At 43.2% G+C, this 70,561-nt stretch overlaps 4 protein-coding genes and 1 long non-coding RNA gene across 7 annotated transcripts in view; 3 read left to right on the top strand and 2 right to left on the bottom strand.

Annotated features, from left to right (window-relative positions):
* Positions 1-6,355, bottom strand: part of POLB (DNA polymerase beta) — a 27,713-nt gene extending 21,358 nt beyond the window's left edge. For all 3 annotated transcript variants that reach the window (XR_003926469.2, XM_030036200.2, XM_030036201.2), the window contains exons 1-10: positions 6,232-6,355; positions 6,098-6,155; positions 5,960-6,026; positions 5,339-5,413; positions 4,767-4,825; positions 3,424-3,473; positions 2,940-2,991; positions 1,319-1,373; positions 1,159-1,231; positions 590-660 (exon numbers count right to left, since the gene is read on the bottom strand). Coding sequence is in view for 2 of the 3 variants with exons in the window: in XM_030036200.2 (XP_029892060.1) it covers positions 590-660; positions 1,159-1,231; positions 1,319-1,373; positions 2,940-2,991; positions 3,424-3,473; positions 4,767-4,825; positions 5,339-5,413; positions 5,960-6,026; positions 6,098-6,155; positions 6,232-6,292 (621 nt within the window). In the remaining variant the exon portion in view is untranslated. The remainder of the gene's footprint in view (positions 1-589; positions 661-1,158; positions 1,232-1,318; positions 1,374-2,939; positions 2,992-3,423; positions 3,474-4,766; positions 4,826-5,338; positions 5,414-5,959; positions 6,027-6,097; positions 6,156-6,231) is intronic.
* Positions 6,356-6,442: 87 nt separating this feature from the next.
* On the top strand, positions 6,443-7,189 carry LOC115350506. The gene is made up of 2 exons (XR_003926470.1): positions 6,443-6,881; positions 6,962-7,189. It is a non-coding gene; the product is annotated as an uncharacterized LOC115350506 (long non-coding RNA).
* Positions 7,190-9,130: 1,941 nt separating this feature from the next.
* LOC121233769 (translation initiation factor IF-2-like) lies at positions 9,131-10,557 on the top strand. The gene is made up of 3 exons (XM_041128544.1): positions 9,131-9,721; positions 9,859-9,927; positions 10,549-10,557. The coding sequence occupies exons 1-3, from the start codon at positions 9,131-9,133 to the stop codon at positions 10,555-10,557; spliced, it is 669 nt and encodes a 222-aa protein (XP_040984478.1).
* Positions 10,558-17,980: 7,423 nt separating this feature from the next.
* On the bottom strand, positions 17,981-19,061 carry LOC115350453 (circumsporozoite protein-like). The gene is made up of 2 exons (XM_030036099.2): positions 18,452-19,061; positions 17,981-18,274 (listed from the first exon to the last, which is right to left on the bottom strand). The coding sequence occupies exon 1, from the start codon at positions 18,988-18,990 to the stop codon at positions 18,496-18,498; it is 495 nt and encodes a 164-aa protein (XP_029891959.1). The 5' UTR covers positions 18,991-19,061; the 3' UTR covers positions 17,981-18,274; positions 18,452-18,495.
* A 9,674-nt stretch (positions 19,062-28,735) lies between these two features.
* LOC115349779 (centromere protein J) lies at positions 28,736-67,423 on the top strand. The gene is made up of 18 exons (XM_030034451.2): positions 28,736-28,755; positions 31,661-31,757; positions 35,327-35,572; positions 38,545-38,683; positions 40,403-40,511; positions 41,396-42,806; positions 43,990-44,101; positions 47,958-48,123; positions 50,390-50,605; positions 52,352-52,498; positions 58,990-59,148; positions 59,967-60,081; positions 60,541-60,626; positions 61,892-61,990; positions 64,445-64,585; positions 65,303-65,474; positions 65,753-65,873; positions 67,237-67,423. Exons 1-18 carry the CDS (start codon positions 28,747-28,749, stop codon positions 67,421-67,423), a joined length of 3,732 nt encoding a protein of 1,243 aa, XP_029890311.1. The 5' UTR covers positions 28,736-28,746.
* The last annotated feature ends 3,138 nt before the right edge of the window (positions 67,424-70,561 follow it).

The following is a 70,561-nucleotide window of genomic DNA, read 5'->3' as shown; positions in this document are numbered from 1 at the left end:
ACATAAAAAAAACTTCCACTGAAATCCCCATGTCAGATTGATTTCATTGGAAGTGACAAAACTAGTTTCTTGGTTTGAGTTTTCAACTTCTATGCAATGAAACTATTGAAGCAACACAAGACATACAAACTGTCATTAAGACTTCTCCACAGTTAGTCCCAAAAGATTACAAGGGCAGCAGGACATTTGCTTCTCATCCAAAAGATATGGCTACATAAAGAGATACTTTCTCTACCTATAATCTCTGCTTTACCCAGCTAGCTGTTACAGTTTTACATTGTAAAAGCACATGAATTTGAGGGGGTGAGGGTGGGGGGAGTATGCGTGAAGGGAATAGGAGGGATGGAAGGATAAGAGTAAACATACTGAATAGTTCTGCAAGAGGAACAGAACATTATACATGGACCTGAGAAGTGATTGTAACTCCTCAAAATAAACACGGTGATCCAAGAAAAAAGAGTTCACTATTACAGTAACAAAAAGATGCAAAAAGATGCAAGACAAGTCTGAGACTATGTATCTTCTGAATTTAAACATACCCTTGTGGAAGTAATGCATAGTACTGATCCACAGTAGCAGAGAAACACACCTGTTTGGATGATTCAGATGTGAAACTTGGATGGGTTAGGAGAACATCCATATCGCCGCTTGATTCTGCACCTAGGCAAGTAAGCAAAGAAAAATCACTCTGCGTATGACAAAGTACATCAACATTGGTGAACATTCATCTAACCTCTTCCTATAAACATGTTTTTCTGGTACAAAATAGTCAGTCACTATTCAAGATATTTGAAAAAAAAACAATCTTAAAGTTAAGAGAACCTTGTTCTTCCATCAAAAAAAAGTTTATATCCCCACATAACTCAGAAAATACCAAAAGAATTTCTTGCTGTACTCCATAGCAATGAAGCACAAATGTTGTTAGCGTAAAACCAAAGCAAACAATTCACACATTACAATATACTACTCTTTATGGGGGCAAGGTGGAGAAGCAAGGATTTACGCAGGTGTTTCATCACTGAACTAACCAGTCAAGACAATACTAACAGGAAAAAGCCAGGTTCCAGCACAGACTTTCTCTCTAGAAGAACAACATATACAGTACTGAGTCTTGCTTATTAGCCCAAAGTAAGCATTGCAAGATCACAGAGTACCAACCTCGTCTAAAACTGCCACAGACTGTAGCAATATAGTTTGGGTCCAGCTTCTTTACCTCTTTCAGCACAATTTCCTATGTAAAAAGGAAAGATGTGTGTTTAGAGGCGTCAGTCATTCATTGGCCACCAGCGCCTCACATCATTGATAAAGACATTCTTACCTGCATTTGCAGCATTTCTTCCCTTGGGATTCTTTTCTCAAAATCTTCAAAATATCTGCATATATAAAAATAAGTGTCTGAAAGAGTGGCAAGGGTAGGATCTTAAAATTTTAGTCAATTAAATGTGTATCAGAGGAAAGAATACAACTTCTATTACTGTCACATCACAAAAAGCTCCCCATTCTCATCAAACATCTTAGAAAACATCTTGCCAAGAGACAGTAAAATTCACAACTGCAAATTCGACAATGCTTGGAAGATGGTTTCATTGCATATTATTTCCACTGTATATGAAGAGCTGCTATGAGGTGCGAGTAATATTACTGTATAACCAATTGGTTTGTATTTATATAGCCCTCTGAAAATACAAAAGGTTCCTGACAAAACTCAGTCCACCAGCAAGCAGGAGGAACAGGTCCCTCACACATGGTCAGAGGTGATCTATGCTGGAAAGAGCTAAATGGAAGCTCACAAGTCAAATGCAGCTCCTGGTATCTTTGCATGCAGCTGTAAAAAACAGACTGCAAGCGTGCCGCTTGACTGTGGAGAAAAAAAGGCCAGGTGAAACAATGACACACCTGACCAGCAGGCACATTCTTTACCCCTCCAGCACCAGAACCATTGACACCAAGCACTGGCAGCCATACTGCAGCCTCAGAGCCACACGTTCCCTGATGCTTGTTACCCAACCATCCCAATCCCAAGATTTGCAGACAGAGCTTCTGGATATGGAACTCACCCCCCTCTGAGAGTTGCAGTAAACTAGGGACAAAAAGACCACCATGGAGCACTGAAACCATTCTTTCAGCTCAGCACTTACCGGAGGTTCTGAAACAACATCTGAGCACAACGCTGGAAGCAGACCCAAGGGCAACGTGTGCACTAGCAGCATGGATAGGTCAGGTGAGTTTTCCATTACTCACTTAACAGCGAAAGGTTTTCCCTTGAATGCTCTCACGTATAAAGGCAGGGATGCACACTGGGTATGGGGCTGGCTCAGATGAGCAGTGCGAAGGCGACAACCATTGTGTAACCCTTCTCACTCACTGGCAAGCAGTTTGTCCAGATCATGTATTCTGCATCTCTGCCACTGATGTGAAAACGCTAGAGCTGGCCCCACACAGAACCAACTCAGATATAGGGCTTTATTTGGTTCAGTTGCAGCTTCTTGCAAACACAGCTACAGTTGTTCCAGAACTAGCACACTGGAACAGCCACTCAGCAAGGAGCATTCAAGCTGGTAAGAACTGAGGGACAGACAGACATTCTGCATGGCATTCTCAAGTTCAGACATGCAAAGGTCTTACCTGGCTCACAACACATAACAAAAAATAGCCTGGGCCACTTTTATGCAGATTCCCAAGAAACATCATTGCAACCTTGCTAAAGTGATTCTCCATGAGCTAACTGAAAAAGTAACTTGAAATTAATTTCCTTCTGGACGGAGACTAAGCCTACTGAATTTCAACCCCAGTGAAACAAAAGCTCTGAATAACTGCTGAAAAGCACGTAGAGCACACAGAGACAACAGAACCTTACTTGGCCTGCGTAACCTTACGTTACATCCTGGTGTCTGAAGGAGTCATTAGAAAACCGAGCACTTGCACCCAAGAAAGCTTACTTCAACCCAATTCGCTGGTGATGGGTCAGCTTGTGCTCATTTTTTCTTAGATCTAGAAGAATTAAGAAAAACAACAAAAAAAAAGTTACTTGAGGACTAAAAATCTTACAGTAAGTTTCCACCACTGCAAAGATGATGCATGCAAACAATACCTAACAAGAGAACAGCAACCTCAAACACAAAGGAAGAGATTTTAAACTGACAGCTGGTAGGATGAGTACAAACGCATAGAGCACTTCCCGATAAAAGACTTCAATAGACCATTCACCTCAAAGCCAAAATCCTTGTTACTTTCCATGTCATCTGTAAGTACTTTACTTTGGATATGTATGTAATGCCTTTAGCCTGTCCACTAACTTTAGCATCTTACACACTTCCCTCAAAGCCTAGGGCGTATCTGCTATCACAGTACACTGTGGAAGAGGCAGCTTGACAGAAAAACACATTATTGGAGTGTGAACTGAGGACCAAAAGTTGCACTTACCTTCTAAAGTCTTGATTCCTTCCTCAACAAACTTCCTAGCAGCAGCAGGACTGCAAAGAGACAAGGCAATCTGCCATCAGGAACAGCAAGAATCAGAATTTACTGTAACTGCCTAGGTTCTTCAAGGCCAAGACTGAAGTCACTTCTGATGCTTACCCTCTTTTCAGCATACGCATTTTCGGTTTGTACTTTCAATCAGCAGAGATGCCTATCCAAGGCTTGGCCTGCACATTTTTTAGCATTGATACAACTACATAGTGATGTATAATTGTAAAAAATAAACAAAATCTCACCAGATAGGCAATACTGCTTTAGACAATACTTTTGAATGCATGATAAAAACTACTTTAACCACAAGCAGTCTCTGAACCAGCTTAAGGCAACAGCAACACAAAGTGTCTTTAGACTAGCACTTCAAAAAACCCAACAAGGCTCCAGTTAGCAACCTACAGTACAGCAAAGCAGTCCCAGCTCCAGTTCGGCTGGAGAGTTTGACTTAAGCACGGCACTCAAGCAAATGGCTGAACCTTTTTCCCCTTTAAGGGTTTGTCATTCGATTAATCTGCTTGACTCTGCGGGGAAAGAACAACATTTCAACTGAGAGACAGGCATTCAAGTAACGTTATACCCAGATACCTATCCAATATCTCAAAACACTGAGAACCACCTGCCCGGAAGCATAGTCCCTTCCTGGGGAACTACTCTCCAACTAGTCTGAACTCCCATGGTTACAGCTCCACCACCTTAAATACTTTGAATCCACTTCCTCAATAGAACTCTTACATTACAATAGAATTGTGAGATCTTGACCTGCCGTTTACTTCCTTTCTTACCCTTCCCAGCATCTCTTGCTGGATTCCAGACCAAGAGAGGCAACTTCCACTGTCCTGAGACAGGACAGGACCCAAGCTTCTCCTTCTGCATCCCATTCCAATTTCTCCAAGGCATTCTCAAATCCCAGTATATCCTCAAACTTTGAGCACCATTGTCCCTGGGCCCAACTTCCCACCAAAAGTCCCAAAGAGACTTCTCACTTCCACTCTTCTCAGTCTTTCATGGTTCCATTCTTGGTCAGCTCCTCTCTCCTTCCCCTCTCAGTTTGCACACAGGAGCTTCCCACTTCCACTCCTCTACTGCAGTTTGTAATCGATGATTCTATATCCTTTCTTTTCAGCCAATTGTGTCATCACAACAAGGTGTCTCAGCATGGGCACTACAGCATCAGCTCAAACTCATTCTCTTCATTATTTGCAATTACCCAAATTCTGTTCATAACTCCACCAAATAAACAGGAGAAGGAAAAAAACCAAAAAAACCAAACCAACCAAACAAAAAAACCTTACCCAATGCCAGTAACTCGTGTCAAGAAATTGATAGATGCGCTTGTATCATCTTGTCGAATCTGCAAAAACAAAACAACACAAACCAAACCCTTCTTTATTCCATTTGCAATAAACAAAGAAAACCTGAGAAGATAAAACAGCTTAGTCAGACTCTGCTTTGGAGGCTCACTATAAATCAATGCAAAACAGTACCAAGGGTAGTACCATGTATCACAATAATGCCATATGTACCAAGCCTGACAACTGCCTAACTACCCATGCTAAGGTGAACAGCACAGCTAAACCACAAAACTGCACAGCCTTCCAGAGTCAGAATTCCACTTCTCACAGAAGACGTTCACATGCTGATTATATAACCTAAAATATCTTCATAAATAGACAGTTTTGAGGCTTTGGCTAAGCTTCTCGTTCCCTGCTTTCTACTCGCCATAGGCTCCATGACCACCATTCTTAAGCTTGACATCAGTCTCTCCAGGGACAACAACAGAAATTGCACAAAGCAAGCAGGCTACTTTGCAGGTTACAAAGAAAAGCTACTATTGAGAAATAGAGCACAAAGGAGAGAAACGCACCTTTTCCAATTTGCGTAGTTTTCCAGTGGATAAGAACTCATCTATCTTCTCAGCTATTTTAGCACCTACTCCATCCTAAATATTGGGGGGGAGGGGAAACAAGTTAACTTCAGGATCACTAAAAGTCATTACATCTGGAAAAAAAGGGAAGCTGCACAGAATTTAGAGTCCAGAAAGAACTATGAGGCCACCGAGACCACGACAAAATGTTGGACCATAAGGGAGCACAAGAATTCAAGGGCACACCGCAAGCAGCATAAACGCTGTAATTCAAGGGCTACATTAAAAGCTCCCCCAAAGCAGTAATTCTGAACAAGGCGGGCTTTGCTCAAGTTCCCTGAATTTAGCGAAGCGGTAACAGAGCAAAGGGGAACCCTGACGCAGCAGAACCCTCGTATGGCAGAGCCTCAGCTGGAGCCCCCAGGTCCAGCAAGGACCCCCCCCAGCAGCCACACCGCATCCCCGTCCCCGAGCACCTGCCTCGGCCGCGGGCAACAGGAGCTGGCGCAGGCGGGATCAGCCTCCCCCTGCCCCCACGCTCCCCGGTAGCCCCCCGCTCCCTCCAGCTACCCCACGGACCCCCCCCCCCCCCCACCGCTGAAGCGGCCACCAACACCTTACCAGCTTCTTGGCCTCGGCCCCGCTCCGGATCTTACTGGGATACCGGGAAATAACCGAAGCTGCTTTCCTGCAGAACAGGGGCCGGTCAGCACCCACGCGCGGCGGCGGCGGGGGAGCGGGGAGGGGGAGAGGCGGTACCTGTACGCGTTGTACTTGTGAATGGCCCGGTTCACGTTGCGCTCGTAATTAGCCAGCTCTGAGGGGAGAACCGCGGTGAGAGAGCGGCCGGCCGGCCCGCGGACCCTCCCACCGCCCGCCCAGCCCCTCCCTACCGGTAAGAAAGTCGGTGATGCCCTCGTTGGGGCTCTCCTGAGGAGCCTTCCTCTTGCTCATGGCCGGCGTCGGTACCGCCGTCGGTACCGGGAGGCGGCGGAAGCGCCGGCCGGAGGTGACAGGGAGGCGCTTCCGGCGGCGACGTCATCAGAGCGCGGCCGGCTTCAGTACGCATGCGCGGTGCCCGCCGGCGGGAGCGGGCTGAGAGGAACGGGCTGAGGAAAACGGGCTGCGGGTGATCCGTGGCGAGCGGCGGAGGGAAGGCGGGAGGGAGGCGGTGGGCAGATGCTGGAGCACGCAGGTGTAGGGCGGTGTGGAGCTGCTGATGTCGTCTCTCCTCCTCAGCAGAGTCTGCCGGTATGACATCTCCTCCGCCTGCACTTCACGCTGCTTTCTGGCACGCTGTTGGATAAACAGGGTTTTCCAGCGGGGTCTGTTTGACTTGGGCCGCTTGTGTTGTCCGAGAGGCAGCTTAAGTGAGCGAAGTGAACTCCTGCTTGTATCACTGTCCAGGCTGGAGTCTGTTTCACATTAGCTCAAGCTCTCCGGTGTTTGGAGTTTTTAGAGGCCGTAGTTTTTATCCTGGTTTTGCTGGATGCTGCTTTCCACGCAGTCTGGAGATGACTGAAAACCTGGTGTTCCATTGGTGGTGTGTGCCTCTATTTTCCAGGGAAAGGGCTGGGGCTGGGGGGTTTTCCTCTCAAATACCTGAACTGAATTGTATTCCAGAAGCAAAAAGCAGAGGCAGGGGAGGGAAGCGCTGCTCACTGACTTACCACATCAAGGGCAGCAGGAGCAAGAGCTGACTGTTTTTAACCGGACTGACAAACACCGCTCCAGTGATGATTCTTCAGGTGTCGCAGGGGAAGGGGGAACATATGGGCAGTGAGCCCCATGGCAGACTCACTCCCAGGAGTTATGTGCATTAATTAATAAACTGTAGCTTTATTCTTTGCACTTATGGCTGTGCTGAAGTCCCTTTGCACTTGGAAGTTCCTGTGACAAAGTCCAGTAAGGAGGTTATGCATTATGTGTTGGGGATTGAGCAGCTGGTCCAAAGGCCTCTCAGACCTCTTTGGGATCCCTGGGGGTTTCTGGAGCTCCCCAGTGCTGTTCACAGGGCTGCAGGGAGTTTCTGTTGTGTCACCATGGATGCTCTGGGCTGTTGGTGGCATGTTCCATCATCTGGTGGGCAGCCAGGGCCCCTCCAGGACCATGAGAAGTCCCCAGGCCCCTCCTGGGTTTGCTCTTTACACCCCCAGATATTGCAGGCATGTTTGGGGTGAAGGGCTGGGCCAGTGGAAGCAGTGCCGGGAGACAGGCTTTGCACAGAGCGAGGGGCTACCTGCAGACATCCCGTAAGCTACCCTGAGCCTCACAGCATGCGTTATGGCCCCTTTGGTGGGCAGCGAGGCCCTTTGTTTGTGTTTGGGTGTGCTCCCAGGCCCCGCATACATCTTGCAGGATGCCACCAAGTTTTCTGTGGGGCTTTCTCCCCTCCCAGAGTTTTTCTGGTGATTTTTGGTGTGCTCCAGGGTCCTCTGTTTTCATTTCTGTATGCCCCAAGGAGTCCTCTGTTTGCATTGCTATCCCTTGATGTTGTTTTTTCTTTTATTGCACCCCAGAGCTCTCCATTTGTTCTTTTGTTTCTGTGACAATACTTTTTCTCCTTTCTGCTCACAGAAGGGCCCTCCCAGTAGCTTTCACCAAGCTGCTCTCAGGAGCTGGGGCACTCCTGCTGCCCCAGCTGTCCCTGAGGAGGCTGCTGCCCAAGGTCTTGTGTTCCTGATCAGCTTCTGCTTTGGTGCCAGATACCAAATAGAAACATACTATAAGGCAGAAAACAGACTGCTCTGGAGCACAGAGATGGCTTTGGAAAAGGTTCTGACAGAACCAGAGGCATTGTCATAGGGATTAGAGAGTTCCTGAAGGGGCCAAAGAGACCAAAGTCATCTTGGGGATGCAATGAGCTCAAAAGGGAATTGAACAAAGTACAGATATCTTCAGGGGACCGGGGATCAAATGGAGGCGTACCAAGTGGTCTTCCCCCTGCACCCACCATGTCTGTGGGTCATCTCCCCTCCTCTCTGTGGGTCTTCAGGATGTCATCTGTGTTGCTTTATTTTTTAAAATCTCTCGACAGCATCTGGTCTGCTCGGACGTGCTGTTTTCTGAGCAGAGCTGCCCCTCTGGCACAGAGCAGCTTTGGGTCTCTGGTGGCCTGCCTTCAGGCCGTCACCTGGGTTGCCGTATTTTTTAAAATCTCTCGCCAGCATCTGTCGACTGGCTGCTGTCACTCCCGCAACGCTGATGCCGCACGCAGACCGACACAGCAGTCCCTGGGGCTTGCTCCAGGGCAAACCCCCCCCCCCCCGTTCGCAGGTTGCCTGTGCTGCTTCTCCTGCCCAGGTAACGGGGTGTGGGGCAGGGACAGAAGCAACCACCCCAATTTTCCGTCCTTTGCGTTCGACCGCCGTGAACGCTCCAGCCGCTCGGGTGCTTTTCGGCACGGCGGCAAGGAAGACCGCTGCCCGGGCTGCGAGGGGGAGAAGGGCAGGGAACCGCGAGCCCCGTGCCCCCAGTAAGCAGTCCCGGCCTTTGGCTGGTCTGAACTGGGCTGAGCCGTCGGTCCCCGCTCCCCCGGCCGGTGCTCGGGAAAGGACCGGCACGCCGCCGCCGCCGGGCGGCCGAAGGTGGGCACTGCAGCTCGGGGGCTGCGAAGGCGCGGCGCCGGCCCCGTCCTCCACGCTGCCGTCCGCCGGTGGCGGCGCTGCGACACCGTGTCGCGATATCGTCCGGCGGCCGAAGCGCGGCGCTGCAGCCCGGCGTTGGCGCGCCGGCTCGGGCCCCTCCGGCGCGCCGTCGGCGGCCGGCGCATGCGCGGTGCCCGGGGGCAGCATGGCGGCGCGCAGGGCGCGGTTCCCGGCGGCCGCGGGCGAGCGCCGGGAGCACCGGGGAGGCGAGCGATCCGCTCCGGCCGGGCGGGGGCGGGGGGTGTCTCCTGCCCAATGCCCGCTGCCCGCCCGGGGGCGGGACGGGACGGGAGGCCGCAAAGCGGCCGCTGCGGCAGGCTCCCGGTCGGCCGGAGGCGAGGCGAAGGCGGGCCGGGGCAGCCCCGGGGAGCTCCCCGGGAGCGGAGGGAAGGGAAGCGGGGGCGGAGCGGGCACCCCCCGGCTCGGCAGAGCCCCCCCTCTCGCAGAGAATGCGGTTGTCCGTTCCTCCCCCGGGGATGCCCCTGACCGCGCCCGCCTCAGGCTGGCGTGGGCTGTCTCTGCCTGGCCTCCCGCTCCTCGTGGTGTGGAGCGCAGAGGGACCGGCGGAGCGCTTACTGCCTGCGGGCAGGAGCTGCTGCAGCTGGAGAGGCCACGGAAAGGTAAAGAAGAAGAAATGGAAGGCCATCCAGCCGGCAGCTGCCTCCCGCTGCATGCAAGAGAGAGGCATGCCTGCCTCTCCAGGTGGGGAAGGATCCCTCTTCGTAGTACACAGCAGGTCAGATCGCCAGCGTGCACCGCACGGTCTGTATGTGTCACCAACAGGGCAGTACGGCCACGCGGTGTGCGAGCGAGCGAGGCTACGTGTCTAGGAAACCTCGTCTTGGAAGAGCTGTGAGACACTTATTCTCTTAGGTGGAGGACAGCCAAGCAGCCAGAGTTACAGAAGGGAGAGGAGAGGAGCAGAAAGAAGCATCTGAGCTGGCAAAGTCTCCTGGCAGCTCCAAGAGTCCTGGGCCCTCAGGGCCCTGTCACTCCTCTTGTGCATCCCGGTCCCTCCCTCCCCCTCTCCTGGTCCTCTCTGTTTCCCATGCTGCTGTGATGTTTGTTTTTTTTTTTTTTTTCTTTCTTCCCTGTACCTCTCCTCTTCTGTCTATTCTCTTGTCCTGCTCCCTCTTCCTTTCTCCCTTTCTCTCTCTTGTTCAACTGCCCCTTTTCTTTTTCTCTCTGTGTTCTTGTCCTGCTCCCTCTGCCTCTTTTTTCCCCACCATTTTTGTCCTGCAGCCAATTGCTGTTTTTTCCTTTTCTATCTCCTTGTCCTGATCTGCATCCATCTCTTCCCCCCCCCCCCCCCGAATTTCCCTGGCCTGTTCCCTGGCATTCTTTTCCTCTCTGCACCTGTACATGCTGCTCTGTGTCCCTGCCTTCCTATCTCTCTTCTTCCTACTTTCTCTCTCTATCCCTTTGTCTTGCTCGCTGTTGCTGTTTGGTTTTTTTAATCTATATTTCACTGTCCCTCTCCTCCTTCCTGTTCATCTCGTACTCTCTCTGACCCTTTGTGCTCCTTCTTGCCCCTTTTTTTATTCATCCTCTGTCTCTCTGCAGGGCTCCTAATACCTCTCTTTCTAAATTCTCCAACCCCCTGTGCTTCTCATGGTCTCTGTCTTTCTCTCTCTCATTGTCATTATTGTTGTCTGTCACTCTGTCTTGCTTCCTGTCCCGTCATTTCTTGCTGTATCCCTTTGTCCCACTCCCTGCCCATATTCATATTCTTCTCTGTCCTGTTGACTGTCTCAGTTTATCTCCATCCTGCTGCTGCCCTGATTTTTCTTTCTCTGCCCAGCTCTCCTTATTGTCTTCCCTGAACTGATCCAAAAATAAGCAAGGCCTGCAGTATATGTTTGGGGATGTAGGGTTAGCACAGGTTATACAGTTTACTGACATAGTCTCATGCCAGTTTGTGGTGAGTGAATAAAGTTGAGTTTTGCAAGGTAAAGGATCCCTGGTGTCCTTTCACTTTAATCCTGACTTGGGAATCAGCAAACCTGAGTTGTCATCCTGAGAAATTGGGACGTGACAGACAGAGACATAGAAAGAAAATTCTAAAAGCAACTGGGTACAGGACATACTAGAATGGATTAAAAAATAAAGACAGCAAACTGGCTAAAAACAGACAAGGAAAGAAAATTTAAAAGAGATGGGGTACAGGACAGACAGGAAAATTAAAAAACAGGGAGTGACATCTTGATAAAAGTAGACATAGAATGGAAATTTTAAAAGCAACAAGATAAACAGGAAAAAAGTTAAAAATAGGGACAGAAAATGAGATGAAAGTACACCTAGAAAAAAGATTTCAAAAGTAGAAGAATTATGAGAGAAAAAATTGAAAAATAGGGACAGTGAACTACATAAAAGTAGACATAGAGAGAAAATTTTAAAAGCAATGCAGTTCATGACAGACAGGAAAATTAAAAAATAGAAACAGTTACTGGATAAAAGACAACATAGAATGACCATTTTAAAAGCACAGCATTAAGGAAATAAAGGAAAAAAATAAAAAATAGGGTCAGTGAGCTAAAACAGAGACATACAAAGTAAATTTAAAAACCAACAGGGTACATGACAGACAAGAAAGAATTAAAAATTCAGCATCAGAGCTCGATAAAAGCAAACGAGTATTTTAAAAGCAACACCACTAAGGAAAGACAAGAAAAAATGAAAAAAATAAGACAGTGAATGGGATAAAAGTGGACATAGAAAGGGCATTTTTAAAAAAAGGATTAAGAAAATAAAGGAAAAAAACTTGAAAAATAAGGACAGCAAACTAAGACACAGACATAGAAAGAAAAATTTAAACGCAAAGGTGTAAAGGACAGACAAGAAAAAAAAATGAAAAAATACAGACAGTGACCTGGATAAGAGAAGACAGAAAATACTAAAAGTGATGGGGTTTAGGGAAACAAAGAAAATAAAATAAAAAATAAGGACAACTAACTAAAACAGAAACATAGAAAGTAAATTTTTGAAGTGATGGGAATTAAGAGAGGAAAAGATTAAAAAACTAGAGACAGGAAACTAGATAAAAGTAGATGTTAAAAAAAATTGAAAATCCAAGGGATGAAGAGAGGAAAGAATTAAAAAATAGGGGCAGTGAACCAAATACACAAAGACATAGACAAAAAATTTAAAAAGTGAGGGTACTAAAGAAATGCAAGAAATAATAAAAAATAAAGACAGTGAACTGGATAAAAGCAGACATAGAAAGGAAATTTAAAAGTGACATGTGAGACGACAGCCAGGAAAGAACTAAAAAATAAGGATAGGCATGTTGATAAAAGTGGTCATGGAAAGAAAACTATAAAAGCAACAAGGTACAGTACAGACAGGAGATGAATTAAAATAGGGACACCAAAGTAGGTAAAAGTAGACATAGAAACAAAATTTTAAAAGCCAAGAGATGAAAACATTAAAAAAAATAGGACAGCAAACTAGAATGGAGATGTAGAAATAAAATCTAAAAAAAAATGCAGCACTAAGGAAGGACAAGAAATAATTCAGAACTAAAAACATTGAACAGGATAAAAGCATACATAGAACATACTAAAAGAAACAAGGACTAGGAAAATAAAAAAAATTAAAAATAGGGACAAACTAAATAAACAGAGACATACAAAGGACATTTTCAAAGCAATGGGCTACATGTCAGGCAGGAAAGAATTAAAAAATAGGGAGAGGGAGCTTGACAAAAGTAGGCACAGAAGAAAAATTTAAAAAACAATGAGGTACAGAACAGACAGGAAAGAACTAAAAATAGGGACAGCCAACTAGATAAAAGTACACATAGAAACAACATTTTAAACCCCAAAGGATTAAGAAAGAATTAAACAATATTGTTGGCAAATGAAAATGCAGAAATGGAAAGAAAATTTTAAAAGTGAGGGCACTAATCAAAAAAACAGCAAACAGGATAAATGTAGGGAAAAAAGACTTAAAAAGCAAGAAGGATTAAGGAAATAAGGAAAAAATTAAGAAATAGTCATGGTGAACTAAAACAGATGTAGAACAAAAATTAAAAAATAGGAACAGCGAACTAAACCAGAGACATAGAAAGAACATTTAAAAAGCAACAGCTTTTAAATGGAAAGACAAGATACAATTTAAAAAAGACAGCAAAGGGAATAAACATAGGCATAGCGAGAACTTATAAAAAGCAGTAGGCATTAGGGAAATAAGGAGAAAAATAATAGCGACACTGAACTAAAAAGAAGTAGAGAAATTTTTAAAAGCAATGGCACTAAGGAAAACCAAGGGGGAAAAAAAAAAAAAGACTGTGAACGAGTTAAAAGTAGAAAATTTTAAAAGCCAAGGGATTAAGAGCAGCAAGAACTAAAAAAATAGCATCAGCAAACTAAAACACAGACATAGACAGAAAACTTTAAAAGCAAGGGCACTAAGACAAGAAATAATTAAAAAATACAGTGAACAGAATAAAACTAGGCAGAACATTTTAAAAGCAACAGGGATTAAGGAAATAAGGAAAAAATTAAGAAATACCCACAGCAAACTAAAATGAGGTTACACAAGAGGAAAAACTTAAAATACAAAAAAGTGGATAGGTTAAAGTAGACATAGAAAGAAACTGTAAAAAGCGATAGGGTACAGGACAGACAGGAAAGTATTAAAAAAATAAAGATAGCGAACTAAAACTGAGACATAGAAAGGAAATTTTAAAAGCTATGTGGTACAGGACAGAGATGAAAAAATTAAAAAAAGACAGTGAACTAGATAAAGGCAGACAGAATATTTTCAAACAGGGCAGCAGACAGGAAAACATTAAGAAATAAGGACAGCAACACAATAAAAGTTGACACGGAAAAAAAATTAAGTGATGCCATTAAAGAAATGCAAGAAAAAATTACAAACTAAAGATAGGGTGAAAAATAGAGACACATATAAAGTAAATTTTAAAAAGCAACAGGCTACACGACAGAGACAAACGAATTAAAAAATGGGGACAGCTAACTAAATAAACAGACATAGGAAGAAAATTTAAAAGGCAACAAGCTACATGACAGACAGGAATAACTTAAAGACAGTGAACATGTTAAAGTAGACATAGAAAGAAAAGGCAAAAAGCAACAGGGTACACAACAGTGAGGAAAATTAAAAAATAGTGATACACAGCTTGATAAAAGTAGACATAGAAGGAAAATTTAAGAAGTGATTGGGTACAGGACAGAAAAAAATTTAAACAACAGCCACAATGAACTAAAACTGAGAAATATAAAGGAAATTCAAAAGTGATGGGGCACAGGACAGAGAGGAAAAAATTAAAAAATAAAGACAGTGAACTGGATAAGAGTAGACATAGAAAGCAAATTTTAAAAGCAACAGGGTACACAACAGACAGGAAATAATTAAAAAATAGCAATAGGCAGCTTCATAAAAGTAGACGTAGCATCATGGTTTAACCCTGGCTGGCAACTAAGTACCATACAGGGGCTCACTTAACTCCCCTACAGTGGGATGGGGGGAGAATCAGGAAGGTAAATGTGAGAAACTCATGGGTTGATATAAAAAGTTTAATAATTAAAAAGACATTTTTTAAAAGAGCTGTAAGAGAAAAAAAAACAAAACAAAACAGAGAGAGAGGAAAAGAATACCCAAGAAAAACAAGCAATGCAAATGAAAACAATTGCTCACCAACTGACCGATGCCCAGCCAGTCCCAAGCAAGTGGGTACAGGACAGAGAGGGAGGAATTAAAATAAAGGGTCAGGGAGACAGGGGAAGACAGAAATTAAATTTAAAAAGTAACAGCATACAAGGGAGTGTGGAAAAAATAAAAAACAGGGAGAAGCAGCTGGTTAGAGAGAGACATATTAAAAATTTAAAAGACAACAGGGTACTGGGCAGAGTTGGTAGAAGAATAAGTTTTGAGGAGCCATACACGTAGGTGGGCAGGCAGAGAGGGAGGCAGGCAGACATCTAAAGAAGGATGTCAGAGATGGGCCAGGACATAGAGGAGAGGACGTGCGACTCACCACAGCTCCTGATGCCGGCAGGAGACCTTCACCGCCGCGACGCTTCTCTCTCTGCCTCTGCCCCTTCCTCCTCCCCAGTGCCGGCTGCCCGACCCTCACCCGCTCGGCAGCACGCAGCGGACACCTCAACGCTTCTCATCCACGAGGCTTCCCCGACACGTGGCAGCTCTGCGTGAGGCTGGGGACAGCTCAGAGGGATCCTTCCTTGCCACAGGGACTGGCCGGTCCTCGCTGGAGGCATCTGCAAGCAGGACCCCCTTGGATTCCCTCCCCAGCCAGTTCCCCCCCAGGCAGACTTGCCCAGGCAGCCCCCTTTATAGCTGGAGCCCCTTCACACAGCAGGACCAGCCCCATCCTCAGCCTCACTGGCCACACCTGGGGATGCCCCAGCTCCAGCTGGAGCTACCCCAGTCCCAGCTGGAGCTACCCCAATCCCAGCTGGAGCTACCCCAATCCCAGCTGGAGCCCATCAGAACAGGGGCCATTGCCAAAGCCACACAGCACATCACCCCGACCCCTGCACCTGCCCACATCCAGGGACACAGAGGAGGCAGGAAAATTCATTAATGCACATAAGAAATCCTGGCGGTGAGTTGGCTACAAGGCTCAGTGCCCAAAGGTAGCAGGATGGGGGGATAAAAGGGAAGAGAAAAGCAGGAGGAAGGACAGAGGGACACAGAGGTGCGAGACAGGGAGCCAGAAAATGGGATGCTGGGAACAAGAGAGGGATGAGGAGCAAGAAAAGGGTGGAGAGAGAGAAGAGCGGAGAGACTGAGCAAAACAACAGGGATGGAGATGGAGGAATAAATAATAGGAAGCTGGGGAGAAGGGGAAGGGACTGGCAGGACAAGAAGATAGAGACAGGACAAGGGACAGGGAAAAATTCTGAAGTGATAGGGGAGAAGAAACAGCAAGAACTAGAAAACAGAAATAGGGGGCCAGGTGGATGTAGAAAAATTTTGAAAAGCAACAGCATACAAAAAACATCGGCAAGAACTAACAAATAGGCACAGGGAGATAGAAAGAAGGAGATACGGAACGAAAATGTAAGAAGTGACAGGGTACAGGACAGAGAGGGAAGAGTTAAGAACTAGAGACAGGGAGCTGGATAGAGGGAGACATAGAAAGAAAATTTTGAAAGCAACAGGATACAAGAATCAAAAAGTAGGTACACAGAGCTGCATAGAGGGAGATGTAAGAACAAAATTTGAAAAGCAACAGGGTATAAGAAACACAGGTGAGAAATTAAAATAAGGTCAGGGAGACCGAGAGAGGGAAAGGTAGCAAGAAAATTTAAAAAGCAACTGGGTTTAAGAAACATGCAAGAATTTAAATAGGGATGGAGAGGTAGAAAGGAAGTTTCAGAGATGATGGCATAAAAGAAACATAGGCAAGATTTTAAAAATAGGGACAGGGAGGCTGATAGAAGGAAACTGTGGTGGGTTGATCTTGGCTGGCTGATGGGTGCCCACCAAGCCACTCTATCATCCCCCCTCCTCAACAAGACAGGAGGGTAAGAAATACAACAGAAAAGCATGTGGGTCAAGATAAGGACAAAGAGATCACTCACCCATTACTGTCACAGGCAAAACAGACTCGACTTGGGGAAATTAATTTATTGTCAATCAAAATCAGAGTATGATAATGAGAAATATGAACAAACCTGAAAAACACCTTCCGCTCACCCCTCTCTTTTTTTCCTGGGCCCATCTTCACTCCTGACTTCTCTACCTTCTCCTGCTGAGCAGCACAGGCGGAGAGGGAGCAATGGGGTGCAGTCAGTTCATCACAAGTTGTCTCTGCTGCTCCTTCCTCCTTCACACTCTTCTGTTCCAGTGTGGGGTCATTCCCATGGGGCTGCAGGTCCTGCCAGAAAACCTGCTCCAGTGTGGGCTCCTCTCCACAGTGTCACAGCCTCCTTCAGGTACATCCACCTGCTCTAGCGTGGGGTCCTCCATCGGCTGCAGGGTGCATATCTACTCCGCCATGGACCTCCATGGGCTGCAGGGGGACACCTGTGTCACCGTGGTCTTCCCCACGGGCTGCAGGGGAATCTCTGCTTTGGCACCTGGATCACCTCCTCCCTTTCCTTCTTCACTGACCTTGGTGTCTGCGGGGCTGCTTCACACTCACATTGTCTCTATCACAGCTTCTGCACAGCATTTTTTTAGCCCTTCTTAAATATCACAGAGGTGCTACCAGCATTGCTGGTTGGCTCAGCTTTGGCCAGTAGCAGATCCATCTTGGAGCTGGAACTGGCTATGCCCCAACATGGGGGCAAGTCCTGGTGTCTTCTCACAGAACCCACCCCTGCAGCCCCTGCCCACTCCCCTGCCCCAGCTTGCCACACAAACCCACTACAACAGTGATCAGCTATGGGCCAGAGAGGGGGGGATTGAAAAATAGGGAAAGGGAGACAGAGAGAGGTGGGGCAGGGGGGGAATAGCAATGGGCTACAGGACGGAGAGGAGGAACTAATAAAAAGGGAGAGGGTACCAGACAGAGAGATGGAGAAAAACAAAGATTAGTGATGGGTCACAGGGCAGAAGGAGGAATTAAAAAAGGGGACAGGGAGGTGGAAAAGAGAGAGACTGAAAAATACCAAAAACATTGATAATCTAAAGGGGAGAGAGAGGGAAAATAAAGAATAGGGACAGGGATCCAGACAGAGAGAGAATGATAAAGACAAAAAAAAAAAAAGGCTATGGGACAGTGAGGGAAGAAGTTAAAACATAGGGACAGGGACCTGGAACAAGAGAATCTAAGAAAGTAAAAGTGTATCTAGAATACAGGGCAGAGAAAGGAATTTAAAAATAGAGACACAGCATCAGACAGGTGAGCGTAGTGGGAATTGTGAAGGGCTAAAGGGCAGGCAGGGAGGAATTAACAAGATTGGGGTAGGAAGACAGACAGAGAAAGACAAAGTAGTGATGGGCTGCAGGGCAGAGACAGGATGAAAAAAAACCAGAGGGATGGGACAGGACAGAATTGCAGAGAGAAAAAGAAAATGGAGAGGCAGAACAACAGAGAAAGAGGGGGACTTGGAGAATACGAGAGGGAGAGGTGCAGGAAGCAAAAAAAAAGAATGACAGCAGTGAGAGAAAGAGAAGGTGGGGGCAGGGAGCGACCGGGATGCAGAAGAGGGGTGACACAGCCCCAGGGGTCCAGGACTCACTGTACCTCCCGCTCTTGGAGCTGCTGGGAGAATTTGACAGTTCAGACACATCTGTCTCTCTCTCTCCCTCTCCCTTCCTCCTGTGTAGCTCCGGTCACTTGACTGTCATCCACCTAAGAGAATAGATTGGTGTCTTAGAGCTCTTACAATATGAGGCTTCCTGGAAACACAGCCTCGCATGCGCACACACGACATGGCTGTACTGTGCTTTTGCTTATGCGTACAGACCCTGCGGTGCACGTTGGCGATCAGATCTGCTGAGGAGTACGCTGAGAGGGATCCTTCCTCGCCTGGAGAGGCAGGCAGTCTCCCGTCTGCAGCTGCTGGCTGTATTTTATTCCTCAGCAGCTCTACCTTTCCGTGGCCTCTCCAGCTGCAGCAGCTCCTGCCCGCAGGCAGTAAGCGCTCCGCCGGTCCCTCTGCGCTCCACACCACGAGGAGCGGGAGGCCAGGCAGAGACAGCCCACGCCAGCCTGAGGCGGGCGCGGTCAGGGGCATCCCCGGGGGAGGAACGGACAACCGCATCCTCTGCGAGAGGGGGGGCTCTGCCGAGCCGGGGGGTGCCCGCTCCGCCCCCGCTTCCCTTCCCTCCGCTCCCGGGGAGCTCCCCGGGGCTGCCCCGGCCCGCCTTCGCCTCGCCTCCGGCCGACCGGGAGCCTGCCGCAGCGGCCGCTTTGCGGCCTCCCGTCCCGTCCCGCCCCCGGGCGGGCAGCGGGCATTGGGCAGGAGACACCCCCCGCCCCCGCCCGGCCGGAGCGGATCGCTCGCCTCCCCGGTGCTCCCGGCGCTCGCCCGCGGCCGCCGGGACCCGCGCCCTGCGCGCCGCCATGCTGCCCCCGGGCACCGCGCATGCGCCGGCCGCCGACGGCGCGCCGGAGGGGCCCGAGCCGGCGCGCCAACGCCGGGCTGCAGCGCCGCGCTTCGGCCGCCGGACGATATCGCGACACGGTGTCGCAGCGCCGCCACCGGCGGACGGCAGCGTGGAGGACGGGGCCGGCGCCGCGCCTTCGCAGCCCCCGAGCTGCAGTGCCCACCTTCGGCCGCCCGGCGGCGGCGGCGTGACGGTCCTTTCCCGAGCACCGGCCGGGGGAGCGGGGACCGACGGCTCAGCCCAGTTCAGACCAGCCAAAGGCCGGGACTGCTTACTGGGGGCACGGGGCTCGCGGTTCCCTGCCCTTCTCCCCCTCGCAGCCCGGGCAGCGGTCTTCCTTGCCGCCGTGCCGAAAAGCACCCGAGCGGCTGGAGCGTTCACGGCGGTCGAACGCAAAGGACGGAAAATTGGGGTGGTTGCTTCTGTCCCTGCCCCACACCCCGTTACCTGGGCAGGAGAAGCAGCACAGTCAACCTGCCAACGGGGGGGGGGGGGGTTTGCCCTGGAGCAAGCCCCAGGGACTGCTGTGTCGGTCTGCGTGCGGCATCAGCGTTGCGGGAGTGACAGCAGCCAGTCGACAGATGCTGGCGAGAGATTTTAAAAAATACGGCAACCCAGGTGACGGCCTGAAGGCAGGCCACCAGAGACCCAAAGCTGCTCTGTGCCAGAGGGGCAGCTCTGCTCAGAAAACAGCGCGTCCGAGCAGACCAGATGCAAGCGGCTGATCTGCAGACGAGCGATACGCTGGTGATCCCGGGGCTCTGTTGTGTTTGCACCTTTCCTCGCCTCTGTGCGATCGGCACTCCGCTCTCCCAACCCTGCACACACACAAGGCTTCCCCTGCAGGGCACGTAATGTGCAGTGAGGCCGCACCTCGAGTACCGTGTTCAGTTTTGGGCCCCTCACTACAAGAAAGACGTTGAGGTGCTGGAGCGTGTCCAGAGAAGGGCAACCAAGCTGGTGAAGGGTCTAGAGCACAAGTCTTATGAGGAGCGGCTGAGAGAACTGGGGTTGTTTAATCTGGAGAAAAGGAGGCTGAGGGGAGACCTCATCGCTCTCTGCAACTACCTGAAAGGAGGTTGTAGCGAGGTGGGTACTGGTATCTTCTCCCAAGTAACTAATGATAGGACGAGAGGAAATCGTCTCAAGTTGCACCAGGGGAGGTTTAGATTGGATATTAGGAAAAATTTCTTCACTGAAAGGGTTGTCAGGTATTGGAACAGGCTGCCCAGGGAAGTGGTTGAGTCACCATCCCTGGAGGTATTTAAAAAGCGCGTAGACAAGGCACTTCAGAACATGGTTTAGTGGGCATGGTTGATGGTTGGACTCGATGGTCTTAAAGGTCTTTTCCAACCAAAATGATGCTATGGTTTTATCACCTAGTTCAGAAAGAGAGCAGTGCTCCAATTTAAAAACTGCCTGCAAATCATTGTTACTGTCTTCTTGATACGAGTGTGGAGGCTTGGGTGTATTTGGAAACTTTGGACTTTTCATCAGTCTGAGTTTAGTGGCCAGTAGGGTATACAAAAATGCCACCGTTCATTGATCATGAATTTTTGAAATTTCACATATAATATCATAACATTTTGTGAGACACTGATACTGTCCTAAGAACCCCTTAAGATTACTTCAGAAAGGATGTGTTTCTTTTAGGTGTAAAATTATTTTCATTGTTACATTTTAAAAAATTATCTGTGTGCTTCCATTTGTTTTATTCTGTTTGCTCACTCGGAATAGTGCAAGATTTCCCTCTAGTGGTTAAAACCCATACAAATTGTCTGAAAGCATAATGTAGTCTCTGTACCATCGAGTTTTTTGTAATTTTACATCGCAAAGGATGCACAGGTCTAAGGTTATATGCCATATCTATGCCATATAGATGACAATCTAAGGTCTATGTCAGACCTTAGATAGCTGTTATTACTTTGTAGATGTAATCAAAGCTTCTTTGCAGCCTGAATGAGCAGAGGCATACTACAGAGAACAATGCAGTCACAGAGTTTACTTTTTTCCCAAAGCCAGGTCTTTTTCTGTTGTTGTGGGCTTGAGTTGTCTTTGTGTAATGGAGAATATGTACCCATTTATGTCAGTACACATTACCAATTACTTGAACTTTTTCTCTAGGGTAGGGGGGTATTCTCCAGTTAATAGAAATCTTTTTTTCTATTCATAGCAGATAGTAGTGTCTGCAAAGAATTAAACTCTGGCTGTTTTTAACTCTACCTGCAAACTTTTCTTCTAAGACACAGCAACAGGTAATACAAGGGACAAAGCATCACATGCCCATTTCAGAATTTCAGGCTTGCTTGTTGGGAGCTATTTGGTGAATTCCTCTTCTGTCTAGGGAGTAATTTATAGAAATGAACAACAGGAGAGGAAGTTTGAAATCCATTCTCAAACTGCTTTTTATTACTATTCTATTTTGGGTTTAAATTATAGTGACTTGCCCATGCCTACTTGTTTTGTCTTAGGGAGGTACTGTTTTTACTGCACTTGCCAATAGGTACGTTGATCCTAGTTCCACCCAGAAAATTCTGCATATCCTTTATTTCCAGGGATTAAGCAGAACTATTGAAAAAGATTGCGCTGACCTTGTGGCATTCCCTTGCAGTGGCAAATTTCTTTATATGTAGAGCTTTCTCTCCAGATTTTGTTGTACATGGTTCCGACAGCTTCCTCATAAACTCTATGTAAACAAGAAGTATATTTACGTATGTATTTGTAAACATGTACTTATTTATATATTATGTACTTATTTATATATTATGTTTATATTGATACACTTACATAGTGCTTCCTAGTTTGTGGACTTTTGGGTCTTCCTTTCACCCAGCTTTTATCTTCCTTAAAATTCTTGTCAGAGGTCTTTGTGTCCTAAGCGTTCCTGCCGCTTCATATTTGTCTGCTTCGCAATTCTTTGGGATCACTTTCTCTTCAGGTAGTTTTGGACTGAGTTTTGCTCCTGTTATATCTGCTCCCATTATCTTTTCTTCTTGAATATGAATGTTTTTGGATATGAGAGGATTGCCCACATCTCACCATGTTAGTCCCATGGATGCTGAGGATGTGGCAGCTCAGACACAGCTCCACTGCGGGACAGAGGGTTGGTGTCGGAGGCTTGGATAAAAAATGGGCAGTGAGAGAAATGTAGCATATGCACAAGATGAGACCATAAGAAAAACTGTAGGATACTTTTGAATTTCCAGAGAAACCTTTATTAGGACATGCTGACTGATCTTGTTTAGCTTCATGCAATTTGTGACCTCCTTCCACGTTTGCTTTCAATTCCAGCCTAGTCTTTTTGGTTGGGGCAGGTAAAAGGCACTGAAGTGCGCCTGGCTTTCACATCATTGACAGGGAGAGACAACGTGATGTGTTCACAGGCAATAGGATTTCTCTTTGGTTCAGCTTCTGCTGCCCATAGCTGTATTTTTTCAAGCGCTTTTCTTAGTGTGCCTGTGAACAAATCAACAGGAAGGGCAGTAAACTGCATAGTGGAGATGTGTGTGAGGAGGCAGGGGAAGAGAAAGAAAAGAAAGAAACTTGGAAAAAAAGACTGAAGTTGAACAATTAAATTTCCGTATTGGAAAGACAGTTCTTTCTGGAACTATGTTGATTTATTTTGTTATGTATAGGATTCTAGCTTTAGTTGCATGAAACAGAAAACGCAACCTCATCCCTTCCACCAAACCTCTTATCTGCCAAAATTTAAGGGAGAGAACTGGCATTTTGCCTTTTTTTCCTTTGATTATTTCATCCTTTCCACTCTCTTGCGGTGCTGTTTGTTTCTTATTTTGCAACTCTGTAGTGCTACCTGAGTTGGTCTTGCAGTAGACGAGAAGAAACCTAAGAATCTGTAATGTAAAGGGAGCTGACTGCTAGACGGATGTTCTTTCTTCAGTGACTTTTACCCTGCTCCAGCAGTATAGAGCACTCCTGAGCAAGCCAAACAAGGCAACTGTTTCAGTGCTTGTCTCTTTCCTCATCTGATTTATCTCCCATTCCCTCTTTTTGCCCTAAATTCTCCAGGAGGAGCAGCGAGCAGAGAAGCAGGGGTTGCCACTTTATCTTGGCTGGAAGAGCTGCCATCCACGTGGCACTGGTGGCCCTTTCTAGTCTGTTGTTTCACATGCAGCCTTGCAGAGCTTCTGCTGTGTATTTCCCATCTATTTAATATCCCAGGGTGTCTAAAGAAAAAAGAGGGGGAGAAGAAATATTGAGATGCCTTTGAGTTGCATTTTCAGAACATTGATTATATTTATCTTTAACAGGCATGGTGCACAAATGAGAAAGAAAAAAAAACTCCAAAACCAAACTGATTCGGAAGTTTCAACTGTGACGGTAATTCTGCTGTAGTGAAACTTGAATGAGCAATATGTGAGGCAACAGAAAGCTCTCCTGGGGAGTCTTTACAGAGGCCGAGATAAATTAGATGTAATTCAATACCCTGGAGTATCCTAAATGGTAGGTAGTAATTGAGCTGTGCTTAAATGAGAGTAACTCATGTCAACTAGATTATTACACTGAATTGTGGATACTGTTACCAAGTTCCTAGTAGTGTGCTCAAAACTGGTAAACAAATCACACTAACAAGTTACTGATTCAGGAAGAGCAAGGCCTCATGTTATGCTGTTGCAGCTAAGTCTTGGGGGAAGTCATGAGCTCCGTCTGAAACTGCTTATCCAAAAAAATAGGAGCAAGTACCAAAAAGCTGAGTATGGAGGTTGCGCTGCTGCTACACGCTTTCACACTGCTGTGCAGGCTGTTTGGGGCAGGCAGCTGCCCATGCTGCCAGCACCTGAGTAAAAAGGAGAGATTTAAAAAGATAAAAAGAGAAAAATGAGTCTAGGCTCTACGTTTTGCCTGCTTTTAAAGACTCCAGCGTGCCAGGGAGGTGGCTGGCAGCATCTTGCCGGGAGGAGACCTGGCATCCACTTGGAGAAAGAAGGGAAAATGCTAGAAACACCAATGTTAAGGTACGCAGACTTCGCAGAAAAATATTGCTGCGGCAGAGGTGGCAGGCCAGGGTTCAGCTGAGCTGCTGGCAGCTGGGGGTGAGGAGCAGTGCCACTCCATCGCACAGCAAGGGCTTCAGCGCTGCGCCTCGTGGCGTCAGTGGTATGAATGATGCTCCAGTAGCAAATACTGAGACAACGTGTGCAGAACTGGCCACAGATTAGAAATAATTTGCCACTGTTTGATGCCAGTGATCGCAGTAATGAGTTTTATCAGTCATCAAATAGTAGCTTTTAAATGCAACAGCCATTGTGGTCATATGGAACAAGTAACAACTTAATACAAATAAATGGTTATGTTCCTTACCTTAAATAAATGTGTGATTTCCTGTTACATCATCAAACAATTGCATATTGCCTAAGAAGAATACATCTCAAAGTATAATGAAAAATAAGCAAATATAAACGTATCACAAACCCATTGATAAGATAAAAAACCATGATCACCTGATACACCTTCTAAATGTATTTGCCAGCACATCTCTTACAACAAAAGACTTGAAGATTATAATTAAATCCTAAATATCACTAGGAACTAATTAAATCCTAAATATCACTAGGAACTATCTGGAAACTCCATTTTGTTTCGCTTGACTCTAGTCTTGCTTTTCTCTTGAATCACTCTGAGGTGTGAAGAGTTAGATATTGCTCTGGTATTACTGATAACTCTGTTTTCCCCTATAAAATTCATTGGCTAGCTAAGTATTTTTAGAAATGATTCAGTACTTTTAAAAGAAAAAAAATGGATTTTTTGTGCTGAGGTATGATATTTTTCATTGTATCAGTTTAGACATGTCCCAGAGCATACAGAAGTTAATGGGAATTAATGGACAAACTTCATCCTTTTCATGTTGCTGTTGTTTTTTACACTGTATGTTCATGTTTACAGAAGCCAAATATAACCCATGAAGCAGCTGCATACTTATTTGCATAAGCAGATTATAAAATAAAGTGTCATTTTTTTATGGGGTTGTACCTTTCCTAGCAGAGAAGGATCAAGATCTGTGCCTGGGATTGTTAGGTATCAGAGCAGTGCAGATACAGAATAATAAAAAATTTATCAGATTTTGGAGAATGCAGTGAGTGCAGGATAAGTCCAGCACTTCAATGCTTGTTGACTATTTTGTATTCTGTGCTGCTTAAAAGAAAATTGTCGCCACTGATTTATGTCGCCTTGTTCTGTTTATCTATATGCATCAAGTTTATGGCTATTGCTCCATTCTTAATAACATGATTTTAAAAAGCAAAAGGAAAATTTACAACTATATAACTTCTCATTGCTGTCTCCAGTAGGGAGACACTTGGGGAACTGCTCCAGGGTTTAGGAAAACTCTTCTCCCAAAAGTCTTTCAGCCCGTGCTACTGGAAGAGGGCTTCCCTGGGGTGCCCCGTCACTGGCAGCTCTCGCGGGGCTGCAGGTCTGGCTCTGAGGCTTCAGCTGAGGTCTGCAGCCCTGAGCGCGTATGGTTAACTCCCTAATGCTATTTTGGGGGACCTTACTAAAACCGTCAGGGCTTTCGGTTAGATTTCTACTTGTTTTCAGGGGAATTCGTGAGGATTTAGCAGTGTTAAAGATCAGGTCACGTATGCACAGGCATACTGACTTTATGCAAGCAGTCCACACACCGAGTGCTTTAAAATTACATGGGTGGAAGGCTCTGTGAAAGTGCAAAGTATTTTACATATTTATATTGTCTAATATTTATCAGGAGGCTACCTGAGATAAAACATGTTAGTCTTTATAATAGGTTTTAAATGAAAAAAATCTGCTAACCCAGAGAATCCCCACAAACATTTCACAAGAAATGGGCAGCCTGCACCGCGCTTTCCTTTCCTGCCGGCTCCCGAGGTGCCCTGTGCAAAGGTGTTTCTGCCTCACGGGGAGTAGTTTTGACTGCTTTGGCCATATTTACTGAGGAACTACTTTGTTGCCTGGAGGGGGGAAGGCTTCCCGTGGCTTTCACTGCGTGGGGCAGCCTGGGAAGAGCTGCGGGGATCAGGGCTGTGCTAGTTCCCTGGCAATCCACGACAATGAGAAAGCAAACACTGCGAAGGTTCATGACAGAGCAAGTTTTAGTGTTCAGTTTCTCATCCCAACTAAAGTCAGCTACCAGCCTAGGCAGGGTTAACTTTTATAAACAAATTCCTACTTATGAAACCTCATACATTGAGGATACACCCCGCTGCCTTTCTGAGATTTCAGTGTATTAAACTGATGAAGAACAACCTTGGTGGACAGTTATTGGACTGCCTGTTTATTTTTAATGGGTTAAAAGCTGACACTGTCAAGTTAGTCACTCAGAGACCTCCTTATCAGTGTCAAGGTTAGAATATCTTTTCCTTGCTGATGATGTCAGGAGCTTTCCTCAGAAAATCCAGTGCTTCATAATTCCTTACCCACTGCGCAGTGGGTGTGGTGCCTAAAGCAAAGTATGTGTTTGGAGAGACTCTTGGCAAATGTTGCCCGTTTCCAGATCCCACCAAGCTCAGTCCTCAGATTATATTTCCTTCATTTGTATTTTGGAGAAAGCATGACCAGGAGGCGGAGTGTCCATGCACCTGATGCAAAATGTGAGGTCAGTGGGACAGGCCACCAACAGCCTTTGTATTGCCCCTTACTGCTGAGAGTAACCTTCATGCTGGCAGCTGATAACTGCTCAGCATTTGAACTTTGTACCCTATGAACAGCTAAGGGATTTTTGTGGGTATGTGTTGTTTCCTAGGTTTAAAAAAAAGTCAAACAAAAAAAACCCCAACCAACTTGCATATAGCGTTATACTCAGAAAAATCACTGGCGGGTTGAAATGTTTAGCTCCACTTGAGTTCAACCTGAAGCGGGGATCTGCAGGAGAAGCAAATTATCGTATCCTGTGCAATGCCAGGATACAACCAATGCTGCTGTTGGCAGCAGAGGAACAAAGAGGCTCAGGAGTTTGGGGTTCCCTCTTACGCTTTGGAGGGTTTTGCAATTATAGGGTCACGGGCTCTACTCTTTTCTTTAAATGTGATTTCTTAGCCCATCTTTTCTGATCTGTCCCTGTCCAGTCCTCTGTCTTCACTACGCCTGCTTTCTTTTTTTTCACTCCTATTGCAGATCCATTCTGTAGGGTTCTTATTTTAGCATACAAGCATCTGCCCAGATAGTCTGGACTTCTCTTGTGTTTAGCGTTGTAGATTTCCAAAGTGTTTCCAGTGGAACTGTAGATTACTCTAAAGGGAGTTTAAGCCTGTGAACAACATAATGTTTCCTAGCTACATGATGGATCTGTCAAAGCAGGTATTGAACCTGGTAGGTTGTGTATACATCTTACGCAAACCACTCACATTGAAGTAGGAAGAAGGCATTAAATCATTTTCCCGCAAGTGAATGAAGTTCTTGGAGACTCCACATTTCTCAAAGAGTGCAAATAAACTAGCTTGGAATCCTCCCATAGCAGACAAGATGGGCGAGCTCACTAGCTTCAGCTGCTGAAATATATCCCCTCACCCCAATTTTTTAAGGTAAGTAGCAAATGCCTGGCCCTTGCCTCGGGAGGACTGGAGCCAAGTGCCTGAAGAGGGGCAGCGGAACGTTTGTGTTGCGCAGCTGACTCAGCCATACTCGTCTCGGGGAGAAGGGATGCAAGCTGTAGCAGTGTTACTCTTGCCTTTTTGAAATAAACATTCTTCTGAGCTACTTAAACATCAGGCAGTTTTCTAGTGATGTTTTTGTTTGGTTTTTTGCACATGCCATTTGTTTTCTCCTGTGTCCTCCTGTTATCTCCATTCCCTGCTTTCTGCAGTCATCTTTGGACATTAAGCACCTCTGAATATAAAGGCTGAAGATTTAGCTGAAAGACAAGGACACGACACTTTGGCAAATGCTTCTAGTGGTGAATGGGTTTTGGTTTTTATTGTAATAGAGCCTTACATCTGTTCCTGTTTGTCTGAGACTTTAGGATTTAATAGTGAGAGGGCAGGCATGACATCTAAGCCATTTTAGCTGGGAGAAATATTGTGTTTTTATAGGCTTTTTGTATTGTGTGTATCCTAACAGTATTTTATATATATGTATATTTAAAGATACTTTCATATATATAAAAATACACATATGTATGTTTTACAGTTTCTGAAGTCAGAAGATACGCTACATTCAGCCTGGGCTAAAAAAACAATCACTTGGATGAAAAAAAAAAAAAAAAGAAGACAAACCACAGGATTTACTATGTCAGTATGACACATTTGTTCATGGTGGTCTTTATTGCACATACCTAACAAAGATTTTGGAAAGCAGGGCATGGAAGCAGATGCTTTTAAGGAGGAAGATAATATGTCACAGCCGACTGCCAATGATCTGGCAAGCATGGTACCATCTTCCAATGTAATAACTGAGAAAGTCATGCCTTCTTTATCCCTGGGTTGGGTTGACAATACGAGTGAGTCCTCCAGCAGGCAGTGTCCACTTTTATACAGTTCAGAAGCCAGCAGTATGATGGGCAACAGTAATGTCTCAACAGATAACTTGGGCCACAACCAAGGTTTTCAGCATGCAAGGCAATTATATTATTTGGCCAGCTCTGATTTTTTTCCTCAAAAGTTGGCTTCCAGTGTAACCCAGGCTGGAATTCATGATGCAAGTGACACCTTGGAAATGCTCACTCCTCCTCTGCTCCCTGCCTCAGAGCCTGGGCTGAACCATTGTGCTCCCACCTACAAAAACATGGAACAGGTTAGTTTGCTTTAAACAATCACTGAATTTATAATTGCATATTGCATATTTCTAATAGTTGCACAGCCCCTTCAGCAAGAAAGGGCCGGTAATTTTTGTGTCTGTCTATAGGTAGGAAGCTTTACTGGCAAGCACTGGGAAGTGCTTCATAACCCTGTGCCTGATGCTGTTGCTCTAATGCATCCATGCAATAAAGTGCTTTTCCCAAGAGACAATTAATCAATTTTTCTCTTGTTCCTCTTGTCCAATGGTTATGGCTATCTCCCTCCCTCTGGTGAAAAAGATAACATGTTCTGGCTCCATGTTCTCATGTGTATAGTAGTTGTGGGGCACGTTCATGTTCTTATTTCCATATGTCTTTCTATCAGTCCTCTTCTCATGCTCCATCTCTTTTTAAATCTTTTTTTCCATTTCTGACTTTTTCCTCTTCTTAGTTTTGACAAAGTGATGGACAGGAGTAACTCCACAGTATCTCTTCCACCAAGTGCTCTATGTGCTTCTCATAAAATAGTAAACAATGCAGTACCTTAGTTGCATATTTTAAAGAAACTCTTATGTTTCCAATACAGTTGAATTTATTATTTAGGATGCGTCTATGCTAGCAGTTCTCAACACTTTCTCCACTGGAAGTCTATCATCATCATTTTAACATTTTTTTGATGATGTCAAAATCAGAAGTGCCTGTGCTAACAAGGTTGCATCATCTGCCTCTTGGCCTGAGCCCACCTCACCTCAGGGCTTCTTTTCTTGACACTGTTGGTACCACCTCTGCGCAATAGACAAGAGCTGGGAAAACTGTTGTTCTTCAGTCGTATGGCAGGAGATTTGCAGCTGGGCTGTGCCAGTGCAGTGGCTCCTCGACCATCTAAATTTCCTGTGGCTGAGGACTGCTAAGTGGGGTGTTGAGGCTACCCTGGGATCCAGTTGCCCACTCTTCTCAAGGGGATACTTAAGAGCCAGCCAGGAGTCCCCACCACCTTCAGCTCTCAGTCTAATGAAGATTTTAGTACTTTACGCATAGGCACAGGAAACTTCTTATTCCTTGGTTGTTGGGAGAGTCTTAATGTAGGTAAGGCTGCAGTTGAAGATAACTTCTTGTGAGTCCCAGGAGTCTGCTACTTCTTTTCTTGGATGACATAAACCAGATCATTAAGTTTAATGACCAGTATGTCCTGTGGTATCCTAAGCTGTCAATAGCTGTTCATAAAATCTGATACTGGGTCTTGGGCATTCTTTGTTCTTTGGCGGCTTCTGGCATTTGACTATGTGAATTACTTGAAATGTCCTCAAAGATTCTGGAAAAGAAAAAGTGAACTTGGACTTTGCTTTGTTACCTGGTGCTTCTCGAGTGATACCAGGCAGAGGGGCAGTAGAGTGAAAATTATGCTTCCAGGCAGATGGCTGGGAAGCTCCAGGCACAGCAACAACATGAGGGTGTCTTTATGCTGTAAGTTTTAGTTCTAGAACAGATCTGGTACTTTACATTAAATAAAAAAAAAGAGAAAAAAAAAGACCTGTGTCAGTTCTTCACAATGGACAGGACAGAAGAAATAGATGAGCGGGAGGAGTCAAATAAACATAAACTGGGAAACGCAGAAGGCCAAGGCAAGTTGGATAGGCATGTACCTGCAGGGAGGCAAGGGGGAGTGCCTGGCCTGCAGGACTGAGGAACTAGTGGCAGCAATTTAGTCAGAGGCAGAGTCAGTCCTTTCTCCGTGTTAGTGAAGATTTCTGTGGAGGCAAAGACTGGGCTTACTCTTCTATCCGTTCGTCCCTAATTTGAGACCATGCTCATATTTCCTCCTAATTGCATCTGTGCTCTGGGGATATTGACTTTTGAAAGCCACTTTTCATTGATGATACTGATAATTTCCATTTATCAGATAGTTCAACAAACAATGAAATGTTGGGCCCTGGCGCATTTTGAAGTTTTACAGGAAGCCTGACCTGAGGGTATGGCACGGTTTAACCCCAGCTGGCAACTAAGCACCATGCAGCCACTCACTCACTCCTCCCACCCAATGGGATGGGGGAGAGAATCGGGGAAAAAAAACCCAGTAAAACACATGGGTTGAGATAAAGACAGTTCAATAGGACAGAAAGGAAGAAAATAATACTTATGATAATAATAATAATATGACAATAAAAATAATAAAAGAATTACAATATACGAAACAAGCAATGCACAATACAATTGCTCACCACCCGCTGACCGATGCCCAGTTAGTTCCCGAGCAGCGATCTGCCCCCCTGGCCAACTCCCCCCAGTTTATATACTGGGCATGGCGTCCCATGGTCTGGAATACCCCTTTGGCCAGTTTGGGCCAGCTGCCCTGGCTGTGTCCCCTCCCAACTTCTTGTGCCCCTCCAGCCTTCCTGCTGGCTGGGCATGAGAAGCTGAAAAATCCTTGACTTAGTCTAAACGCTACTTAGCAACAACTGAAAACATCAGTGTGTTATCAACATTATTCTGGTACTAAATCCAAAACACAGCACTATACCAGCTACTAGGAAGAAAATTAACTCTGTGACAGCCAAAACCAGGACAGGGTATCATCTGCTCTGATGCTGTTCTAACACCTTCTTGGTATGAAACATGGATGGACACTTCTCTCCCTTTTGTGCTTTAGCTTCTGTGGGAAGGAAATCCCAGCACACAGACCAGAAGAAAACGCTGGCTGATGTGAGGCTGAGTAGCAAAACCTGGCAAGGCACATACTGCCTGCACAGTGTCAGTGTACTCTTGAGTTGTAAAATGGCAAAAAAGTTTTAAATACAAATGTCAAAATTCTTATTAAAAGTACTTTAAGAAATACCTACCCCCAAAGTCCAGATATGGTGATTCTTTCTGATTAAAAAACATCGAGAAGGGTAGTTTGATATTATATCTTCATTATATTTTCAGACTCCAAGGCAGGACGACCAGGTGACGAGGCAGCAGATGGAGCAGCTGCAAAGGCTGGTGGCTGAACAGCAGAAAATCATTGCACTTTACAACCCAGGTACTTGGGGAATCCCTCCTGATGCTTTAGCACCCTCACCTGCTGACGCTAGCACTCCAGCAGTGAAATGTGGCAGTCCCTTAAAGAAAGAGAAGGTTTGATAGTTGTTTTCAGTGGCTGGGGGCTCTTCTTCTGGCAGTTGGGCTAAAACATTAATTTCTTTACACACATTACACAGAAGCTGTAAACCCCAGAAAACACTTCTTTCCACTTTTGTATATTAAAGTTCCAGGAGAGCCATGAGGAGGAGTCCTTTATGTTTAATAACAGACCTCCTGTACAGACTTCTATTGAAGTATAGATTTGAATGGTACTGCAGAAAATTATAGTATAGTGGTGAACATTACAGAAAAGCTGAAATATCCTTCTTTTCTGTACCTATATATGAAAGTTACAGCTTTTATGTAGAAAAAAGAAGAGGAAGAAAGTCATCATGCCATACTTATGTTAATAGACTCTTACCTTTAATAGTACAGCCTGTTCCTCACAGCATGATTCAACTCCTTGAACAGCTTCATTTTACCAGTGGCATTGCCAGAAAACACCATCTGCTCAGCAAGTAGAAAAAGAGGAGCCCCCCGCTCCCTTCCCACCATATTAGTAGCACATTCTCCTCAGTGTGTGACCCCATGGTGAAAGAACAATTTAGGGAAATCATGTAGACTTGTGACAGCATTGGCCTAGGTGATGGCGCCTTGCATGCTAGATTTCAGTGTAGCCTGATGGGGTCTAACAAATAGCTTTTTATAGCTGAAAAGCTACATTTTTTGGGAAACTTTCTTCCCATGTTCTAACCTTACATAGTGTGAGGAAGTCCTCTCAGTTAGAGACAGCCATGTCTTTTGCTGTCCCTCCATGCATGTATAAAAATACTTCATAGCACACCTAGTTTAAGCAGTTTGGACAGAATCACTTATAATCACAATTCTATTTCAGTTGTCATATGCAGAACATCTGCTTGCAAAGGTCCACTCAAAACAATAGGCATTACTTTAGGTAGAGTTAATGATAATAATGAAACTACCAAGAATTTATGGTCTCTTGCCTTCCCCCTGCCCCCCGCCCCGGAAACTCTGGGATTTGGCAGTTGTTAGTTGGCTTTAGGGAAACATGACGTTATATTATTGTTGCCATAAAAGAAATTGAAATTTGAGCAAGTTTCATCTACCTCGCTAATGTATATAATAGCAGTTATTAGCCAACAAAATAAAAGAGTTTAGAAAAGTGGAATTAAACAACATTGGCCAGGAAAATGCTTGCAGGCTTTTAACTTCCCTCTACTCCCAGTGTAACAAAAATGGAAGAAAATAAAAAAAAACCCCACTCTTTTAAACCTGTGTATATGCATGCATAATTAGATCTGTATAAATTTACCAGATTGTCTCTGCTGGCTTCAAGTGTCAGTGTCTTTTAAGAATATCTGAGCTCTGGGGCTTTGCTTCATTCTCTCTCAGCTGCATGGGGTCAGAGAACCTTCTGTAGGAATGACAAAAATTTGGGCTGGACAAACAACGGACAACCGGATCCATCGCACTGTTGAGGTGCGGCAGATACTGACCTGGAACATATGGTATATGCACCAGGTAGGAAGCACGGGCCAACCACCACCCCCATGGTGACCATCAAAAGCCTGGCTTTCTGCAGCTTAGGTTGTCTCTTGTGTTGTGGGGACCTTTCTGAGCTTCTCGATGATGCCAGCCGTGCAAAGCAATATGAGACTGAGGGGAACAAGAGAAAGAACACAGTGTCCCATCTGTTTGAAGGTCTCATTTTCAAACTTGATGCTGTGTGACAATCAGTTTTTTTAGCTGGGGGGGGGTATGCAGGATCTCAACCATCGACCCTGCAGCCAGAAGCCAAGCCACACCAGCAGTGATACCAGCAGGCCTGGCTGTCATTGTACCGATTTTCCTGATGTAGTTATGCCACTGAAATAGCTGTCAGGAGCCACTGCCGTATACTAGGGAGACAGCTTGAGAAAGAGGCAGAATGAAGACTATGGCTGAGTAAATGAAATCTTCATGATCCTATGCTTTTTGCCTCAGAGAAAAGTCTGGCTGAAATGGCAGGCAAACGCTCAGCAAGCTGTCTGCAATGACCCAGTTGAACAAGTACACCGTCTAAAACTTCTAAGTTTTCTAATCAAAGCAGAACATCCACAGAGCAATTATGTTGCTCATTAATCCCTGCCCAAATGCCACAATTATCAAGATGCTTGTTGGTACATCCACCAGTTCACTGTGAGCAGAACAGTTAGGCTGCACCACTTTCTTCAGGTTCTCAGCAAGGACTGAACAGCATGAGAAGGAAAATGCCTTGGGTCCTGCTACGCTTCATCATGCAAAGTACTCTTGCCCCTGCCCCAAGTGCTGTAAATCACTTGATGCATTTCTGAAGAAAGCAAGTACAGTTAGTATCATGAACTCAAGACCAAGCTCATACAGTAAGAAATATATTTATAGGATGCCGTTTGGGTGTGTTTACATATCCAGATACATTTAGCTAACATATAAAGCCACCGACAAAATAGTTACTTGAAGGAAAAGCTGACCGAAATCTGAACTGAAAGTTCTCATTTGTTAGCGGAGGCAGTGTAGGTTGAGGGCAACAAAACACATTGCATAATCTGGTCCCGTTAAGCTTTAAAGAGGTAAAATATGAAGAACTACTAGGGCTATGATTTATCTTATTATGATAAAAGTAGTTGCTTTAATATTGCCATGCATTTAAGAAATAATACAATGACCAACAGTAAAATCAAAACCTCATTGAACTACAAGTTGTCATTTTAATGTCTCATGGTAACAAAGAAAGAAGTGGCTCTGCCTACCTGCTAGCTGCGTGGTTAGAGCATCTGTCCAGAAGTAGCGAGTTGGGATTTCTTTTGGGTCAGACAGGATTTGAATCCACAGATCAGCCTTCTTCCAAAAAACGCCTTAGCTGGGAGGTGAGGCAATTTCAGTTGCAGGCACTCTCTACTCTTGTTGAAATCAGGTCACAGGACAGAAAGGAATCATGGTGTGTAGAAAGAAAATAAGAAGCGAGCCTAATTTTGTAACCTTACAAAAGGGTTTGTTTCCTCAAAGTGGTGAGCCTGGCCTCTGGTCCCTGTGCAGAACTGCTTACATCTTTTCCACCTGGAAGTCTTCTAATAAAATGTGTAACCAGCCATCCAGAGCTAAAAGGAAAACCTTCCCCTCTTTTGCATTGAGGAGTGCCTCAGAGATACTTTGCAATACTTAACTTTTACCTGTTAAGAGACTTAAGGAGTCCTAGGGGAAATGTGTCTTACGTGCTCAGAAGCACTTTGTGAAGTCTCTTTAATCCAGCATCCCTGTAGCATACGAAAATTTTGGCTATGACTGATGGTTGCAGCAAGCACATTTTACCATTTAAATAAAATAACAAAAGCAGAATTTGATTATTTCACTGTGCACATGCAAACCACCAAGCAACCTGAAAGCAACATTGTTTTTGTGCAATACCAGTTTAGCAAGAGATTTCTGGTTTGGTGCAAAATAATTTGTCTTAAGCTTCTCTAAATTGTCTTCTCTGGGAATTATTTTTAGGCTTTTCTGTTTCTCCTGGGATACCTTCCCACCTAGTAGCCATGATGCCTCCCCTTCCGTGCTTTCCGGCTACTTTCATTCCTGTCCAGTTCCCATCAGAAAATTCTTCCCAAGTTGAGAGCCCGGAGTGCTTACAGACTTCTCCCTTGGCAATGCGCTCTGCTTGGCAAAGCAGATCCCCGCTGTTTGTGCCAAACGAGAGCAGTTCAGAAATCTCAGGAGAGCATGTGCAGCTTTCAGATTCAGGTGGGTAAAAAGCGCTGGCAATGTGAAGCTAAGGCTATTGTGCAAATCCTGTGAGTTTTTGTCCTTGCTAGTGATTGTTACTGATTTTACTGCAGGTTGGGGAAGGTGCTTTGTTTTTATGGTGGCTTGTTATAAAAGCTTTTAAAGTATCTTAAACTTGATTTTTTTACTTTTTGAATCAGAATCATTCTGCCTCTCATACTGAGGGAGACTGAGCCTTGTAGATATAAATGGAGCAGAAAGTCATTAAATTGGAAAAGCTAAGTTATATGAAGTAGGGACCATGTTATATTTAGGAGGAGAAGCATAAAAAGTAGGAAGTGCATATAGCTTCCAAAGGTGAGAGAACATGTTTCTTTAGCTAAGAAGGCCTGCTCTTCGTCAGCAGTCTTGGTGTTCCTCACATTGATATGGAGTTCTGTCGTTTGATGGAAAAACAATGTAAGCTGCTACTTGGTGTCTTCTCTTCGCCACACTTTGCCAGCCTTGTCTTCTGTGGGAAGATACCAAAGGGTGAGAAAGAAGAAAGAGCAATTTGCGAGAAATCAAAAGTTGATTTCAAAATGGAGAGAAGAGGAACAAAAAGTGGGAATGAAACTGCTTAGAGGGGAAGAGGATGTAAATCAGATCTGCGTCCTGGATTCCTTTGAACTTTTATAGCAAGACCTGACTGTGATGCTGTGAGACAGTCCCGTAGTACAACTGAAACTTTAATTTCATATTCTTCAAGCTAGCTCAGGACCAGTACTCTCACTGAAAGAGTCTTGCCTGCTTCTTGTGCCCGGCACTATTATTTTCATGCCGGGTTAACCTGAGTCAGTTGCCCAGTGAAGTTTATCACAGCGCTTCAGAAATAATTCTGCCAGCACAAATGGGGAAGGGCAGGGGGGTGGATGAGGACAGCAGGAACCTGGGAGCAAGAGCACATAAGGACGAGAGGGAGGTATGACTGCTTTTTTTGATAGCAGAGCTGACTTAGAGCTGCTTCGTGTGTGTAAAACTAAGGCTTGAAGGTGCAGAGGCCTTAGTACATCAGGTTAACTCCTGAGTGGAAGCTGGTCAGTGCAGTTGCCTTTGAAATATGCTTCAGCTGAATGTATGCTTGAAGACTGAGCTGAACTGAGACTTTCCTGACAGTTGAGACATGTGGGTTTTGACTGCTGGAAACAGAAGCATGAGTGTACCAACAGCTTGTATAACACTTCACATTCTTATTTAAAGGGATAAACACTGAGCCATTGCTTCAGTGTACTGAAAGCCCCACAAAAAACTTTCCAGACAAGATGATCAAGAAGAGAACAGAAAGGAAAACAAAGGTGAATTACACAGCTGTTTGGACACACTGTTCTTGCCTTGCACTGGGAAGTACTAGTTGAAAATTACAGTGGTGGGGCACGTCTCCTATTCGAGCATGCTGGAGAGAGCACAGCCTCACATAGGAGACTGTGAGGAGGGACACGTGGGTTCTGCAGCCCTTGCTGGCGTCAACCTGCTGTGTCACCTCTGCCTCCTCAGCTGTATGCTGGTGCAAGGCAGGTGAGAAAGTCGCAGAAACAGCACTGCTTGTTGCCGTTGGACTGGAGATTTTTGGTGTGTAGCTGGGAAAGGCTGAGGGAAAGATGTAAAGCTTTTGTATGCCTTTTGTTGGACCAGAAAGTCCTTTCAGTACATTGCAAAGGACATCAGTAGCACTGGGTGCATTAATGTGATGAAATGAGCTATATAGGTCCTGGATACAGCAACAGTGTTGTCCTGGTTTCAGCTGGGATAGAGTTAATTTTCTTCCTAGTAGCTGGTAGAGTGTTATGTTTTGGATTTAGTACCAGGATAATGTTGATAACACACTGATGTTTTCAGTTGTCACTAAGTAGTATTTAGACTAAAAGTCAAGGGTTTTTCAGCTCCTCATGCCCAGCCAGCAAGAAGGCTGGAGGGGCACAAGAAGTTGGGAGGGGACGCAGCCAGGGCAGCTGGCCCAAACTGGCCAAAGGGGTATTCCAGACCATGTGATGTCATGCCCAGTATATGAACTGGGGGGAATTGGCCAGGAGGGGCAATCACTGCTCAGGGACTGGCTGAGCATCAGTCAGCGGGTGGTGAGCAATTGCATTGTGCATCACTTGTTTTGTATATTCCAATTCTTTTATTATTACTATTGTCATTTTATTATTGTTATTACCTTATTAGTTTCTTCCATTCTGTTCTATTAAACTGTTCTTATCTCAACCCACGAGTTTTCCTTCCCCCCACTCCCCGATTCTCTCCCCCATCCCACTGGGGGGGGGGGAGTGAGTGAGCGGCTGCGTGGTGCTTAGTTGCTGACTGGGGTTAAACCACGACAAGTGTGTGGTATGAATGAGCCAGTAAAGGCTTTTTGCTCCAGTTGACAGGCTTAACTTGAGCTAAAAGAGCAAGTTTCCACTAGCTGACACTAGAAAAAAGATTAATTGAAGTGGGAGCCGCCTTCTTGTAGTGAACATAGCCAGTAAGCTTCAATAGGAAGAGGTACAAATTTGCACTTTTGTGAAATAGAATAGAAAATGCCCAGTTAGAAAGTCTCATGTGTACAAATACTGCTTGTTAAACTGTTTGATGAACTGGCTTGCAGGTCACATAATTACAGACATATGAGTAGTTCAGTACTCTCTAGCAAAGTGTCTCCACTGCAATGTTCTGCAGTGAACACATTAACCAAGCATTGCAAATCTCTAAAGGCAAGGAGTGCAAATCATACCATTTGCCCTTTCCTTATTTCCAGCAACTAGACTTGAGGATCAGGAGCCTCTTTTTTTCATGGGTTGCATCCTTCCACCTACTTAATTCAGTTGTATTCTATGAAGTGTTTTCAAAAATCAAAATCTTGCATATATTGTTGAAAATATGAACATTTCTAATTTATTTTATGGTGTTTATTTTTCATTTATTAATTCTATAAAGGCTTTGTTTTCATTGATCTTTTTCCTGCTGCTTAGATAACAGTCAATTAAAAGAAAGGCATTTACCTGGAACTTTTTCTGCTGTCAAAGAAGAACAAAGAGAGCAAGTAAAGGAGATTTCTCCATCTCCCTTTGGCATGGAGGGAAAGGTGGAGACTGGAAACATAGAAGACAGGTGAGAAATTATCTTAATCAGTCAATCAAGCTACAAAAGCATGTTTTCCTTGCTTGTACACATACTGTATGTGTTCTATTTGCAACACAAAGGCTCTTTCCTTTGCTTGAGAGTGGCAGGTGTGCATGGGCAGAGATTGGACAGGTCTAGGGACTGACAGTTGATCTACTTCTGTATAATAGGATGCTGGTTTAGCCAATTTAAATGAACTGGTTTTGCAACTATGATCTTCGAGGGATAGAAGTAGGCAAACATTGGCAGGGGGAGATAACATCTTTTGTTATGCCATCATTTCTTCTGCAGTGGCCATCAGTCTGTGATGGCAGCATCCGCCTGAGTAGCTCATTCGTTCTTATCCTTGCTCTGCCTCTTCAGCTGTGCCAAGACCAATTTTTATGTGCCTATGCAGTGAACAGGTCAGCGAAGTTATCCTTGTCAAAATTACCTGGAGAGAGCAGAAATGTAACTTTAACTTGGATCAGTTCTCTGATCTGCTTCATCACTGCATTGCAAAAGGAGCCGTACCAGCACACTGAGGGGTGCTCATGGCTGGGCAAGAATGGGTAGGTTGCCATTAGTGATGGAAAAAATGCTCGTAGAGTTGTAAACTTTCCTCAGCTGCTGCAGATAGAAGCAGCAGCTTTTTGGCACACTGAGCCTTCCATCAAGTATAAAAGCGAAGGAGCAAACTTCTAGGCAAGTACAGACTGAGAGTAATTGTCATGTGTGTGTTTTCGTGCATTAACCATGCGGGAGTTGGGCAGAGAAGGAAGACAGGGACCTCCGGAGCAGAAGGCTGGGAAGAGGTGGCAGGGCCATAAATACCTCTGGGCAAGCGGGCCTGTCCACATATGCCTTTTTGGATCAGCAGTGAGCTTCTGAAGTCTGTCTCCCCATCGCCTGCACTTGTGCTTCGGTTCACATTGTGGTCTTAGCATGAGCTGGATGAAACTAAAGCGCAGAATGTACTCTAGCTCTTCGTGACATTTTTGCTATGGGACCAGGCTGTACTTGGTTTGAAGTAAACTTCCCTGAAATGCATATTGTCTAATGTTGAGTCCTCAGCAACAACAGTTTTGCTCTACAAATCTAATGCTGTGCTAACAGACAGAGCCAGATTGACAAATGAAGATTATCCATGGCACAGTGGTGTTAGGTGGAGGTGGGGTGTAGGAAGAACAGTAATGTGCTGCATAACCAGTACCTCTCAAACTCAGGATTTTTTAATATTCAGTAGAAATTATTAGTAAGTGACTAAATTAAGACTCTAAGCACATTTCCAGTGAAATATGTTCATGTATGCTGCATTATGCTTCATTTTGAGTCAGCGTTCAATTTGTCCCTCCACAACATTATAGACATTATTTTTCTCCTCTGTCACTCTTCACCAGCTAATTCAAACCACTCTGTCAGAGAGATAGTGAGTTCTTTGTGACTGTAACCAGCTCTTTTTGACTATTTTCTATTTTTAAGGAGAGACTGATACCAGCCAAAAAATGTTACTTGTTAAAAGCATAATTAATGTTTAGTCTGGAGAGGATGTTTGAAAGTGAGACTTAGATGTCACATAATAGTGGGCTTTTTACTAACATGCTTCACATTTTAAAAAAATTGCAGAGAACATTTCAGTTCTAAACTCAACGTCAGCTCCATGAGAATTACTGAAAGAAAACTAATTGGAGAACCTTACAAATAAGTACCTTCTTGTTCCTTGTCTAGGCCAATCACACCAGCAATTGGTATTAGACAGAAGACTTCTGAAGAATTTGCTGAAGAACAACTTAAAGTAGACAATCATCTCATAGAAAAACAGCAGAAGGAGCAGCAGGTACTGTGCCATTGGTGCATTCACTTTGTTTTTGACAAGTTCTCATGGACTTGGGTATTGTGTGGGCTCTGTTTTGGCTCATTGCATGGCAGCACATTTTTCCACTGTTTCATGTGATATTGGAAGATTTCTCCCCAAAGTAAAAAACCTGTATTAGTCAGTCACAATCATATTCCCCACTGTTTCCCACTGGATTCTTCCCTTTCCACATACTTTCTGGGTCATAGTTTGTGCCCGAGTCCCAACACACTTAGCTAAATTAGACCTCAAGGTTGATTCTGTTAGTTTATATCATAATAAATGGTCCATGCAGTTTCTCATGTGCCACTAATGTGAGAATGGGGGCATTTCCAAATACAGTTTTTGTACAAGGGCCAAGTACAGTAATACTGTTTCTTGCCTTATGGGCAGTTTGAGATGAGTTTATGTCTGACACCTCTAGGTGTCAGACTCAGCATTTTGTTAGGCTTGTTGACTTGGAAAATGCACATTTCATCACTCAGGAATTTTCTCTATGTCTCCCTGGCAAGATAACATCTCAAACTGATGCATTTATATATTTCTGTGTCACATTGTAAAAAGCACTCAAACTTCCTTTAAATCCAAAGGAAGAACTTTTCTCATCTTCTATCATATGAACACTTAGCACCATCTCAACCATCTGACTCTACTAATGAATTAATGGAGGCACGACATAGTGACTGCTTCTAAAAGTTCTCATATCATCCCTGTAGTCTCTGGGCTGTTACTTATGTACTCAGTTACCCATAGCCAGTGTCTTTAAGACTTCTTGTGTCTCAGCTTTTTCAATTATCATAAATATCTTTCTTTCTGCAGAATGATTCTCAGACTGTGATCGTTGGTATTTTTGGTGTTTTTTTCAGAGCAAGGCAAAAGTAACACCTCGAAAGGCTTTTCTGAAACAAAAAGAAGGTATGGCAAGGCTCAAAAAAAATAAACAGAAGCCTTTAAAAGAAGACAGAAAGCATTCCAGAAGAGCTGGTTTGGACTGCGGGGGTCAGTTCTCCCAGCCTTGCCGAGTGGATGCAGGCATACTGCATCCAGGGGAATGCTCTCAGTTCAATCTGCAGGTCAGTAGCTCCATGCAGATAGGTACACATGAAAAAAAAGCAGACTGTGCTTTAGCTGAGTGGAAGATAAAGGCTCAGACTGACTGCGAAGCAAAAGTAGTTCAGCAAAGTGCAGGAGAAAAAGAAGTGATTGGGAGAGATGAAGATGCAAAGGAAAATCCTGTTGACTCACCACAGAGAAGGTGGCCTGAAATCCTGCAGCCATGTCCTGAAACAGTAACAGAAATGAACCTACAAGTAGGTGAGGAAAGGGAAACTCATCATACGGATTCTCTAGGGCAGGCAGGCAGAACCGATGGAAGACCTGTGGAGGGTATCCTGCAAAAGGACCTAGGTAGGGTGGATCAGCCTCTGAAGGGTCATCTCACAGAGGGAGCAAAATGTCCCTCGGAGGTCCTGCAAAAGCATTCTCCACTTCAGGATTTAGAAACAGGTCGCATCAAGGAGGCGGAGTGGGGTGCAGGCGTAGGTGAGAAGTGGGTTCAGGTATGCCCACAGGAACTTGTTTTGGGGAGCCAGAGCTCAGAAAGCAAAAGACAAATCGGTACTGGTTTTAAGATGATCAATGGTAAGGTAGTAAAAATTACACGTAGCTCACCTGAGGCTGTGGAGAAGGGAAGCTCACCCTCAGCCTTGCAGCAGGAGTGGCAAAGGAAGGGGACAGCTGCCTCGGTGTGGCATGGTCAGTCTTCGTCCTGTGAGTCTAGCTGCTTATCCTCCAACAGTGATGAAAACTCCAAATCTCACCATGCTCAGTATCCCTCCTCGCATCGGCCTCAGGGAGTAGATCATACTGACGGAGATTTGGATCTCTCTGACGGTGATTATGCTAGTGATGAGCCCAGTGGAACTGAAAAAATGTCTGTTAAAAAGTACAGCACATCACCCCCAAGGAAACAAGATATTCAAGCGATCTCAAGACAACAAGGTCTCTCCTGCAGCACAAGCAGCAGTGATTCCAGCACTGGGGCTGTCAGGCTGAAAGGGAGCAAGGCTCTCTCTTCTCTTCAGCATTCCCTATTTCATCTCACAAGATCAAAAAGGAGAGAGCATGAGCCTGAATCAAAGCATGAGAATAGGGCCAGGGATGCTAAAACCCTACATCTGCCATCCTCAACAGTGGCTGGTGAGATTCCTGCTTTCAAGATTAAAGAAACCCCTGCAGTGGAGGGACCACATAAAAAACCATTTACAGACACATTAGGTAAGAGCTACCTGAGTTTTGATTTACATTTATTTTTCCATAGGGGGAAAAAAATTTCTCTTGGATTTATGACTCACTCTGCCTGTGCTCCCTAGGTATCTGCCCACCTCTGTCAGTTTTTCTCAGTCCTAAACTGGAAAAAAAGAGAAGAGGGGAGAGATGTATCTGCAAGCCCCTTGTTATGCTTGGCTCTCCATCGTCACTAGCCTTTTTTTCCTAAGTCCGTTGCTTGAGGAACACTTTCAGGTGCAGACTTTCCACCCCATGAGACGGGTGAGAGGTTCAGTGAGTCCCTGGAGTCAGAGCTAGAGTTCACTGTAGCTTAGGTATGTTCCTCCCACTGACCCTTTGAGAGTGAGATGTTCACATTTTCTATTTACCCTCCTCAGAGATAATGTGACTTTAAAAAAGGTGGGAAAAATAATTTCTCAAATTTGCGTGTTTTGTTCCTAAGACAAAGAGAGCCTCACATCAGTGGAAAATGATGATTTCCTAAGCACACCTTCACTCAGTTTCTCCTGAATGTGGTCCCAGTTCTTTGGTCAACCAATCTTTCTAGCCTTTTGGCCCAGTGATCTTACTTCTGGCAATGAAATCGTATATCCTGCTTGAGCAGGATTTAGTCCTTTTTATTACACTGGTTCTTGACTTTTCTCCTCTCTCTGTTTCCACTGGAGGAATTCCCCCCCAGACTCCTCATCCTAAATCCATTGGCTATCTCATGTAGGATCAGTCAAAATCAGTTGTCCTGCCTGCAGTAATCTCTGGGGCAGAAATATTCACTTCTGATGGCTCTCAATTGCTCTGTCACAACTTGCTAAGCACACTCTACTCCATGTAGGGCTGCTGTTAAAAAAGGGTTCCTGAGCCGTCTTTGAAAGTTACAGTCAAAATAAGGTTGAACTATCATGTGGCATTCACATTCCTGAAAAGGAATTCAGCTACTGACACCAATATATTCCCAAATCTGTTTCATTTATCATGATTTATAGGGCTTGGATTGCACCACTAAGAACTATGCTGGGAATGGAATACTTGCATAATTAGCCAAAGATACATTTATTCTTATTGATAGATTAAGCAATAAAGCTTACTGCACTTATGCAGTCTGTGGTTTTAAATATGTAGAGAGGGTTCATAAATATTCAGAAAATTCTGTGTACTAACATAGATGTCTTTATAGAAGAAACCCAGAACATCCTTACCAGAGGATTAGAGACTGGCATATATCGCAGAGGAACCCCTTCGTTGACTAGGGTGGAAGAAGAACAAGAGAAAGCAATGCTTTTTCACAGGTAAATCTGTATACACCAGAAATTGGTTTGTGTGTGCAGTGAGGCAAGTATTTCCCCTAGGATTGTTAAAATCAGGCTGCTAAATTCTTACTTATTAGTTAGCTTCTTTTCGAAGGCATCTGTGTTGTCTCAGAACTGAAACACTTATTTAGCTGTCTAGATTAAAAGTAAAGTGCCTAACTGAAGGGAGCCAACTCTGAAAGCACTGCTGCAGTTTGGGTCTTAAAGCTGAGTGTTGCCAAATACTTTTTATAAGTTGCCGAACATCTTCAGATTACACTGAAATCAGTAAGAACTCAGGATAATTTGTTTTATGGGATCAAGTCTCTGATGGAGTAAAGGATAAACTTCTCACATCACATTCACATTAGGGTAGCCCATATTTCTGAAGTTAACAAAAAGTGTATAGCATATGTCAATGCCAACAGCATTGTTATTTCAGGAATACCTATCTTCAGACTAGACTGAGGATACAGCTGGTACTGTATAAAAGAAGAACTGGAAAATGCGAGAGAGTTGGTTTTGTGATTTGTAATTATTAAATGCTTAAAATTGGTTTGGTTTGGTTTTACATCTTCATAGAAGAAAAATAATTCCTTACCACAAAATCCCTGCAAGAAATAAGTTTTGAAATTATGGCATTTGGAATGGAAGTGCCTTCATAACTGTAACTAATTACAGATTATCCAAATGCCTCTAATAAAAATTGAGCATGCTTACAATCAAATTAAATATGTATTTTTAATGTGATGAAATCTGTTAGAAATTATTAGGTACCTTCTACTGTAAACACAGGAGAGATTCTTTTCCTCTTTGCATTTCAAGCCTAGTTCTTAACTAGTGCCAAATTAGCCTAATTTATTGATTTGGCTTTTTATTTTAATACATAATGCAAAGTAAGAAATTATCTTTCGCATCTGCTTGTCCATTCCTCTTGATTTCAGAGACCATGGGATTAGTGCCAAAGGATATTTCTGAATTACGTTTATCAGTTTGTATAATTTCCTCCTATAGCTGTCTTTCAGCAAAATACTTCCAATGCCTTAAAAATAGATGGTTTCATTAAAGATCCTTCTTGTTTGAGATCTTTCAAACATATTGGAAGATGATCTCTGGCTGATTGTGATGGGTGTTCCAGATGTGAATATTTGTGGGAGTTCATAAAACTACAAATGAAATTAGGTGCTGCTTTTACTTTTACTGGTGTCAGTTTTGGCTGTGGAGTGATGTACTGGTGCAGAATTACTGCAGTGCTGCACTCTGCCAGCACGGCATTCTCTGCCTGCTGACAGTGCTGCCTCACAGATGACATGGCTTTGATTTTTTCATAATAGTGCAGGTTTTAAAAAGAGCTTTCTGTGGATTTATGCATGTCAGTAGCCCCTAGCATTTTCATACAGATGTTTATCCAAAAATGTCTCCCTAGTATAATGTGTATATCCTTTCACTCACTTTTTCTAATTTATGAGCTAAAACTAATCGCGAAAGGCAGCTTATCCTCCTTGGCTGTGTTGCCCCTGTGCTGATTTATGCAATCTGAGAATCTGCTTTGTACTTTTAAACCAGTAACCCTGTTAGGAACACAAAATGGCCACCACATCGGTAGCACTTCACTTCTGCCACGTTGACAACTTGTGCTCACTGGAAACAACGAAAATCCTTCTGAGAGCAGCACGACGTGCCTGGACCTGCCCAGTCTCTCCATTCTTTCGTTTCCCAGCACTTTGTTTTCAGGCCTTTGCAGGCACAAATAATATAGGCAAGAGGGCGAAAACAGTTGGGATGTAGGGTGTTGTGTGTATCTGGTGCCTAACGGAGGCTGGACAGTGCTCAAGGCAGCAGCCTGGGGCTTCACCCTTGCAGCGCTGAGGTAGTTGCTGCTGGCTCTTGGTATCAGTCAGAGCATTCAATGATTGTTATTTCCCTGTTCTTTCAACGAGGACAGCTTGTTTGCCATTTTTAATACATAATTTCCTTACAGAATTGAATCTCCACTCTTTCTGGACCAACAGCAGCAGGCAACTTGTTGGGTTTTCTTTTTCCCATCTGCATTTCGCTAAAAGACTTTTTCTTGGAAAAAAGTCTTTTGCTTCATGTATGTTTTTGCCTCACAGCCAGCCTGCTGTGACATGCCTCATGCAGAGGTGTGCCTGGGATGCACGCAAGAATTTGAGTTAGCACAAAGCGCTTAGCCTTTTTAATGTATTTTATATCTGTGTTGTGTAGCTAGCTCCTATTTGCAGTTTATAGCTGGGGTATGAACTGATCGTCAGAGGCTCCAAAGAAGTATTGTGTGGTGCTCCTGGTGTTCTTGGTTACTACGCTTCCTCGGGCCATAGTCTGTTTTCGATCCTGGAGGCAAAGAGGCACAGCAGAACACCTCTGCATGACTAACCCGTCTTACCTCGCAGACCAGAGTGGCTGCACCCAAGCTGTATGCTGGACCTGATCCCTGGCCTGCACTAACCTCCAAACCTTGCCCGGCCAACCAGAGGTCATGCTAGCCATATAGAGCTCTGGACAACTGCACACTTGGGTTCATGCTCCAGCTCTGATTAGTTTATTTGTATGGATGTAACCCTTGTGCAATTCTGAAGAGGTTGGTATCAGCTGAGATGCTGGAAGGAATAGCTACCTGGATTCTATTTTACAGGGGGCAAGAAACTTAAGACAGTACTGTTCAGCCTTCAGTGGAAGACGTTATATATAAGTCTTGCATCTTGCTTTTGTTCTAGTACATTGTATTTCAGGGCAACTAGTCTGGATATGGAGCAGTGGTAGGCTGGACAAAATCATGCAGGGGCTGTATTTGCTAATTTAACTGTATTAATGTGAGGAGAATTAATACTTCTATTGACTATTGCTGAGACCTTTTTCAGCGTGCCTTTAACCAGAATATTAAACAACAGGCTTATTTAGTACAGAAAACAACCAAAAAATAAAAATTAGGTAATGAATTGTAAAGAGCGGCAGGATATGGGGAGTTCGTTTATCTCTTAGGTTCTTTGAGAGCTTTCGTATTTTGCTGCTGAAGTGCTAAATTCCATTACTGAGAGGAAAACATGAGGTCATGGCTGCCTCCTGTAGCTCGTATTGCTTTTCGAGTAATAGTGATGGCCAGATGGAGGTCATGAAGTAAGCTGAAGCAGGAAGCTAACAAATAATTTAAGATCATATTAAGAATAGACTAAGCAGCTGGATCATAGTCATACAAATATATTCCATTTGAGGATATGTAAAGATTTATACTCTTCCCCTTTTGCAGAGTTTTTAAGTGCACTTCCAGACCACTCATGCCTTGAGACATTGAGTTCAAAGGCAAAATCTCTTCTGGGTGCTGAGCTCACACATTTAACTCTTGCAGTATGTTTACCTATGGAAAGTAAAGTACTTTATCCCCTTTCATTCAGGTCCATGGCTGTTCTGATTTGTAGTAATGACTGGGCTGCTGGAAATACAGCTCAGTCCCCAGCCTTGCATGATGAAGTGCTTCATAGGTGCAGTGCCAGGGAACAAGCCGTGCCTTCTGCAGGTCTGCCCTAATTTAGCTATCTTTGTGAACAGAAAATGTGTTTAAAAGCCTCTAAGTTCATGGTCATTACGTTGTCAGAAAATTTCAATGAGAATTGTTTCCATCTGCTCAACAGAATAAATTTTGCAACTGAAGGCGTGCATGAGTGTTCCCAGTGAAGGAGGACCTCAATTTTGACAAGTGCTGATAAATTGTAGCCACTCCCAGCAGTATCAGCATATATGGGACATGTCCAAGCCCTCCAAAAGTCATGCCCAAAGAAGGCACATCTAAAGACAGTCCTTCATTATAGTCTTTCATACTCTTTGTTTACCTTCTGAACAGAACACGAATGGACCAGCTCAAGACTGTCAGGAGCCAGGAGCTGACTCACCCTTTGGAATACAATAGAGACCAAATTCACCCACTGCAGAAAGAAAAAATTACCCATAGCAAGTTCAAAGGAACAGCTAGAGTCACTGGAGAAAATGTGAAATCAGAAGAAATACAAGTAAGCTGTCTTCTGTAGAATAAACATGCAGCTCTCATCAATTAATATCCTTCCATGCAGGCATCTTATGGTAGTACCTGAATCCTTCCATTTGCCACAGATGGCCAATTATTCATGTTACTTCTTGAGGACAGTTGTGTGTACAGTGAAGATTTTTTTGTTAATAGGACATTGCTTTGGTTTGTGTTTTAAATGTACATCTGGCTTTCTTTATATAACAAAAAAATTAATTTGTGCCTTCTGTTTCTTAAGGAAGGTTGGGAGGTTCCCATGTTCCTTATACTTGTACTGATTTGCCCAGATCTGAGCTGGCTCTTGAAAAATTTCCAACTCCTGCCATAGTGGGCTTTACATCATTTTGATACAAAGAGCTGTTGTGCCAGTGGCACAGAGTTGTTGGCCAACATTCTCTATTCTCATCCCTGAGCTGGGAGTTCGTTGATTATTTTCTTTAAACTATCTTGACCTTTGGCTTTGAGGTATTTTGGTGATATCTAGCTGTGTATCTAACAACCTAACCTGCCTAATAACATCCCTCAGTAATTTATTGTGGTTTCTTCTAAGTTCCTTTAGGGGATACTAGCTGTTTGAATCCTCTATTTCAACCTCCTTAGTGATAAAGTAATCTCTGAATATCTATGGCTATTATCCCTATTAAAAACAGCTAGACATAATATGACTTTACGTAATTTTCTAGAAGAATCACTGATAAAGAGAAGAAAAAATTGATGAGCCATGTGAGACAGTGATAAAGGAGACAGGGGCAGCTAAAAGCTGTATTTTTATAGGATAAAAGAATATGCAATGCTAATGTCCAGAAATGTCTGGAACAATGTTCAGCTGCAAAAGGATATCTAAACCACGCTGATATATTTGACAGCAAACTGACAATTTCAATGATTTTCTTGACCAGAAAAGTTTCAGAACAAATAAAACTGGCAAGATAGTCCTTTGTTCAAACTTTCTATGCTTTCTTTATTTTTCATTTGTACATTTTTGAAATACATATTTTTGTACCGTGCATATAGTGAATGTTTTCTCAGCTCATGTTCCATATTTCTTTAGGGGTAACAATTACAACAGGAGATAATTAACTCAGTGAGGTTATTTTAGTATTTTGAATAAAAATATTTTGAATGTCCTCTTCACAATATTTTGAAACATGAGCTTTTTTTCCACCTGGGATTTAAAAAAAATTGGTAGAATTTCTGCCAGGGAGTAATTGTGTTTCCTGACTAGGTCTAGCCCTAGAGATGAGTTTTGATAGAGTTGGTTTAATCTTTTGTTCCCACCTGAAAACATAATGAGTACAGGTTCAAAAATTTAATTTTCCACAAAACAATTACAAAACACTTTCTGAGTCACTTATCTGTGTGATTCCCAAGTTCAGAAGTCTGCTTCTTCTTGAAAACAGCTGATGGATGTGCCAAATTCTGACCAGGCAGCTCACAGCAAAGAAAAGATGGTGATTAGGACACAAGTAGGCAGGTATGCAAGTGAAGTGGAAGTAGGAAAGGGGTGCATGCGGTGATTGGTTGACTACAGAGCAAACTGCACATTTCTAGCTTAACTCCACAATATTCCATTTGCGGTATCCAGCATGAGTGCTCTGAAGGAAGAGGAGTCAGTGTTGGCATCAGCACGGATGAGGGAAGGAGAAGGAAGTAGGGAAGAATAACGGAGATGGATGTATATGGAAAAGTCCTCTCCAAAATGCAATGAATTTCATGACTTTCATTTTCCTGAACTCCATTGAAAATTATTTGCAATAATTTGCAATCCCCTGCTGTTTGTAAGGACCACTTAACTATTCACGTGCCCTTGTCACTAGATGAAGATCTGATGAACTGACATTTTTGCCATTAAAATATACCTTGTATTCTTGCCTTTTTTTGAAAACATTCACATTTAATTGTGTGTGTTTGCATGATTATTTGCATTTCCTGATTTTCCTTCACACAGCAAGGACTTCTCTCCACTCACTTTGTAACAATTGGTTTGTTTTAAATATAGGAGTTTGCAGGGTAGTGGTTTTTTATTGGTTTGGTGTTTTGGGTTTTCTTTTTCTTTTCTTTTCTTTTTTTTTTTTTTAAGAAATCAGTTCAAATGTGTTCTTTTTATATTGCAGACCTTTATATTGAAGACCTTTATACTGTAGACCTTTAAGCAGAACAAAAGTCTCCATGCTTCCTTCTGGATGTATAAGGTGGGCATGCCTAGTCCAGAGCAGGCAATGACATGGCACACTTTTTTTTCCTACTGGTAGATATTAAAACAGCAGATTGCTGGGCTGCAGGAGGAGTTCAAGAGAAATGAGTCCTGCTGGCATGCTGCATACAGCAAGCTGAGGGACCAAGTTGAGATGCTGACCAGGCAGAACATGGAGCTTCGAGATGAGCTCAGAGTTTCAGAACATCAGAGATGGAAAGCAGAAAAAACTCCAGAAGCTGTGAATTTCATGGACAGAAAATCAGAGACCCCGGTACTGGAAGATACTATCTGTTTAATACTGTCTGAAAAATTCAGTAGTTTTTCTTTGGAGCTGGCATGTGGGAATACTGTTTCTCCATTCCTGCCATGCTTAGCCTGAAGGGGGGAAAATCAGCTCTGTAGTAAGCCACGTTAGAACATACTCTTTGCGTGGTCCTCTTCCACTTAGCCTTGCTTGCCCATGAGGTGGGCTCCACTACAAGGTGATTCAGCCAACCTATCTTAGACACTTACATCAGGACAGATGTCTCCCTCCACTAACTAAGGAGAGAGTCTAGATAAATAATTTACATTCAGTACCTAAATTAGACAACTAAAGTCTCCTGAAATGAATTCTACTCTTTATGTGTGTAACGCCCTTCACCTTTTTAAAAAAAGAGCTCTTCAGCCAGGTGCAGGCTGGTTTCTGGCAATAGATACAGTGTGACCTTTTATTAAAACTCATTTCGGTTCTTACTTTGTGCTGTAAACTTTCTGGGAAGAAAACAGTCAGTGGCCTGCCTTACAAAGGCACAAGTTGGACTCCTGAAAGGGAGTTACACCAAGGTGGAGCAGGAATGACAATCAGGGTGGAAAACATAGCTGGCTAGTGTAAATGTCTCTGGTGATCTCCTGAAATCAAAGTGGTTTAATCATAGGTTTACAGATTCTCTTGTCATTTCTCATTCAGGATCTCATTTGTTTAATATACTTGTAGGGTTACGTGTTACCTTGCTATATAACTGAGTAACTGCATTTAAGGGAGTGAAATGAAGGGAGAAGAATGTTGTTACCCACTTCTTACACAGGAGACAACAAGTCTTGGTGAAATTAAATGGTTCAGACTAGAATTCAAAAGACAGAAGTCTGGCTTGAGTGGGTCATTTCATCTCCCTGTGTATTCAAGGGAGAAAAATATGTGCCTTTAAAGAGGGATCAACTTCATCCTATGTGCATCAAGGCAACTAGAATGAATAATTATCTTCTAGATGGTGCAGTCTGGTGAGTTGAGTCCTACTCTTCCACAGAGTGGCTGAACCTCGGAGGAAATAAAATCAAGCCATTTACTCCTAGGTATTTCCCTAATTTGAAAATCTGATTTCTAGTAATGTTTCTTTAAAAGATGTTAGAACCACCAATTAACCTGTCCTTTGCTTTATGGAGTGAAGAAGTTTTGGCCTCTTTTTTTATTTGATTTTAATGTACTTGTTAATGAGATTTTTTCACCTAACACTATTAAGTTCCATTGAAAATGTCATTTCAAGTTACATTTCACTTTATTTTTAATTTTCCCAAACCTACCTGATTATATGACTCATCCTTTTATAGATTGTGAAGGTCAGTAAAAAAAGATTATAGTCACATGTACAGAATGGAAAAATACAAAAAATTCCAATAAAATCTAGGATAAGAAAAAGCTAATTGACTTCTGTTGTAGGCCAGATTTCTGTATTATTTCTACTGCTTTGGGACATTTGGTGATGTACAACTACTGCTCAAGCCACTGAAGATTTTTGTAGTGTGAGAGTAATATTAGGGTGCTGTATATAAAGCTGCTAGGATGCCATATACAAAGATTGTTGTGTCTGATACTGGCGAGTTTCAGTCCCTAGCAGAACAAGATGTGGAATTTCATTCATTGTGTTTAACTATCATAATTTTCATTGCAACAGAAAACCAGATGGCTTTGAGGGTTGTTTGATTCTGCTAGCTGTGACTTGAACTTAAAATTCTATATTTATAACAAATTTTCCATTAGGTTGCAGAAGCTATTCTGCAAGAGGCAGCACCTTCATCCAAACAAGAAGAAAGATCACAGAGAGATAATCACAAGAGCCACAGCATCTCTCATGTGGGGCCAAAGACATCTTTGCAAAAACACTTCTTCAGAGATGTGAATAGCAAAGTATGCGTTCCTATTGCCAGTCGTCACTTTTCCACAGTTTCAAATATTTATTTAAGAGAATGTTCTTTGGAATCAAAATTTGTGCAAATGAAAGTGTCTGTATAAGCATGGTCATGTTTTCTTGCGGTGGGCTTGTGCTGTCATTCAGCATAACTTTGCTTGTAGTTTTTCTTCTGATTTTGCAGTAGCAGGAGACAAAACTTTTTTCCTGCTCTAGACCTAACTGAATTGCCTGTTGTTCGCAGCTTTGCTCTGAATTCATTGTACCTGCTACTTCACAGATTGATTTTACAGGGAACCACCATACCTTGCCTCAGCAAACCATAAATCCAGTATTTTGCCACTCGAGGCTTTACTTGCCAATAAGCACTAGTGGCCTTCTGCCTGATAAAGTCAGTGGGAAAAATCACTTAGCTTTTTACAAGTTGTGACAAGTTAACTTGGTACATCAAGTGAGATGCTTGTTTCTGACTGGTGTCTCTATGACTGCTCCTCCACAGCCAGCTTACCACATTTCTTACACATCTCACTGATTAGAAGATACAGATATCTAAATATCTTGTCGTGCTTTTCTTTCTCTTGGCTTTGTATTTCTTACTTCTTATTATGAGCATCTTGATTATTACAAGTGCCTTTTCTTCCTTTTGCTCACATTTAGCTGAAATCTGTGCTTTGTTCAAGTGAACAGTCTCTGTAATTCCCCCAAGCTACTAGAAACTAATCTCCTGATTCCACTGGCTAAAGCAAAACTTAGCTCAGATTAGCCAACACACCACTCTCTCTGCCTGTTTAGGGACTGAAATCGAATGTAAAACATTTCAGATGAGAAAGGAGGTAACTATTCCACTCTAGTGATCATGACAGTGTGTGTCTTGAAAGTCACTAGATGGTGGCTTTAGTGAATCCTGCATGGTGCCAGGTATGGAAAGAGAGAATGATAAGAACAACTCTAAACTGAACATGCTTAAAAGAGCACAATTAGTCATGTGTGAAATAGTAGCTTCAAAGATATTATGTTCCTGCCTTCAAGACTGGCTATATTTCTAAGCAATATATGTTGTTTATAATTCAGAAGGTGGAGGGTTTAGCTGCAGGAAATTATTTGTTCTATAGTGATGTCAGATCTCCCCAGTCCCTTCTACAGCTGGGATCTCTCTAATCCTCTGTGCTGTGGGGGACAGAATTACTAGCCAGACAAGTAATGGGCAATATACCATCTGCAGTTAAAGTTGCCAGCGAAGTCAAAAAGCTATCTTTGGTAGCTTACCCTGGAAATTTTCAAGGTATGAAAGAGTTTGTTTCATCTGAACATCTCAAGCACTCTTGCAAAATGAGTTAAAAACATCTATTCTACATAGAGACTCCCTAAGATCCACTGAGTTCATTTTCCTCTTGTGGCACACAGCCATCTGCAAAAAAAATTGTGGCTTCAGCAACAGTTCTGAGGAGGGGGAAGTTCAGGACAGCAGACTTTTGGACTCACTGTTATCTGAGCTTTCACCATCCAGCCAGCATTGGATCCAATCCAACTGGAATCCAGCACAAGCCTGAGCTAGACTGGTGGGCATAGTGCCCAGATGTCCTGAGTGAACTCTGAAATATTTGACAGAGACACATGTTCTTTATCTGATCTGATGGCAGAAGAAGGCTTTGCAGTGAATAGAGTGGCTGCCAATTATTTGAATCTAGAATTGAAGGCTCAGGTAAACGGAACTTTAAACAGAAGCCCAAAATCTGTTGTCACAGTGATAGATCTGAACACAGTGACTCCCTTGTATTTCCTTTGTATTTGAGCTCTTCTGCTAGCAGGTGGATGCTTTCCCTCAAAGATTCTATGAATCTGGACAATTCTAAATTTTGGGTACAGATAAAACACTCATGCTGTTTCTGTCCGGAATTGATAAACTGTGCATGGGAACACATCAAAGTGAATGGGATAACCTTGAGCAACAGAAGCAGAGATGAATGCCACAGGGACATGTGTATACCTCTATAACCTATTTAAGTTAAAGCTAGCTAGGACTGGTGAGTTTCATCAGCTGTAATCCAGCAGGCAAAACGACACCTGACGTCTGACTTCTTTCTGTTAAAGCTAATAGAATTTGAGGATATGTACAAAAACAATTGGGGATCAAGTCTGAATAATGATCAGTACAGGTGAAACACAGATTTTTGGAAGACATGATTTTATGAAAAAAACCAACAAAAACATATCTGAGAGATGTTCTACATCTCTGAAAAAGACATATTCTGCTTGCCTGTAATACTTCTAATGATGATTTCTGTTTGTACTGTAGCATGACCTAGCTGGTCTGAGGAACCGGCCACTTCAAGCTGTGCTTTAGTGAGACAAGATAAATGTCCATTTTAAGTGCAGATCATCAGTGATTCTTCCAGAATATGGCTTGAAAGATGTACAGATTAGCCAAAATGGTTAATATTTATTAATTATTAATATTTGTTAATACAAATTCTCTCCAAACAAGCTGATTTCTGAATGCATCACGTTATACATTTAGCAGGAATGAGTTGCCAGTTTCCTGCCAGACGTGCAACTATGGATAGATGTTAGTGATTTCTGTAAGAAAAGATACATTCATTTGCACGGGGGGGAGTTCTACTGAAAGGTATAGGGATAACATTTCTTAATGTTTTTTGTTGGAAAAGTTTCAGCCAAGGTCAAATGTGCTTACTTCCAATCTTATTAGATGGGTTTTGCTGTCTAAACTTGCAAGGGATTTTGATGACCTTTGAGCACGTTATTTCTTTGTCTATGAATGTTCTTTCTGACCATTTACTAACTTTGAAGCAGGGAAGTGTGAGTTCTGGGAATATGTAGACAGACTTTTGTAGCATTTGAATTTTAACTGCTTTATCCATGAGTATTTGTTGCTTTTTCTCAGCTTTTTGATCTGTTAGTAGGAACGCAAACTCTACATAACACAAACTGTGATATTTGAAGGTTATAAGGCATCCTTATTTATGGGAATTGACAAATGAGAGATTTCCGGGACAAACTGATTTGTATCAGAATGATGAAGAACTGTAGGTATTAACATCTGGGAGGAAAAAGCTCATCAGAAAGTGTAAAGGATTACTGTTGAGCATGAGGATCAAGGAGACCATCAAATTTTTAAGGTTTCTCTGGTCTAGGTGGGCCCTAAATAACAACACCTCCTCCTGGTCTCCACTGCCTGCCTGATAGCATAGATCTATAGGACTGCAGGAACCTCGAGAGGTCACCTAGTCCCTCCTTTTGCCAAGAGCAGGATCAGTGTCACTGATGGATATTTAATCTGTGCTTTGCTAGCTCCCTTGAGAAAGATCCAAAATGAGCTGGCATCTTCTGCTGCCTACCTGTTGTTGTAGTTACAAAGTTTTACTTCTAAAATCCATCTCTCTTGTTGTCACCGGCTAATCAGCTGATTAATTTTTATTCTGTTTTCAATGGAGATGGGAAACAATTGATCTACCTTGTGCATGCTGGGAGGCCGCTTCTTCCTCCGGCCCTACAACCCCTTTGTATCAAGGGTCTGCATTTACTGGCAATCCACGTGTTTCCGATGAAGAAAAGTAAAAAGATTTATTGAGATAATTTGATGATAATTTGTTTATGAAAGGAATGGAATTGAGTGAATCTTTATCGAGTACCTCATCATGTGTGATTAATCCAAATACTTAGTACTTGAGTCTCTTAAAAAGTATAGAGCTAAATTGCCGTGGTTGCCTGGGTTACAGTGATTGCTATGATTTATGAAAGGATCTCTTAGAATGACATCTATCTGTATGAAAACAGAGACCACACGTAATTCACTAAGCCTGCCTTGATTCCTTTGACATTATTACTTTAAAAATAGGTATGCTAGTGCATAATTTAAAAATGTGTAATCTATGTGATGCATAAAAAATGAAATCAGCAGCTTTTACAATGGCATGTGTAGCAAGCTGGAGTACCTTTACTAACACTGTTCTGCGTGGAGGCTCCCTCAACCGAATTGGTTCTTTAGACACATTGTGAACAAAACTCACCATATTCATGGAAACACCCCTTCTTTCTCTCTGGCTCATCTTGCTCCTTCAATTTGCAGTCCAATACATCCTACTTCAGGAGCTCATTAGTTCATTAAGTTAAAAAGAATGAGCATGTGCCTCTTCTCATCATATTTTTAAGGCCTATCCAGGTCTCTGTCCCTTGGCTACAGCATCACCCATTGCATTGCATCAGTAAATGTTGACTTCCAATCATCCTTTTCAAAGATGACTTTTAGATAGCTCATGAGGCCTCCTGTTCTAAAATAGGCTTTCTAGGCAGCTCTGTGTTAAAACTCTTGCCATAAAGTATTTTCTATTTACAAGTCTTATGTAGGTAGTTCCTTAAAAGCTTGAATTGCAATGTTCTTTAATAAACCACAGCAGAAGAAATGCTGCCACATGTTAGTGTCTGGCTGAAGCTGATGAATATTTGAGCTGCTGTGTCCCTGTTGATACTTCCTGATGGTGGTGAGCTAGCTGGCTCAAAACTAACCAGGCAGAAAAAAGTTCATTTTTTGCCTGATTCTACAGGCTGAGCCAGGTCAATCCACCCCTGTGGTTGCTGTTGCCACGTAAAGGAGGGGCTGGAACATGTGGCTGGGGACAGAGGAAGAGGAGTGGGACTCCAGCAATCTGGGCTGAGATTGGCTTGAGTGCTGTGAAACTGCGTCAATGGCTTTTCAAGTTCTCTTAAATCACTTGGTAGTTTCAGTCTTGAGATCTTTAGCAATAAAATGATGGCTTAGGAGCTCTTTCCTTCCACCAGTCTGCAATTTCTGAGATAATATCTCTTCATCAAAAATAGTTATAAACATCTTTAGTACTATACCACTTGTCTCAAGCTGAAGTCCCAGGCATATTTTGACATTTTGCCTACTCACTTGTTTTTGAAATCATGATTATATTTGGAGAACCCAGGCATATTCACAGAATCTGCCTGCAGAAAACGTCTCCAAATTTAAAATAGAAATAATATTCCTTTAACAATGAATTCTGTTAATTTCTGTACCTTTTAGCATCCTTGTCTGAAAGAGCCAATCAGTTGCCTATGTCCTGTTCAGAACCATTTTATGCTTGGGGGAAAAGGTTTAGCCTTTTAAAATTCTACAACTTGTGGTGTTGCAATAGGATTTCTTTCTTGGCTCCTTCATTGTAAGCACATCCATTAAATTACAATACCATTTATAAATATAAATAAGAGATCATCATCCACAACAACAACAGATCCCCTAAATTTCATTGATCAAATGGAGAAAATTTTACAGCTGTCAAAAAATGGCCATAGCGACTGTTGTCAGAGAAGGAATTGTGCAGCCTTCCCGTGTTTGTGTTTTGCTAGTCCCATGTCCCTTAAGCAATAGTTCATGGACTTGGGCAAAAGAAGCTGATGGCAAATATATTCTTTCCATGGACTGCTTACACTCATCTTCCCAAGCAGCCATTCTCCAGTGTGCAAGATGTTTCAAAATCAGAGTACCTAGTACCATTTCCGTGGGTTTTTTGAATGTTTCTTTGTTTCCGACCATCATGTGCTCACTCCTAGTCATTCACCAGCTCAATGCATTAGAGTTTCTTCTGCTATCAGTTCTGGCAGACACAGACATCATCCCTTGCCATTTCTGGGATGACTTCAGCAATGTGGGCAGTGTCAGTATGCCTTTGTCTCATACTGCCAGGCATTTCTACGTTAGGTTCAGTACCTTCAAAGTTTTGACTAGGCAAGAGTGCAGCCTCAATTTTCCTGTCATACCAATGTAATGTTTTCTTTGCAGTTTCCAACCCCTGGCAGTCACTTTGTAAAACCCATATATCTCATGGTGGTCATGCAGAAATGTTGTATGTTTCCTCTGTGCTCTGATCTAAGGTCTCCAGGAAAAATTGGGGAAGTGCTTTTGAGTAACTGTGATCTTTCCAGTCTAAATATCTGCTATAGTTTGTTTGAAACTGTTCACATCTCATTTCCCTTCCTTCTGTGGCTCACATCTGCCTTAGGGTCCTACAAGGCTTGTGTCAGCCTTGACTGAAGGAAAGGTATGAAGGCAAAAATGTAAAAGGGGTGGATGTCTGGCAAGTGAAAATGAACTGTCATGCAATATATTTTACTGGGGTCAGCTCAGTGGTGGTAGCCCAGAGAGGGATATCTTTCCTGCTCTTGGCAGGGTGGTTGGGACTGAGGGATGAGAGCCTGAGAGCAGCTGTTGGCCTCGCACTATGTGCCTTGGATTACCCTTAACTTGCATCATTGTCCAAATAGGCAGAAATGTGGGAAGCAAAATAAGACCCCAAATAGAGAATTATGTATAAAATGTGTGTGTGTGTCTGTGTGTATGCCAGCATACACAAATAAACATTTTCCTAAAAGTTTTAAACACTTAATGATGCACCTGTTCTAGAAGGATTTTTAATGCTATTTGAAGGTGTTTATATCAACTTAGTACAAATGTATTCAAACCTTTTAGGCAATAGGAAGGTCTGTGCAAAGGGCTGATCCTTTGAGATCAGTGACAAAGGAACATCAAGAAAAGAAACCATCTAACTGCTCCCCTGGCAGAAGCAGAACACCGACTGGCAGGAGGACACCTCACCAAGGAAGACTGACACCTTTTGAACCAGAAAAAGTAAGTCAGTATCAAGGTCTATTTAGACTGCCTTTGTTTTCTTTTTACAATATTGTTCAGAAGCTGGATCGGGGTCCTGATCCCCACATAGCTGCTGCTTGGTCTTCTTGCCCTGGTACTGCAGGTTTTTTGCCAGAAATTATCTTAGAGACTGTTCGTACATTGAGCTATTTGGGCATCTGCAGGCTATGAAATGTGAATGCTCTGAAACCTGCCCCCCTTGCCCTCAGAAAAAATTCAGAGGTGATCACATGCACCAAGCATCGGGGCAGTGCATGGGCCAGCGGTTCCCTGGGGCCAGGGGCTGGGAGCATCAGGGAATCCCCATGGAGTCCGGCAGGGCAGGGCCCGTCCCATAGCCCCAGCCAGGGAGGAAGGCAAGCTGGGCATGGAAGCCAGGGTCAGGCCAGAATCCCAATCTTCAAAGCCCATAGTGATGAGACAGGTCTGGGGTCACAACAGGAAGGCAGCCCATGGGGCAGGGTTGGGATTTGGATCAATGAGGTGCGTGGTCAGGCACGGGCACGGCCGCAATGCAACCCAACATGGACCAAGAGCGAGAGCTGCTGAAATGCAGCTCCCAAGAGAAGGGATGGGGTCGGGGGTGAGGGGGTGGCCCTGCCTGAGGTTTCTTCCAGCTCTTCCACCCACGTCTCTTTCTCCACAACAGTCTGAACCAAGATTAGACACCTGTACCATATGAGCGCACAGACAGCTAAACTCATAGGAAGGGCAAGTGCACTCTGGCCATGCCACTGATAGCTCCCACGTTACAGTAAAGCATGACGGTATGTCAGAGCCTCTCCATTTTGCTTCAGGTTGTACATCAATCCTCTCCTAGTGGGAGAAGAACAGATGATAGGAAATCACCTGGAGCGCTCTCGCATCTGACTGGTGGGTTTAAGAATCCTAACTCATCTTTCTACATGAAAGGTAAGATTTGTGGAAACTTTCTGCCTGCTTAGAGTGGTCTGCAAATGACTTGGAGACACTGGTCCACAGCTCTTGGCTCACAGGCAATATGTGGTCACTAAAACTCTCCTATGATTCTTAGAAGGATTATGAAATTTATATTTTACAAGCAAGGGAGAGCAGATTGTGCTGTTGCCTGCTTACTCACTGAGTTTGTTGTCCTGGAAGCCCAGAAGGTGGGAGAATGGATGTGGTCCGCACCTCACCTTGGTCCAGGACAAAGCACCTTTGGCAGGATGGACAAGCTGTTAGCAAACATTATCAGTATAAGAACCTATGTGTTGCAAGAATCTGAGAGCTAGCATCTTCAAAAAATCTTCTGAGATAGGTATGGAAACATGTGGTTCAGCAAATTTCATATGCTTTCAATGACCCCTTTTACTTTGTTTTTTCTTATAGGCAGGTCTTTGCCCATTTCAGGTAGCTCAGAAGACATGCCTCTCTCACATAACCACAGCAACGACACTTGCAGCTTTGCACACTGCGGTAACAATGAAGAAACAGAGGTATTTCACCATGTATCTCTATAAAATAATTCAGTGAGTCTGTGATCTTAGTTTTCATATACAGCATGCTAACTCCCATTCATCTGGGAACAATACTCTCCTAGCTTTATTTTCTTGCCTCTACTCATGATAAGTACACTCTTCAAAACAATATTGCAATGGCTTACAAATAATATAGTAGATTTCTATACCAAGATATTCCTGCACAACAGTTGGACATTAATAGATTTATGTTGCTAGTTAACATTTTAATTTTGGCTCAGGAAGAAGAGACTCTTAATCTTAAAAAGACAGAAAAATTGCTAAACCCTCAGAATAAAGTGGCTTTTGTGACCACACACATGCGAAGTGGCATAACTGCATATGACAACAAACTATCTACAGGCAGTTCTCCTGCTTTTCTGGATGCTGAAGCAAAGGTTTGAGCAATTTATGATTCTGTCTCTTATATGATCAGCAACTGTCTTCTTTCCATTTGTGAACTGAAGTAAAACACACCAAGAAAAAGAAAATCTTCCATTCCCATTTCCTACGCTATGCAGCAGACACACAGCTTTAGGGATGGATCTGGCAACTTCAAGCACTGTGTTTACAGCTTTTTACTGGAGCGTATCATTGCCCTGCAGGGAGCAGTACTCCCTATTCCTTTGGATCCCACAATTCAAAATACACCACATCTTCAAACTGTAATTGACATTAGTTAATAACTATTCTGGATGCTATGTGCCAGATGTCAATTAACTTAAGGCTCCTTTATGCTGCCAGACAGTGCAAAGAGCACTCATTGTAACGGTAAATTGGACGTGTAACATCCTGAATAGCCCTTAGTTACACAGTTAGCATTACTTACAGCTAAGAACCACGTAATTTGTTTTGGAAGAGTGGATCTAGCTAATATAGGTACCTTTCTTTGCAAATCAGTAACCCAATATTCAGAAAAGGTTTTGTTCTTTGTTCTTGTGTTTATTCTCTCCATTTCCTATCATGTAGTTTCACCAGAATGCACTCTTGTCACCTCATTTTTGGACCTTCTCTATCTTCTGCTTTGCAAACTGAAGCTAACTGGAGTTAATGTGCAACATTTCTAGTTATGACTAAAAGATCAAAATTCATCACAAATGCAAGGCAATACCAGAAATCAGGGTAGCTTTCCTCTGTGTGTGTGAAAGTAAATACAGTTTTTGCACAGTTGATTAAAATTAATGAGAATATTTGAAAAACATTTCTGTTTATATAGCACTGACTGTGATGTTTTCATATTATAGCCTCCAAAATCAATATTATCTAGAAGGTCAATGTTACATCAAGAAAGAAGAAAAAGTGAGGAAGAGGTGCAGGAAAAAATAGAGTATTGTGATGGAAAGGTGAGATAAAATAGGATGCAAAAATACTTGAAGCAATCACCAATAGGTCTGCAGTATAGATGGGAATCACTGCTTCAAATAGCCATAGACAATTATGTCTCCAATTAAGTGTCTGTTCCTTAAAGGACAGCTGAAGTGTAAAGTTCACAGTATGAATGGTAGGAAATATGTATAGTTGATGGGCTGGAAATCAAGTAACCAAATGATTTTCCCACATGGGTTTGCTGTATGACTTTCACCACGTCCTTTTTGTTTCAGCTGCCACATTTGTGGGCTGGGAGGAATGATATGCTTACCATGAGAAATGAAAATGTGCCAGTGGGGTAGTGATGGTGTTTTGTAGTGCAAGATTAAAGACCATTCTTTTCTTTCCTGGGAAGTGAATCTAATGGCAGTGAGCTGTGCCAGCTGGACACCACTTGTGGGAGAAGTCTTTCATTACAGACAGCTGGCTACACCTGGAGTAGCATCAGGGGAATTGGGCTCCATGCAGCCTGTCCAGTTTGCTCAAGCCACTTGTCTAAAATCCCCAGCTATTCCCCAGCTGCATCTAGAGATTGCTTCCAGCTGCCCCTTGTCCTGAAGCCCATAGCTCAGCTTGGCAGCTGGTTTCATCCCTTTCCTGGAAGTCCCTGTCTTCCAGGAGGGGATGAGGAAGCAGTTTCTGCTGGCTTCCCACTGTGTCCCTGCGCTCCTTGCCACAAAACTGGATAATTCGCTCCTGAGTGGCCATGTCACCTTCCCTGCACAGCACCTCAGGAATGACCTTGAAAGGCTGATTCTGTAGATGAGCCTATGCATCGGAAATTTGGTGCATTGCTCTTGGGAAAGGTTGTCAGCAAGGTGACCAAGTGAGCTGGTGCTAGTTTCACTGCTGACAGATAAGCACTCTTTCCAAAGCTGGTGCTGCTCATCTAGGCCAGGTCTGAACTCAGTCCCAGATGTCTCTTCAATTGCACTGCTCCAAGCAGGCTTACCCTGTTAAAACATTCCCTTGATACTGAGTTGTCAATTCTGGATAAGGTTTTTGGCTAGGTAAAATTAAGACAGAAATTCAGTTGCTGTGTCTGTTCAGTTCTGGGCTTCTTTTCTCACCCCGCCAGTACAGGTGTTGATTAATGAAACCAGGAGCAGTCATAGAAATGGTTTTTGCAATATAACAGTTGTTCAGGGAATACTGGTTTGAGATGCCAATTCTGTTATAGCTAATGCTGAGATGGGCTCTGTGAAAGCTTCTACCAACCACAATTCCCTCTTGTAGAAGTAGCAAATACAATATCTGTTGTTTTGATCCTCAAAAGAAAAATAATTGTGAAAAAAGTTCACTCTGACATTTTTACCACTGGATTTTATTCAGAAAATTGAGTGGTGGGCTGGACTTCCTTGTGCAACTAGAGAGAGACATTGATGCCTTTAGAAAGAGATATTAACTCTCATTTAAACTATGTGGACATCTTGTAGCAATGCCTTTTGTAATAAGTAGGTGTAAGAATATCTTTCCATTACTAACTAGTAATGTTTAAATACAACCATTTCTAAAAACTAAAATCTTGGCCTCAGTAATAATAACAATGCCTGTTTGGGGAAATACTGCATTTCTCTTCCCCCAAGAATATTTATTCCTTTTTTTTTTGTTGTTGTTGGGAGGTGTTCTCTTTTTGTGGAGAGTCTGATAAAATTGGAACCATATGGCAGTCCTATAGTGCATCTTCTGGTCATAGTCTTCTTCGGACTTCACCAAATTAATTATATTATGGGATTTGATATATGCTGAACAGAACCAGCTGCCATAGTAATTCCAGAAAAGTTGCTTAAACAGAGGCTATGCTAGGTGCGAAGTCATCTTTGACCAGTATATTTTTTGTAGAAGAGCACACTGATGACATTATTGCCCCCTCTTGTTAAGAAGTCTTGAGCAATTTTGCAGACCTCTGCATGCAGCCACATTTAATTCTGTAGTACTGACTGTCCATACAGGATTATGTTACTTGGAATAAAATGGTTGTTAACATATGTCAGCAGTCTGTGTTAATACATTGAGTTCAATCATTTTGGTTTGCACAATCCAGAAGCAGGGTCTCTTGAATGACCTGTGGAAGGTATACCAGCATGTATGAAATGAGTACAGACAGTAACTCACTGAAGTTGGTCAAGAAAAAACCTGAATGGCTTCCCTGTTGCCACAGGGCTGTGTGCCTTACCTCACTGAACAGAAAAACAAGGTGGTGTAGGAACTTGGGCCGAGTGCTAGAATTAAGTGCATTTTGTGAAAATTACTTTTGGCCTCTTTTACAGACAGATGAGGCAAAAATAATGTACCTGTGCTGCAGAGATAGCTTTTGAAATATAAAGGCATAGCATGACTTACTTCAGGCTCCAGTTTAATTGGAAGGCAGTGCAATATTACTCATTTCCTTTGACTTCATTTACATTAGATGCTTTATGTGTTTGAAGGTAGAAGAGGTGCTTACTGACGGACGTCGAATCATCACTTTCCGCAATGGTACTAAAAAAGAGATCAGTGCTGATAAAAGGATGACAACAATTAGCTTTTTCAATGGAGATGTAAAGAAGATCATGCCAGATCAGAGAGTGGTATGTAACACTTTTTTTTCTTTAAGGAAAATAAAATGATTAAACGATTTTCCAACAAGGTCCTATCATTTATCTTGATCTATCGGTTCTGGCAGAAATTGATGAGGAAGGGTGTTGGTATAACAACCCTGAGCAGTGAAACTGCTTCACGTACAAGGACAAAAGTGGAAAGAGCTGAAGGTAACAGTCAAAGAAGGAACAAATGCATAGTTGGCCAAGCAGATGAAAGGAGACTGAAAGAAGGCAAAGGGCAGGGGCAGCCGTCTGAAGCAAGGACTGGTTTTTATACATTTGTAGGGTAGGTAGCACAGGGGATTCTTCCCTCTTGTCATTATGTAAATATAAATAGTTAATAATAATGTGAGCTAGAGTGGAAATAAATGAGGCCTTGGCAGCAGTGGGACTATTTTAAATTAATAGTGCATGGATGGGAGCCAAAGCAAAAAGGTGGGAAGATGACTTTCATGTGTGCACTGTTCTCTTGTATGCTACAGAGATGAAAGTAGCATCATCTAGACACAGCCATGGGGAGGGGGGGGGGTGTGAATGAGAGGAAGGAACAGTAATGCAAACATAGCTACTTTTATGGATGGCAGATACAGAAAATGACCTTGAAATGACTTCTTTGAGATGGCTTATTTTTAAGCACGTTGTTATGGTTGAATCTGCTTATGCAAATATTGTGAACATGCTGCAAACACTTCACTTTCCTTCCAGATTTATTATTATGCAGATGCACAGACAACCCACACTGCTTATCCAGATGGCCTGGAGGTGCTGCAGTTCCCTAATAATCAGATAGGTATGCAAGAGCTCATAAATGTGAACTGTATGTGCAGGAAGGTTTCTATTATGAAAGTGTTGTCTGATTCTGACTCCAGCAGATTGGGTATTTTCTTCTCATTTCGCATTGTCTTTGTATTTCACTTCGAATACATTCCATCGCTTTACTGCTCAGTTTCCTCCTACAAAGCAAAGATAATAATGGGATGAAAATGCCTCTCTTCTAATTTTGATTATCTGATTATTTGATTCTTTAATTTCTTTAGCAGTATGCTGGATATCATTTCCATCCTCACTACAATGTCCGAAAAAATCTGATCTAGCTCTGTGTAAAGCAACATGAGAGAAATTTTAGACAGACTTGTTACATCTTCTTTTCCACAGAAAAACATTACCCTGATGGCACAAAAGAAATTGTGTTCCCAGATCACACAGTGAAATGCCTCTATAGTGATGGATTCAAGGAAACTTTTTTCCCAGATGGTACAGTAGTAAAAGTAGAAAAGTAAGTCTCCTGTGAATGACAGGAACCAGGCATTGCACACAGGTACAATGATACTGACATTTAAAACTGTGGTTGGATTCTGCATGGCTGGGAAATTTTCAGATGAAAGGAGAAAGGATTTGTAAGATAACGAGGGTTTTGCTACAATGAGGCACTGCTGATTGTTCACTGCCACCTTGGATGATAGGTGACTGTTTATCGCTGCAAAGTGACTGTGAAATATTCCTCATTTATTTCCATGGAACTTTACACTGGCCAGGGTTGCTAGGAGATGACCAGTTGTCTGTGTTAACAATGTGGGTACTGAAGGACTCAGGATGAGGACTCCTGAGCTCTATTCCTAGCTTTTTGGCTTCCTTTCTGATCTTGGGCAAGGCATTTCATGTATTATCTCTCTATTTCTCCACGTAAAATGAGGAAAAGCAACAATAGGGCTTTCTTACACATGCCTTTTCTGCGCTTAGGGAGGATCCTGTTGTAAAATAGATTTTCTGCTTGCAAAATACTTTGAGAACCCTGCATGAAAAAGTCATGTAAAGTGCAGATCTCACCATCCATTAGGTATTATACTATAGAATCATAGAACCGTTCAGGTTGGAAAAGACCTTTAAGATCATCAAGTCCAACTGTTAACCTAGCACTACCAAGTCCACCACTAAACCATGTCCCTAAGTGCCACCTCTACACGTCTTTTAAATACCTCCAGGGATGGTGACTCCACCACTTCCCTGGGCAGCCTGTTCCAATGCCTGACAACCCCTTCAGTGAAGAAATTTTTCCTAATATCCAATCTAAACCTCCCCTGGTGCAACTTGAGGCCACTTCCCCTTGTCCTATCACTTGTTACTTGGGAGAAGATACCAGCACCCACCTCGCTACAACCCCCCTTCAGGTAGTTGCAGAGAGCGATGAGGTCTCCCCTCAGCCTCCTTTTCTCCAGGCTGAACAACCCCAGTTCCCTCAGCCACTCCTCATAAGACTTGTGCTCCAGACCCCTCACCAACTTGGTTGCCCTTCTTTGGACACGCTCCAGCACCTCAATGTCTTTCCTGTAGTGAGAGACCCAAAACTGAACACGGTACTCGAGGTGCAGCCTCACCAGTGCCGAGTACAGGGGGACGATCACTGACCTAGTCCTGCTGGCCACACTGTGTACTGAAGTACCTTTGTATTGAAATCTTATTGTGAGATAACATCTCTAATGCCATCCCATGTAAATTTTGAGGTGAATGATAACCTATGTGAGAAAGTTTCCACTTGACATTATTTGCCACTTTCATCGTGTCACATTAGACAGCTCAGTGAGATAGGTTAATAACAGACAGTGCCTTCTCATCGCTTCATTCATTGCTGTTTCTTTCAGGAATGGAGATAAAACAGTGGTATTCAGTAACGGCCAAAAGGAGATTCACACTGTGCAGTTCAAGAGGCGGGAGTACCCGGATGGCACCGTAAAAACCGTGTACTGCAATGGCAGACAGGAAACCAAATACTCCACTGGACGAGTTCGAATCAAAGATGAGGGTAATATCATCCTAGATAAGAAGTGATTCCTCCCCTCAAAGGGCTGCACTGTGCGTAAGTAGCTCAACCCATTTTCTTGGAAGGTCAGAACTGTTAGGAAGATTTAAGCCTTGTGAAAATGAATGGATGGATCTGTAGTGCTGACCTTCACTTTGGCTCAGTGACTGGTGCTTAGTTTGGAATAACCTTACCCATATGAAATGTCTCTTGAGTGAGACTTGAAGGAGATGCAGTCATGCCTTCTTTGTGTATGTAACATTAAAATAAATGCCCATTGTATTTCTCATCAAAGTGTTCATTTCATGATACTGATCACACTTTCCCTTGTTTTACTGCTAGATAATTACAAAAGTGACTACAGTTAAGGAGTGTAGCATAAGAACCTCAAATCTACAAAGCTTTTTGAATTTCAGTTCACTGCTCCCTCATGCTGACTAAAACAAATCTATGTGGTGGGTTTTTTTTCTCAGTTAACCATCAGGAAAAATGTGGAAGTGATTAAAGTTTTCAGTTTCGTTGGATTCTTTGGAGCAGAAGATCCCAGCGTGTATCAGGCCTTATCATGAGCTGTGCATTAGACCAAAACCTGAGCAGGAGCTGAGTGAACAGTCACAGCTCTGGATGTCCCTTACAACCTATATTATACAATAATTATATGGTCATAATCTAAGAACTCTGTCTCATGTGTTTGAAGACAAAATGTAATGTTTATTCCATCCTGGTCATTATTCCAGATGAAACAGCCCTTTCTTCTTTCTCCAGCAGTCTTTCCTCAGACCTCCTCTGTGTTGCTTTGTTTTTGAATTAACCTCTCCCACTACTGCCTTTATTCTTCCAGTAGTGCAGAAATATTTCTGGTCAGTGAATCTCTCCAGCTTTAAGGCTCTTTGGATGACACTTGATACCTAGGGGGATTTATCATTTATCAGATGCTGCTTTCAACTGCCTTCCCTGTAGACTGCCTGTCCATCATCTGTCTTGAATTTTTCCAAAGCACTGAAGCATTTCCCCTGTAGACCTCAGCTCATTACCTGCCCATTGACTGAGAAGGCCAATTATCTCCTTATGCCCTTCAAATTCCTATAGCAACAAACACACTTTCATAGCATGCTGCTTTAGCCTTTTCTCACACCTAAGTGCAAAACAATTGCAAGATTATGGAATTGCTCTTTCTTCTCTTCAGTTTCCAGTGGGTCAGTCTATCGACAAATCACCATTCAAATTACAGAGCATCCTTGGAAGAAATAGATTGAATAAAGCAAGAAGTGTTGCTAATATCGATCATACACATGCTTCAGTTTATGAATTTAATTATGATGCTGTGAACATCTATGCAGTTTGATGTCGGCTCGTGTGATAATAAAATTGCATTGTTTTTCCTTTACTCTTGTATAACAAATGAACAATTTATAAACCTGTGCTTTTCACTACTGAAATATTTGATATATTTTTGTGTTTTGTAAAAGGAAAGTAATTAAAAGAAAACTAAGATATCATTCTTTTCCATATGTTTCACTAAGAATTTCAGTTCAGTGCTGCCTTATGCTGACCAAAATGAACCTATGTTGATTTTTTTTCTCAATTAAGCATCATGAAAAAAAGTGGATGTGCTTAATGTTTTCAGTTTGGCTGGGAAACTAGATGTGATACTCATGTTTTCTAAAGGACCACTGTTTTTATTCCCAGGAATTCCTTTTAACAAAAGGTCCCTGTTCTCCAGTTAATATGCTGACGTTCTCTTTGTTTCCATAGTAATACAGAAAACAGGCTTTGTTTGCAGCTTTTAGCTTTAAATCGCTGTTTGCCATTCAATAACCTGTGTATATAATCCCTCCTAAATTAAATAAGGAACAACTTTGTATGCTGCTTGTTCCTTGCTTCATTAAGCACTCTCGACTGTACTTGCAGGAAGCGTTTTGATTCTGGAATAATTTGGCCTACGGTCCTGCACAGGTGTAACACACAGGGGATATGTGCTAGTCAGCCTCTAAAACTATGCATGCAGCGATGCATGTGTGCAAACACCTTGCTGATGCATGCTTTCACCTTGCTGATGCATGCTTTCACCTTGTCAGCACCTGCTTACAGGGAGGTTTTAATGGTACCTAAGTATGGGCCTGGTTCTACTTTCTGGCAAATCAACGGCAAACCTTCCATTGGTGAAATCAAAGGGTGAAACTGCTGAGGATTTCACAGTACTTTTGCCAACCCACGTCTGGCTACTGTCTTTACCAAGACATGTTTTTCAAGTGATATTTTACAGTAGAACAGCAAAGGGATTATTGAAATAAGGGGCACAAATTTGGTTTGAAAAGGAGACAGAAGAACACCTACATAAATGACAAGCTCCGTCAGGTATGTTATAACTGGGAGTCCTTCACAGACCACTTATGACACATGCCACATTATTTTTCACAGCTGATTCTCACACCCCATCTCCTCCACCTACCACTTGCATTAGTTAACGAGAAGCAGTAATGGCTCTACCAGCTATAGTTCACAGTTGTAGGAACACAAATAATCCAAATTGAGTGTGACTGCATATGTACTTAAACTGTAGCAATACACATACCTACTTTACTACGTTTTTGTCCTAGAGGGTTTATAGTGAACAAATTTTTATGAATCCTTCAGGGCGATGGAACACAGTTGGGAAACCCTACTTCTCGTCTTTCCACAGGTTTTCTGGCATTAGCAGAAGCATGCTGCGGCCAGTATTTGGCCTCAATTTTGATCCAAATTTAGAATACGCTGTGACTTCTGAACAGAGTTACTTCTATTCAGACAGCTGGGGGCAGCAAAGATGTACAAGGAAAGGGCAGTATTTTGACCATCATCTCAAATGCCTCAGTTCAGAGTTAGTATTTTTCCATGCACAGCTGATTGCCAGTTGTATTGCAAGCAAAACAAAGCTGCCTAACTAGTGTACCCATCAGGTGGCTAATGTGAGAGAGAGGTTTGCTCCAGTCTTCTGAATGTGATATCTGCAGTTTATATTCTGCCCTCTGATAACAAATTTCTCTGTTACCTTGGGAAGCCCAATTATTTCTTTATTAAGAGTTTATCTGAAACAAAACACTGGAGCAGTATATAGATTTTTTAAAATTACTTTCCATAAGAATTTCTACAGAAACCTACTGGTCATAAAATGAAAGTTATTTCAT

Source organism: Aquila chrysaetos, chromosome 13 (assembly GCF_900496995.4).
Source record: "Aquila chrysaetos chrysaetos chromosome 13, bAquChr1.4, whole genome shotgun sequence".
Taxonomy (NCBI): domain Eukaryota; kingdom Metazoa; phylum Chordata; class Aves; order Accipitriformes; family Accipitridae; genus Aquila; species Aquila chrysaetos.
The sequence above is the reverse complement of the archived record's forward strand: the minus strand, read 5'-3'. Positions and strand labels throughout refer to the sequence as shown.

Bases quoted from the DNA above. Each gene is read 5' to 3' on its own strand.
- LOC121233769 (XM_041128544.1), top strand. From the start codon at position 9,131: ATGGCGGCGCGCAGGGCGCGGTTCCCGGCGGCCGCGGGCGAGCGCCGG. The intron at 9,722-9,858 runs GTCAGATCGCCA...TTATTCTCTTAG, and splicing joins CTCTTCGTAGTACACAGCAG to GTGGAGGACAGCCAAGCAGC.
- LOC115350453 (XM_030036099.2), bottom strand. From the start codon at position 18,990: ATGGCGGCGCGCAGGGCGCGGGTCCCGGCGGCCGCGGGCGAGCGCCGG.
- LOC115349779 (XM_030034451.2), top strand. The intron at 35,573-38,544 runs GTGGGTAAAAAG...CCTGCTGCTTAG, and splicing joins TGTGCAGCTTTCAGATTCAG to ATAACAGTCAATTAAAAGAA. The intron at 60,627-61,891 runs GTATTTCACCAT...TTCATATTATAG, and splicing joins GTAACAATGAAGAAACAGAG to CCTCCAAAATCAATATTATC.